Source organism: Salmo trutta, chromosome 28 (assembly GCF_901001165.1).
Source record: "Salmo trutta chromosome 28, fSalTru1.1, whole genome shotgun sequence".
Lineage (NCBI taxonomy): Eukaryota > Metazoa > Chordata > Actinopteri > Salmoniformes > Salmonidae > Salmo > Salmo trutta.
The window spans coordinates 25,255,192-25,319,425 of record NC_042984.1 but is presented as its reverse complement, the minus strand read 5'-3'; the positions used below and the strand labels follow the sequence as shown (position 1 = coordinate 25,319,425).

Sequence of the window (64,234 nt, the reverse complement as noted above, 5' to 3'; positions counted from 1 at the left end):
CCCTGTTGATCCATCACGACTGGTCTGCCGACATAACCGCACGAGGGGGCTACAACAGACTTCTTCGGTCGCGACGTCCCTCTAAGGCCCTTCTGCTAGCCTCGGCCCGCTAGCTGTCTGAATCGCCGTGTCTCCAGCCCGCCTAGCTACTCACTGGACCCTATGATCACTTGGCTACGCATGCCTCTCCCTAATGTCAATATGCCTTGTTCATTGCTGTTTTGGTTAGTGATTATTGTCTTATTTCACTGTCGCGCCTCCAGCCCTGCTCAATATGCCTTAGCTAACCCTTTTGTTCCACCTCCCACACGTGCGGTGACCTCACCTGGTTTAAATGGTGTCTCTAGAGTCAATACCTCTCTCATCGTCACTCAATGCCTAGGTTTACCTCCACTGTATTCACATCCTACCATACCTTTGTACATTATGCCTTGAATCTATTCTACCACGCCCAGAAACCTGCTCCATTTACTCTCTGTTCCGAACATACTAGACGACCAGTTCTTATAGCCTTTAGCCGTACCCTTATCATACTCCTACTCTGTTCCTCTGGTGATATAGAGGTTAATCCAGGCCCTGCAGTGCCTAGCATCACTCCCATTCCCCAGGCGCTCTCATTTGTTGTCTTCTGTAACCGTTAAAGCCTTGGTTTCATGCATGTTAACATTAGAAGCCTTCTCTCTAAGTTTGTTTTATTCACTGCTTTAGCACACTATGCCAACCCGGATATCCTAGCCGTGTCTGAATCCTGGCTTAGGAAGGCCACCAAAAACCCTGACATTTCCATCCATAACTATAAGATTTTCTGACAAGATAGAACTGCCAAAGGGTGCAGAGTTGCAATCTACTGCAGAGATAGCCAGCAGAGTTCTGTCTTACTATCCAGGTCTGTGCCCAAACAATTTGAGCTTCTACTTTGAAAAATAAGAAACAAGTCTCTCACCGTTGCCGCTTGCTATAGACCACCTACTGCCCCCAGCTGTGCCCTGGACACCATATGAATTGATTGCCCCCCATCTATCTTCAGAGCTCGTGCTGTTAGGTGTTCTAAACTGGGACATGCTTAACACCCCGGCCATCCTACAATCTAAACTTGATGCCCTCAATCTCACACAAATTATCAATGAACCTACCAGGTACAACCCCAAATCCGTAAACACAGGCACCCTTATAGATATCATCCTAACCAATCTGCCCTCCAAATACACCTCTGCTGCCTTCAACCAGGATCTCAGCAATCACTTCCTCATTGCCTGCGTCCGTAATGGGTCTGCGGTCAAACGACCACCCCTCATCACTGTCAAACGCTCCCTAAAACACTTAAGCGAGCAGGCCTTTCTAATCGAACCTTCCCCGGGTATCCTGGAAGGATATTGACCTCATTCTGTCAGTAGAGGATCACTGGTTATTCTTTAAAAGTGCTTTCCTCACCATCTTAAATAAGCATGCCCCGTTCAAAAAATGTAGAACCAGGAACAGATATAGCCCTTGGTTCACTCCAGACTTGACTGCCCTTGACCAGCACAAAAACATCCTGTGGTGTACTGCATTAGCATCGAATAGCCCCTGTGATATGCAACTTTTCAGGGAAGTTAGGAACCAATATACCCAGGCAGTTAGGAAAGCAAAGGCTAGCTTTTTCAAACAGAAATTTGCATCCTGTAGCACAAAGTCCAGAAAGTTCTGGAACACTGTAATGTCCATGGAGAATAAGAACACCTCCTCCCAGCTGCCCACTGCACAGGCTAGGAAACACTGTCACCACCGATAAATCCACACTAATTGAGAATTTCAATAAGCATTTTTCTACGGCTGGCCATGCTTTCCACCTAGCTACCCCTACCCCGGTCAACAGCCCTGCACTCCCCACAGCAACTTGCCCAAGCCTCACCCATTTCTCCTTCACCCAAATCCAGATAGCTGATGTTCTGAAAGAGCTGCAAAATCTGGACCCCAAAAATCAGCCGGGCTAGACAATCTGGACCCTCTCTTTTTAAAATTATCCACCGAAATTGTTGCAACCCCTATTACTAGCCTGTTCAACTTCTCTTTCGTATTGTCTGAGATCCCCAAAGATTGGAAAGCTGCTGCGGTCATCCCCCTCTTCAAAGGGGGAGACACTCTAGACCCAAACTGCTACAGACCTATATCTATCCTACCCTGCCTTTCTAAGGTCTTCGAAAGCCAAGTTAACAAACAGATCACCGACCATTTCCAATCCCACTGTACCTTCTCTGCTATGCAATTTGGTTTCAGTGCTGGTCATGGGTGCACCTCAGCCACGCTAAACAATATCATAACCGCCATCGATAAGAGAAAATACTGTGCTGCTGTATTCATCTACCTGGCCAAGGCTTTCGACTCTGTCAATCACCACATTCTTATCGGCAGACTCAACAGCCTTGGTTTCTCAATTGACTGCCTCGCCTGGTTCACCAACTACTTCTCAGACAGAGTTCAGTGTGTCAAATCGGAGGGCCTGTTGTCCGGTCCTCTGGCAGTCTCAATGGGGGTGCCACAGGGTTCAATTCTCGGGCCGACTCTCTTCTCTGTATACATCAATGATGTTTCTCTTGCTACTGGTGATTCTCTGATCCACCTCTACGCAGACGATACCATTCTGTATACTTCTGGCCTTTCTTTGGACACTATGTTAACTAACCTCCAGATGAGCTTCAATGCCATACAACTCTCCTTCCGTGGCCTCCAACTGCTCTTAAATGCAAGTAAAACTAAATGCATGCTCTTCAACCGATCGCTGCCCGCACCTGCATGCCCGTCCAGCATCACTACTCGAGACGGTTCTGACTTAGAATAATATGAGGACAACTATAAATACCTAGGTGTCTGGTTAGATTGTAAACTCTCCTTCCAGTCTCACATTAAGCATCTCCAATCCAAAATGACATCTAGAATCTGCTTCCTATTTCGCAACAAAGCATCCTTCACTCATGCTGCCAAACATACCCTCGTAAAACTGACTATCCTGCCAATCCTTGACTTTGGCGATGTAATTTACAAAATAGCCTCCAACACTCTACTCAGCAAATTGGATGCAGTCTATCACAGTGCCATTAGTTTTGTCACCAAAGCCCCATATTATACCCACCACTGCAACCTATATTCTCTCGTTGGCTGGCCCTCGCTTCATATTTGTCGCCAAACCCACTGGCTTCAGGTCATCTATAAGTCTTTGCTAGGTAAAGCTCCGCCTTATCTCAGCTCACTGGTCACCATAGCGGCACCCACCCATAGCAGGTATATTTCACTGGTCACCCCCAAAGCCAATTCCACCTTTGGCCGCCTTTCCTTCCAGTTCTCTGCTGCCAATGACTGGAACGAATTGCAAACATCACTGAAGCTGGAGACTCATATCTCCCTCACTAACTTTAAGCACCAGCTGTCAGAGCAGCTCACTGCATCTGTAAATAGCCCATCTGTAAACAGCCCATCCAACTACCTGATCCCCATACTGTTATTTATTTTATTTTGCTCCTTTGCACCCCAGTATCGCTACTTGCACATTCATCTTCTGTACATTTATCACACCAGTGTTTTATTGCTTGACTGCTATTTATTGCCTTACCTCCCTTATCTTACCTCATTTGCACACACTGTATATAGACCTTTTCTATTGTGTTATTGACTGTATGTTTGTTTATTCCATGTGTAACTCAGTGCTGTTTGTGTCGCAGTGCTTTTCTTTATCTTGGCCAGGTCGCAGTTGGAAATGAGAACTTGTTCTCAACTAGCCTACCTGGTTAAATAAAGGTGAAATAAATAAATAGGTGATAACTAAGCTCAGGTAGAAGTTGTAGAAATCCGTTTTTCCAAACTAGACAGGCTATGGAACTCCAATAATTAGTCCTCTTTATTTATTTATATATATATATATATATATATATATATATATATATATATTTGAAATGCATGCCATCCCCATTACTCCCTCTTCTGAGTTGTCACGCAGTCTCTCGTTGATAGGAAAATTAAGACAAGTGACGTTTTGGTAACACTTATGAGCCATTGGCTTATAGGGTCTTATAAGGAACCATGAGCTTTTTATAGTGTATAATACTACCAGTGTGATTATTACAAATGCATCTACTGTGTATGTATTTATAAAGGGTGGTAATAGGAGCTTAGATGTGATGAAGCAACTTTAGGGTGATTGGGTGGCATTCAATTAATTTCATTCGTGCATTAAACAATATTTCACTGGAGACATCGTTCAGCACAAGTGTTTGCTATAGTAAATAACTAATGCAAATATTGTAAACGTAAAAAGCAACAATTATTTAAGTGTAAAAGAAATCACATTATTTGTAGTTACAATAACTAACATTGCTAAACATTTCAACTAGAATATTTTCTCAAATAATTATACTCACAACACATCTCAAACTGCATTTTTATTATATCTTAAATAACAATACATTTTAATATAGATTCTATCTTGCATCCAGCTTTCAGTTGTACACTGTCTAAAATGAAATAAAAACAGGTGAGAAGGGAACAGTGGGGGTGTAGAGATCTAGTTATTTCATGGAGAGAGAAAAAAAGGGAAATTCATTTGTAATATTTTTTTATTTTTATTGCCAACTCCACGCCTAACGCACAATTACAGAACATTTTGTACAGAATGTCGCAGAGAAAACAGAATGGAAAAAATGCCACTACTGCTAAAGAAAGAGTCTCTGTTTACAAGGAGAGGGGTACAGAACATTCTGCCATTCAGATGCTGCAAGTTCCTTCTTTTTTATTATTAAAGGACAGAAAAAAACCTGTTTGTTACAAAATGTTTATTTTTTTTGTCACTGGAATTTGTTTGCTACAGAAGAAATTAACATTTCTTTGTTCCATTTGTGTCTGTGCGTGCATATGTGTTTAAATGTTTACATTACTTTTAAATCAAGGAATCCTTCCCAAGTATGGATATAAGACCAGGTAACTGTTTGTTATGGTGTTTGCTGCTCTCAAGTGCATAGCTTTGACATTTTAATTGAATTATTTATGCACAGATTAGCCAAAAACAATATAAATACCATTGTAATTATGATATATTTAACAGGTTATTTTCTTAAAAAGAAAAACATCAGAAGGACTTAGTTCCATATGCACCTCTTTTTAAGCAATTCTACAGCATGCGATCTTAAGAGTTAACCCACCCATGGCAGAAAACTTTTTTTTCTCTTTTGTTTACTTAAAAAGTTTCAATATCATTATTTTCAAACATTGATTTATACAACATGTCGTTCAGAGTAGTAACTGCATTTCCAAGCACAGAATGGGTTCCTCTTGAAACTCCGGAAAGAAACCGGGGTATAAATGGAGGCCTCCCTACCCAATCACATCACCAGTCCCAACCACAGTCAACCGAAAAAGGAAATAAAATAAAGTGACAAGATGGGATTCTTCATTTCAATATTCTACATTGTCACCAAACAAAAAGGTGAAGAGAATGGGTAAAAAATTAGCATTCATTATCACAAACAGCAGGTGCTTGGTTAGTTAACTTTTCTTTAAACATGATTCTGCATATGCAAAGTAAAATTGTGTGCAAACAAAAATTCTTGACTAGACAGAAAACCCCCAAAAACTGAGTAAAGTATCTTGGGACTAAATATTCAGAATGGCCAGACACTGTCGGTGGCTCATGGACTCCCCGTTGAAGCTAAATTCTCTTGCCTTTTTTTCTGATGTGATAAAGCTGGATTAAAATGACATGATCATTTGTAATTTTTATTTCCAACCTACAAAACTTGATTCTAAAATATATCAAGACTAAGAGATAAAAGAAAGCTTTTGATCCTCAACTTACCAACAGGAGGCCACTGATCTAATTCTGGGGGGAGGAAAAGAGGAAAATAGCATGACCGAAAAATAAAATAAACATGGCTGGCCAAAAATCTATCAAGAGTTAGATCATCGGTGTAAATGACCTTCACTCAAACCTGTGTATTGAAGATGTATGATATTTGCATGGTGGTGAATGTATTTTCATTCAACACAATATCAGAAAATGGTCCCAGGAGGAATACACAATTTCTTCCCCATTCCATTTCATACCACTACAATTCCTCTTTTTTTTTTAGCTGAGTGATAAACAATTGTGCTCTTTTAAATGAGAAGGAGAGAGAATTTTTGCCCTTGGTAGTTTTTTGGGGTGTTGGGAGTCAGTATAGTGGTATTTTGAGAAAATTGGATATGCAAGAAAATTGACAATTTTTATGTTGGAATGGTCTTCCACTCAACTCTGGAGTCCGGATGCCATCTGAAAAAAGAAAGCAGGACAAAGAAATACAATTATTGTTATTTGCAACAAAAGTACTTCCTAAAAGTGTACAGTCATTGTAGACAATTAACCTCTTAAAAATGAACCAAACAAAACTGATTGGTCAACGGTGGGCTACAAACTGGATGGCCGCAAACCAACAAGCAAAGTTAAGACTGAGCTAGACTTGATTTTAGTGATCTTCCCATGTTCACCCCCAGATGGCAGCAGACATTCAAACTAGAGAATATGATATCCAGTGCTACACTACATTACAAAAACTATCTGGACACCTGCTTGTCGAACACCTTATTCCAAAATCATGGGCATTAATATTGAGTTGGTCCCCCCCTTTGCTGCTATAACAGCCTCCACTCTTCTGGGAAGGCTTTCCACTAAATGTTGGAACATTGCTGCAGGGACTTGCTTTCATTCAGCCACAAGAGCATTAGTGAGGTCGGGCAATGATGTTGGGCGATCAGGCCTGGCTCGCAGTCAATGTTCTGTATGGACCTTGCTTTGTGCACAGGGGCATTGCCATGCTGAAATAGGAAAGGGCCTTCCCCAAACTGTTGCCACAAAGTTGGAAGCACAGAATCGTCTAAAATGTCATTGTATGTTGTAGCGTTAAGATTTCCCTTCACTGGAAGCATGAAAAAAAGCCCCAGACCATTATTCCTCTTCTACCAAACCACTTAGGCAGGTAGCATTCACCTGGCATCCGCCAAACCCAGATTCATCCGTCGGACTGCCAGATGGTACTTTTCCACTGCTCCTGAGTCCAATGGCGGCAAGCATTACACCACTCCAGCCGACGCTTGGCATTGCTCATTGTGATCTTAGGCTTGTGTGGCTGCTTGGCCATGGAAACCCATTCCAGATGAACAGTTCTTGTGCTGACATTGCTTCCAGAAGCAGTTTGTAATTATCTTTTTATTAGAATGTTATTTTAACATGGGTTACATAGACAACCAAACTAAGCGTACCACATAGACTAAGTACAATCAAAAGGAATAAGGATACAGCAAAACATTATACCAAAAGCAGTAATAAAATGGAGAACAAAATTTTACTTCACAATGATAACATTGGGCATTTATGGGAGGTTTTCTACAGGACAACAATGGAGACTAGATTTTCCAAAATGTAACAGACTTCTGGTATAAATCAAAGGTAAGTTTCTCTAGGGGTAGAATAGCAGAAGCTTGAGAAAGCCACATTCTCACAGATGGTACTTCAGGTGTGGACCATAACAACTATATAAATGTTTTGGCTAAGTAAACAAGTGTATTGAACAGATGTTCAGAGTCAGGGTCAAACACAATGTTACAATAAATTCAGTGAAAAAGCAAATTGTCTACCCAAGATGTTCTGGATGTATAAATGAATATCATTCCAATAAGACTGGATTCTGCTAAAGTACCAAAAAACGTGCATGAAGGTGCCAGTATCCTGTTTACATTTGAAACATAAATGTGATGCATTGGAAAACATTCTTTGAAGGCGGACAGGTGTAAAGTAGGTTCAATGAAAACATTTGAAATGTAGTTCTTGTATGCTTATGGAGGTGCATTTGGGGTAGACCCTTTCGCAGATAGAAGCCCATTCTTCCTCACCGAATGCATGTCCAATGTCTTTCTCCCAAACATGTCTCAACGCGTCATAGGATGAGGCACTTCTGTTCAATAAAATAGAATACAAGTCGGAGATTAAACCTCTCCGAACTTCAATCATTTGAAAATGTAGTTTAAAAATCGACTTTCTTCTGAACCTCTATGAAGTGTCTAAATTGTAGGTACTTCAAATCGGTTGGATAAATCAAACTCAGTTTTTATCTGTTGGAACGATTTAAGAGTGTCCTGAGTAAATAAAGGCATAAAGTCAGCCATACCCTTTGTCTTCCAGTCCAGAAGTTCAATACTCCTTATTGTGGGGGAGGGTGGGGGGTCTGGATTAAGGGCAGTCAGTGACCAGAGTGATATATGGTCTGGAATCTGCAAGTACGTTTCCTTACATCTTTCCAAGTTAAGAGTGTATTACGTACTGTAACATTTTCAGATAATGTCTGGATCTTTTCAAAACTATTAATAAAATGCTAAGGAAGCTATTGCTCTTGGATGACATGCTATTGATTCCATTCTAAAGTGAGTGGCGTCTGTCTAGGTACCAACTAATCATGTGCTTGATCTGAACAGACCAGTAATATAGTTGCAGATTTGGCAAAGAGACCCCTCCTAAATCCTTAGGGTTAATTTACTTGGTAAATTAGGTTCTAGGTTTCTTATTGTTCCAGATATATTTAGAGATATTGGCATTCCTTTTCTGAAAAAAAAAAAGGACTGAGATAGATGCCAAGGGATATTTTGGAATAGATAATTTAGCCGAGGAAGGATATTCATCCTGACGACATTAATCCTGCCAAAAAAAGTTTGGTAGGGTAGATTAGTTAACCAAGTCCTATTTAATCTTTGTGAGCAAAGGCATATCATTTGAAGTGAACAGGTCTTTACTCCAAATCTTAACATATATGCCCAAGTACTCCAAGCCTGTTTCAGACAGCTGGAATGGAGATATCATATCTCAGTTGATTGTAGAGGGGATATTCAGATATGATGTCCATTACTGCAGTGACAGAGGTCTTTGGTTTAGACATGTATAAAAGCACATCAGCAAATAATGAAATTCTGTGCTCTTCGTCACCCACAGAGATGCCCCTTCCAGGGGCAGTTTGAAACTCAGTAGTGAGTGTTGCAACCGAGGACTGACGATTTTTACGCGCTTCAGCACTCGGTGGTCACGTTCTGTGAACTTGTGTAGCTGAGCCGTTGTTTCTCCTAGTCACTCTAGGAGCTGAGCTCTTCAGTAAGGCCATTCTACTGCCAATGTTTGTCTATGGAAATTGCATGGCTGTGTGCTCAATGTTATACACCTGTCAGCAACTGGGGTGAGGCTGAAATAGCCAAATCTAATTGTTTGAAGGGCTGTACACATAATTTTGCATATTACACAACCTCAACACTCCATCCACTCAAATACAATTAGGCGAGGATGATGAGATCAATCTTTATCCAAGTTACACTGGTACATGGTCCCCTCATGAGAAACCAATTTTATCCATCAACTGATACAGAATGCATTCTCATGGCAGCTCAACCCAAATAGGACAACCCACTTTACGAAGTGGCACGGATCCCATGCAACTACATGGCACCTTTACTTGGTGTTATTACATAACAATACACAGTAACTCAATTGAAACCATAGGCTATTTCCACTCAGTATAATTATAGTTTCATATAGCGCATCTGCACAGTGTTCAGCTGAGTAAACACATTCTGGTTACCAATGTAGCTGTAGAGGAACTATAGGGCATAATGAAACAATGAGGGAAAAATACATTTCTTCACCCAGGACATAGAGCAAGTACAACTACATTCCTATTCAAGTCAATCATGCATTCATGTCTTAATTTACGGGGTCTATGTTACTGTAAGGCATATTGAGGTGTTTACATGAACATAAGTTATAGCCCACCTCCAGATATTTTTGAACTTTTCCAGTTGAAAAATGATATTCAGAGTACAACCATAGTAATATACACATATTACACTTTAAGCTTCAATAGAGACATTTGGAGCAAAACTGCGCTTTTGACTTAAAACTGACATTCTACAACTTCAGAAAAGGTTAAGGTAAAGTGAAGTGAATTAAACTGGAGTTAAATGTCCTTTATGGGGAGAGATGAGGAGAGTGCCATAGCATGTCAGGCATACTTGTGGTGGGTGGGCGGCTGTGAAGTGTAGTTACCTTCAGAATCTAGTTCCAGATCTTGAGGAAGCTGTCCCAGGACCCTGTTGCCACAGCCATTCCGTCATCGGTCACACCCAAGCAGCTGACACGGTTGTCATGTCCAGCCAGGACACCTAGGGACAGAGCAGGGTCAGACCGTGAGATCATATCACAACACTCTCAGCCAACACCACACCATCTCCTCTGCTCACTTAGTTTGACCCTTAAAAAGATAATTCCATGAACGACCTGGCTAGTCTATAACTCTGTGTATGAGTTCTATTGCATTGTATAAATGGAAAAATCAGTTATTAGAAAATGTTACTAGTACAAGTGCGTGTCAGATCTAGCCCATCGCTTTCTCCTTGGATCCAGACCACAGTCAAAAGCACTAAACTATTCATGCCTCTGTGGGAGCTCGTCCGCTGCTGGAGCAGGTAAAACAGCAGGGGCTGCATCCACAAACCCTGTTACTGTACAAACTAGCTTTCACTTGCACACTCCCTGTCATGGATTTAACAATGGTGAAAACTCCCTCCAGCCAATGCTTACACCAGTCTTATGCTTTTGAATCCACAAAGGGAAGTCTAAGTGCACAATTCTGGAAAAAGGTGGAGAATCTGGAATTCTCTAGTTCAATCTGCTCTATACCCAGAATTGCTGTATGTCTGCAGTATCCCTGCTGTACTTGAGGAACTAGTCTGGCTACAACACCGACCCCTGTGTGGCCCCAGACGGTATCTCCAATGTGCTCAACTAAACTAACCCTGCTGTGATCTGATACCTACAGGACCCCAGTCATTCCTGTAATACGGAGATGCTCCAAATCAATATCTCTCGGGGACTCTTTTTTTTTTTTGTCACATGGGCCGAATACAACACCGTGGAATGCTTACTAACAAACCCTTAACCAACAATGCAGTTAAGAAAATATTTACTAAATAAACAACTATTTTAAAGTAACAAAAATAAAATAACAATACTAAGGCTATATGCAGGGGGGTAGCAGTACCGAGTCAAAATATCCCTGCTACAGTAGAATCACACCTAGTAGATCTAGTCCATTCCAACACCCCACTCCTTTTCACCAGCACTGGCTGCACTAGCTACATTCCACCCTGTTCCACAACCTGGAGGTCCTGATAGGTGTGTACAACCGTCAGAATGTAGCTTGACCACTGCTCTGCCACTGTACCCCCGACTTTTGTCATCATGGCCGCCTCAAAGTAGGATGAAGTTGGCTCTAGATCTAGCGTCAGTTTAGTGTTTTTCCCCCTAACCATTAAGTATGGGATTGGGGAATCCGGTGACCTGATTCTAGACCTGTGGTTAGGTTGCTTTTCAACCCCGTCACACTTGCTCGGCATTCACCTGCACGGTCGGCCTTGAGGCTGTCCCACACGTTGCAGTTGAAATCATCGTAGCCGGCGAGCAGCAGGCGGCCACTCTTGGAGAAAGCCACCGAGGTGATGCCGCAGATGATGTTGTCGTGGGAATAGACCATCAGCTCCTGGTCAGCGCGCAGGTCAAACAGCCTGCAGGTGGCGTCGTCCGATCCCGTGGCAAAGGCGTTGCCGTTGGGGAAGAACTGGAGGGAGGGAAAGATGGGGGAGAGACAGTGAGGTTTGGTCTGATAAATTCCTCAACGCTCTACATGCGGTGTGTTTGTATGAGCTAGTACATAATGGCTGCCACAGCATCACCAAGGTGGGTGCTATACATTGGTATTGAGGATACCTTTCATAATGTAAAGCACTTGGTATTGACCAAGTGACCACGCATACTAAAGTTGCCAATGGACAATAGATATGTCCACAATAACATTTAACAACCTAGTGTGTATACAACAGTGTCCGTTTTGAAGTCTCTATGTCTGAATGCAAAAGACAACCACAGGTGTGGGCAGCCCGCGGCGGAAACACTGGTGACAAAAGGCACTGGCATCACAGGTGAGAGTTTGCGGCTCCGCTTTGAATGGAGGTGTAGCTAAGTAGGTTGAAGGGCGGTCGGGTCGTGTGATTGACTTACGCAGATGGCATTAATGTCCGACTCGTGTCCGGTGAAGGTCTGTCGGCACATTCCTTCTCTGACGTCCCAGAGCTTTGCGGAGGCGTCACATGCCCCGGACACAAACAGCCGGGTGTCGGGCGCCAGCGACAGGCTCATGACGTCACCGGTGTGGCCGGCGAACGTGGTCGTCTGCTGGCCCGTCTCAATGTCCCAGAGAGCACTGGGGGACGGAGAGTGGGAGGGAGGAGAAAAGAGAACACATCTGAGGGGAGTTTGGAGTGAGTGCTTTCTGTCATACTCCTGGTTTGCATTCAGATATCTGCCTTTTCATGTATTCTCAAAATGTTATCAACACAACAGTGCAGAACTGGCATATCCACTCAGTGAACATGGGATGGGTATCCATCCATCCACCCGTTCTTCCTCAGGGTTGGGTTGCCTATCGCCCAGGCAGGCACAGTTCCCTCACTCACCAGGTGGTGTCTCCAGAGCTGGTGACAATCTGGCTGTCATCCACGAAGCGACAGCAGGACAGGTAACCTGGATGCCACAGGAGAACAGACATTAAGTCAGTCAGCCAGCCAGCCAGCATTGAGAAGCAGTCACAACACACAGGGGAAATGGTCTCAAGACAGAAGGAGAAACTAATTTAACTACATTACAGTTTGTACATTATAGGCCTGACCCTGAAGGGTAGAAATAGTTTATAAGAAGTGAATGTGTACAACAGAACCAGCTCAATAACACTAATGTGCCTTTTCACAGCAACTAGACAGACACAGGTCCTGTCATGAGACTGAAATAAGTGGTACTGGTAAAAAAAAAAAATACATCTAGTGCATAAACAATACCTCCCCTGCAAACTGAACGTTGACCATTGTCTATCATGTGTTACAGGTGAGCTGGCCGTGTGTGTGTGTGTGTGTGTGTGTGTGTGTGTGTGTGTGTGTGTGTGTGTGTGTGTGTGTATGTATGTATGTATGTATGTATGTATGTATACACTGTGGTACCTATTAGGGGTGACTACCGTACCCGTGTGTCCGGCCAGCTCACGGCTGACACGCACGTTGCCCTCGCGGGTCTTGAGGTTGTAGATGGAGCAGATGTTGTCTAGGCCTCCGCAGGCCACGTAGTTCCCAGAGGGGGCGTAGGCGCACGTCATCACCCAGGAGGAGCGCAGTGGGATGGCGTGGACCTGAGGGAGACAGGCCGGAACTCTTGGTTTGAGTCCAGCATGGACCACATATACTGGGAAGCCTATATCACGTCACATATACTGGACATCCTATGTCAGTCATGAAACAACAAATGGTGGAGAATCTTTTTTTGTTTAGTTGCCCTCATGTCTTTAGGTAAAAGAAAAACATGTGAACAAAAATGCATTCAAATGTGAGAGCTTCCTTTTGATTCTTAAAGATGTGGACAGGTCAACCTTACCTTGTTTGTGGTGTAGCTGTCCCAAATAATGAGTTTACCATCCTGGGAGGCACTGACTAAAAGCCTACGGGGCAAAAAGAGAGCAATGATTAAACCAGTGACATTAAAGGAAATCTTAAGAGCACTAGTATTATTAGGGCACATGAATGACTGATATCCACACACCACGAATCCAAACAAAACATGTTAAGTTTGGAACTGTTAATAATAACAAAGTCATCAAGCAGAACACAGGCACGCAGACACATGACGGCTTCCCTATGAACATAGGGTGAAACCATGTTTTGCATTTTAGGGGTGGTGTGGTTTCCAGGGGTCTTTATGGCTGGGGAGCATCTCACCACTATCTGCGCAAATCAAACAGAGTCGCCACGGAAACCAGGCCCTTATGGTCAGAGATGGCTGGCTGGGGCACATTGGCTCCCTTTGGACCCACTCAGTTTATGCAAATCACACATGCTAACAAAAACACATGCTAACACACGCACGCTAACACGCACACCCACTTCTTTACTCTCCAACATCCCTATCACGCATAATAGGAAGGACAAGGTAGGTAAGCCTATATTATGGGTGTGGTGGGTGTAAAACTGTAAGAGTGGGTTAGAAGCGGTAGCTTCAGCACTGGCAGTGATTCAATTCTTCCTGTCTCTGTGGTTTGAAATCATCTGCCGTTGGTTGAGGCTGATGAAACACTGCTAGGTGTTTGCCTCAGGTACAATAGCCTTCCAACTCCTGCACGCTAAACTGTTGCACCCTTAAAAGAGGGTCAAAGTAGCACATTTGGAAAAGAATAGGACATTTTTCAAATAATGAATAAACCAGGCTTGTATGGATTTATTTTTGCTTTCGGTGGGTTTTGAAAAAATAAGCTCTGGTGGAAAGTTTACTTTGAACCACGGTCGGTGTGTCACTGTCCACTCAGTTTCTCCAGAGTGAGTAAGATGCTTAGCAGAGATTGCAGCGCATTATCTGACTTTCCAAACATGCCTGCAATAAAGCAGGAGTGGAATTAACTAGCGCTCTTCTACTAGCTTAGCGCTGCTCTATTCACTTACATTTACTGATTACACATTGGCATTTGGATTACTTCTGCTTTTCAATTAGACTACAGCACCTCAATGTGAACAGAGGCATTCCAAGTGACTTGAGGACTTGCACTCCTGCTCGGAGACACTTCATGAATAGACCCCTGCTCTGGGTCAATTAAAGGAAACCCACCAGGAAGTGCGCTATAATTATTAATACTATACAGTTGAAGTCGGAAGTTCACATACACTTAGATTGGAGTCATTAAAACTTGTTTTTCAACCACTCCACAAATTTCTTGCTAACAAACTATAGTTTTGGCAAGTTGGTTAGGACATCTACCCTGTGCATGACACCAATTTTTCCAACAATTGTTTACAGACAGACTATTTCACTGTATCACAATTCCATTGGGTCAGAAGTTTACATACACTAAGTTGACTGTGCCTTTAAACAGCTTCCAGAAAATTATGTAATGGCTTTAGAAGCTTTGATAGGCTATTTGACATAATTTGAGTCAATTGGAGGTGTAACTGTGGATGTATTTCAAGGCCTACCTTCAAACTTAGTGCCTCTTTGCTTGACATCATGGAAAAATCAAAAGAAATCAGCTAAGACCTCAGAAAAAAAAAATGTATAGACCTCCACAAGTCTGGTTCTTCCTTGGGAGCAATTTCCAAACGCCTGAAGGTACCACGTTCATCTGTACAAACAATAGTACGCAAGTATAAACACCATGGGACCACGCAGCCATCATACCGCTCAGGAAGGAGACGTGTTCGGTCTCCTAGGAAGGAGACGTGTTCGGTCTCCTAGAGATGAAAGTGTGTTGGTGCGAAAAGTGCAAATCAATCCCAGAACAACAGCAAAGGACTTTGTGAAGATGCTGGAAGAAACAGGTACAAAAGTATTATATCCACAGTAAAACTAATCCTATACCGACATAACCTGAAAGGCCGCTCAGCAAGGAAGAAGTCACTGCTCCAAAACCGCAATAAAAAAGGCCAGACTACAGTTTGCAACTGCACATGGGGGACAAAGACCATACCTTTTGGAGAAATGTCCTCTGGTCTGATGAAATAAAAATAGAACTGTTTGGCCATAATGTCCATCGTTATGTTTGGAAGAAAAAGGGGGAAGCTTGCAAGCCGAAGAACACCATCCCAACCGTGAAGCACGGGGGCGGCAGCAGCATGTTGTCGGGGTGCTTTGCTGCAGGAGGGACTGGTGCACTTCACAAAATTGATGGCATCATGAGGGAGGAAAATTATGTGGATATATTGCTTTTATTTCTTTCATCACATTCCCAGTGGGTCAGAAGTTTACATACACTCAATTAGTATTTGGTAGCATTGCCTTTAAATTGTTTAACTTGGGTCAAATGTTTTGGGTAGCCTTCCACAAGCTTCCCACAATAAGTAGGGTGAATTATGGCCCATTCCTCCTGACAGAGCTGGTGTAACTGAGTCAGGTTTGTAGGCCTCCTTGCTCGCACACGCCTTTTCAGTTCTGCCCACAAATTTTCAATAGGATTGAGGTCAAGGCTTTGTGATGGCCACTCCAATACCTTGACTTTGTTGTCTTTAAGCCATTTTGCCACAACTTTGGAAGTACGCTTGGGGTCATTGTCCATTTGGAAGACCCATTTGCCAAGCTTTTACTTACTGATGTCTTGAGATGTTGCTTCAATATATCCACATCATTTTCCTCCCTCATGATGCCATCAATTTTGTGAAGTGCACCAGTCCCTCCTGCAGCAAAGCACCCCGACAACATGCTGCTGCCGCCCCCGTGCTTCCATTTTTGTTTCATCAGACCAGAGGACATTTCTCCAAAAAGTAGAATATTTTTCCCCATGTGCAGTTGCAAACCGTAGTCTGGCTTTTTTTAATGGCGGTTTTGGAGCAGTGTCTTCTTCCTTGCTGAGCGGCCTTTCAGGTTATGTAGATATAGGGCTAGTTTTACTGTGGATATAGATACTTTTGTACCTGTTTCTTCCAGCATCTTCACAAGGTCCTTTGCTGTTGTTTTGGGATTGATTTGCACTTTTCGCACCAAAGTACGGTCATCTCTAGGAGAAAGAATGCGTCTCCTTTAGAGGTCGACCGACCGATTTCAAGTTTTCATAAGAATCGGACATCAGTATTTTTGGACACCGATTTGGCCCCAAATTTTTTTTCTTCTCTTTATTTAACTAGGCAAGTCAGTTAAGAACACATTCTTAATTTCAATGACTGCCTAGGAACGGTGGGTTAACTGCCTTGTTCAGGGTCAGAACGACAGATTTTTACCTTGTCAGCTCGGGGATTCAATCTTGCAACCTTACGGTTAACTAGTCCAACGCTCACCTGCCTTACATTGCACTCCACGAGGAGCCTGCCTGTCACGCAAATGCAATAAGAAGCCAAGGTAAGTTGCTAGCTAGCATTAAACTTATCTTATAAAAACAATCAATCATAATCACTAGTTAACTACACATGGTTGATGATATTACTAGTTTATCTAGCATGTCCTGCGTTGCATATAATCGATGCGGTGCGCATTCGCAAAAAAGGACTGTCGTTGCTCCAACGTGTACCTACCCATAAACATCAATGCCTTTCTTAAAATCAATACACAAGTATATATTTTTAAACCTGCATATTTAGTTCATATTGCCGGCTAACATGAATTTCTTTTAACTAGGAAAATTGTGTCACTTCTCTTGCAACAGAGACAGGGTATATGCAGCAGTTTGGGCCGCCTGGCTCGTTGCGAACTAATTTGCCAGAATTTTATGTAATTATGACATAACATTGAAGGTTGTACAATGTAATAGGAATATTTAGACTTATGGATGCCACCCGTTAGATAAAATACGAAACGGTTCTGTATTTCACTGAAAGAATAAACGTTTTGTTTTTGAGATGATAGGTCATTAATATGGTCGAATCCGGAAACTAAGGCTCGTATTTGTGTGTTATGTTATAATTAAGTCTATGATTTGATAGAGCAGTCTGACTGAGCGATGGTAGGCACCAGCAGTCTCGTAAGCATTCATTCAAACAGCACTTTCGTGCGTTTTGCCAGCAGCTCTTCGCAATGCTTCAAGCATTGCGCTGTTTATGACTTCAAGCCTACCAACTCCCGAGATTAGGCTGGTGTAAACGATGTGAAATGGCTAGCTAGTTAGCGGGGTGCGTGCTAATAGCGTTTCAAACGACACTCGCTCTGAGACTTGGGAGTAGTTGTTCCCCTTGCTCTGCATGGGTAACGCTGCTTCGAGGGTGGCTGTTGTCGATGTGTTCCTGGTTCGAACCCAGGTAGGAGCAAGGAGAGGGACGGAAGCTATACTGTTACACTGGCAATACTAAAGTGCCTATAAGAACATCCAATAGTCAAAGGTATATGAAATACAAATCGTATAGAGAGAAATAGTCCTATAATTCCTATAATAACTACAACCTAAAACTTCTTACCTGGGAATATTGAAGACTCATGTTAAAAGGAACCACCAGCTTTCATATGTTCTCATGTTCTGAGCAAGGAACTTAAACGTTAGCTTTCTTACATGGCACATATTGCACTTTTACTTACACCAACACTTTGTTTTTGCATTTTTTAAACCAAATTGAACATGTTTACTTATTTGAGGCTAAATTGATTTTATTGATGTATTATATTAAGTTAAAATAAGTGTTTATTCAGTATTGTTGTAATTGTCATTATCACAAAAAAAGTATAAATAAAAAACAAATCGGCCGATTGATCGGTATCGGCTTTTTTGGTCCTCCAATAATCGGTATTGAAAAATCGTAATCGGTCGACCTATTGTCTCCTTCCTGAGCGGTATGACGGCTGCGTGGTCCCATGGTGTTTATACTATTGTTTGTACAGATGTACTATTGTTTGTACAGATGAACGTGGTACCTTCAGGCATTTGGAAATTGCTCCCAAGGATGAACCAGACTTGTGGAGGTCTACAATTGTTTTTCTGAAGTCTTGGCTGATTTCTTTAGATTTTCCCATGATGTCAAGCAAAGAGGCACTGAGTTTGAAGGTAGGCCTTGAAATGCATCCACAGGAACACCTCCAATTGAATCAAATGATGTCAATTAGCCTATCAAAAGCTTCTAAAGCCATGAAGTCATTTTCTGGAATTCTCCAAGCTGTTTAAAGGCACAGTCAACTTAGCGCATGTAAACTTCTGACCCACTGGAATTGTGATACAGTGAATTAATTATAAGTGAAATAATCTGTCTGTAAACAATTGTTGGAAAAATGACTTGTGTCATGCACAAAGTAGATGTCCTAACCGAGTTGCCAAAACTATAGTTTGTGAACAAGAGATTTGTGAAGTGGTTGAAAAATGAGTTAACGACGCCAACCTAAGTGTATGTAAACTTCCGACTTCAACTGTATGTATGTATGTATGTATGTATGTATGTATGTATGTATGTATGTATGTATGTATGTATGTATGTATGTATGTATGTATGTATGTATGTATGTTTTTTCCTTTATTTTACTAGGCATGTCAGTTAAGAACAAATTCTTATTTACAATGGCGGCCCACCCCGGCCAAACCCAGACGACGCTGGGCCAATTGTGCGCCAACCTATGGGACTCCCAATCATGGCCGGATGTGATACTGCCTGGATAAAAACCAGAGCGAGAGACACACAGAGTCCCTGGGCCGAAATAGCACCTGACTCTGGGTCAATACTTACATATGTCCATTCTTCCTTATCTCTGGTCGACTGCACTTCACTACAGGTAGACTAATTAGATTCTTCAACCCCCAAAACAAAGACAATAATACACAGTAATATGACTTTACGGATGAAGGTGGGGGAATAATAATTGTAATAATTTTCTGTTGCATCATTGTGAGCTCACCCGTAAAGAATGGTCTCTTTTAATTGGGGGTGGGTTGATAAAAATGAATCGGAGCAACAAAGCGAGATGACAAAGCAATTTGGTTTGGGGTGAGTGTGGTGCGTGTGTGTGTGTGGTGTCTCTATGGAGCGGAGTGTTATTAGTTGGCAGGTTGCTGAGATGAGAGCTGCTGGGCTGGGGGCTCCTGGGAAGGCCCCCTAAGCTCAGGAACACAGGAGTCACCAGCACTGACTGACACTCAGGGAAGAGCAGCCAGCCGCACCACTAAACAATGGACTACTCAATTTTTAATATTTTATCTACCCGCATACCCCACACGCAGTACACATGCAACAAACCACAAGCGACACAAAAACACTTGTCCACAAACACACAACATAAAAGTTATACTCGTTAATGTTTTTTTTAGGTTTTAAATTGCGAGGGAGTCATCTTGGAATCTCTATAAAGGGAACCTACACAAGATACAAATCGGGGGAAAAAAATTGCATCTTTTTATGGCAACTTCCTGGATTTAGGGAGAGGGGTTGAATTATTTAGTTAATGGACAGAATGTGGCTAAATAAGATTACCTCGAGTCAGTGCCCCAGTGCATGGCATAGATTTTAGCCAGATGCCCCCTCAGTGTCCTTCTAGTGCGCATCTGAATTCGGCCAATTGGGTCGATGTTTGCTGTGATCTGAAGGGAAGGGGGGGAACAATCAATGACCATGACAAAATAGGCTGTGTATCTGCATGGGAAATGGGGATGCTCTTTACTAGGTTCTCTTCTGCGAAACAATTGCCTTTCCTTCATCAGCCCCCATGTTGCATTTATAGAAGTACAGAGAGTGGGTGCTGCTGCTTCCAGCGTTTGTTGGCTGGGTGACAAAGAGCCTAGCAAGAGTAGGCTCTATTCTAGTGAGCTATCTCTGCTGCTATCTAAGGACAGCCTTTGAGCCGTGGAATCATTGAACCCCAGTGCATCTCGCTTACCTATCCCAGTTTAACCTTTACTAGGCTTTGACAACAGGTTTAACATGGCCCTTCACCTGTATCCTGAATAATGAGGAAGGTTTTATAGTGGTTCCCCATCCCCTCCATCCTCATTTCTGAACTGCACCCTATGGGATCTATTTGTGGGGTAAGGTGGGAAGGTCTCTTACCTGAGACAAGGTAGCATCCGCACACGCTTTCCTGGCATCCTGGAAGTAACAAAAAAATACAGTTACATTTCATTATCACTGATCTAAATAGACAAGTCCTTATTCTATCCCACATAAGTTTTTGATAACGTGACAATTTCTCAAAGAATTCCACCGCAACGAATCAAAGTGTTGAGCCAATCATTTCAGCCATCACAGGAATAAAATGACCATTCCCACTGACTTGATAAACACCATCACCTGCCTCTCTAAACCCACTTATTTGGGCTCGGTGTTGACTGATCCCATTGCCCATTTAATATCTGGTAGCTCACTACTTGGGCCTCAAGTGTGGATCCCCATGCAGGTCCAGGTCCAACCAAGGCCTTACCATTATCTAACATAAAGATGCATCGATGTCACAGAAATCCAGTGCCCTTAAGCATATTTCCTTTCAAATCAAGATGTGAACAGTCAGAAAATTGTGCCATGGAGTTGCTAGTTGCTCAATCCATATAAAACAGACACAAAAACAGCAGTGACATCAGTGTAAATCCACATGCTAAACATATCTAGACAAACTGTTTATAAAATCATAGCAGTAACACTAAACAATCAAGCTATACATATCCCAGAGAATACATGGTCCTTAAGACACACAAAAAAAAAAATAGAACAGCAGTTTAATGCGGCTCTACACACTGAGGATACAGAAATACTCGTACAAACATCTATCCTACAGACACACACACCTATGCAACACTCATCAGCAGACCACCACACACTTAGATAAATCTCCCTAACATACACACCTTACATTCCTATAACTCGCTGTTTGTAAATCTACCCAGAGCACACAGCGATTAAAATCTAGCAATACATACATGCCACTAGACACATTCTGAATCTCAGTGTTTGCATTGCTGTATCCTTGAATCATATATTGCTGTATCCTTGAATCATGTGGGATAGGGAAAAGGCAGGCCGTGAAGAGCAAAGCCAAACACTACAGCATCAAACATGCATAGTGATGTAATCACTCAGTAGAGAAGGGGGGCCCAATAGCAAGGGGAGAAAGGCAAGGAAGGTGGGGCTCTAGGCCCGGTGAGTTCAACTTTTTGTTAATTTGTCAGATCATGGCTACAGTATTAAAATGAGATGCGTTTGAACATCCCAAAACAATTCAATTTCAATCTAGACCACAAGCTCAATTGTGTTATTTTTGGTGTTTAAACTTATCACAACTGAAAAATGTTTCCTCACTTTTGCTATCCAGCTAGCATCTTGCAGAGATTTCACAGCAGCTAGAAATAGCTAGCTTGTTACAAGAGAATTGGCTGAGACTAAAACAGGTGCATGAGTGTGTTATATTTTGATAAAAGAGGAGATAACGCTGATTTTAGCATTCTTAAGTGCTAAAATGTAAATGTTCAACTGAGAACAAAGTATGTGTTAGGCTTTAGGTACATCTGCGAGAATTGTAGTGCCCTCTAGTGGCTCTATGTAAAATAACTGCACAGACAATGCATTTATGAGAAGAAATCAGGGAGAGGACGATTGTAGAAGACTTACTCTGATCTGGTTCTTGAGCTGCTCGGCCTCCTGGCGTAGCTGGTCTAGTTCGCTCATTTTCCTCTGCTAATGGGGTGCTTCGCTCCGCCGCCGGGACTCGTGCTGATCTGAGGTGCGAGAAAGAGGACAGACAAGCTCAACACCCTGTTCACACAGTTTTTCCTATTAGCAATTAGTGTTGCTTACCAGACCAGGGTTCAAACAGTATTTGCAATCTGATAAAAATCCTAAAAAGTACAAACCCAGCCCATCTGGCACTCCAGGCAGGCTCAAGCAAACGCCCTCTGAAACCAGGTCTGGTATACACAGGCAGCTAAATAAACAGCTGTTACGGGGTCCCTAACAAGTGAGCGTCCAAATCCCTGAGACGGGCTCAATACGCAATTCCCAAAATAGCAAGGCCAAGCTCAGGGCACTAGGGTTGAATGTTCTAGACATAGAGACCATGTTATGGTCAGATGCCATTTCTAAATAGTAGACTAGATTTTCAAGCTAATACCTTTGTGTTGTGAAAGAGAAGAAAATGAAGCAGTTTCCTATCACAATTTCATGTAACGTCCAAGAACGTAACTGCTGAGAAGAAAATTCGGCATTTGGACTCAGCATACACTAGCGTCTGTAAAATTCACAGTAAAGACAATTCCTGCACAGAATCACACATCATCCCCCGAAAGATCCATAAAGTCACACAAACTCACTGGGAATCACAGAATCCCAACCCAGAATCCCAACCCTAGAGAAACCAAGATGTGTCCTTGCCAGCAAGAAACGGTTACCTAGCAACAGGATTCTGCAGCTAGTTTGTGCTAAAGATCACCATTTCCAAAAATTATGCTAAATTTCTCTATCCCCCATCCCATCCCCTCTCGATAGACTGGCCAACTCGAGGCAAACATATGGCGGCCGGTAGCCATTCTTGGACAACTGAGGCGAAATTGCAATCCATTGGCGGAAATCCATTGAGTCTGCGAAAACATTGAGAACATACCCCTCCTTTGGCTTGCCAAACGGAGAGGGCTGGAGCGCGAAAAGAGAGAAGCCTGGTGGGTTCTGTGAGCTACTTCTAGCATAGAGGTGCTCAGGTAACAAGGACAAGCACTAGTTCAGCTCTCAGAAACTCTGGCCCTGGTCAGTGGGCTCAGAATTCTCCTCCCAATGTCATTCCTGTAATCCTGGGACACAGTTGATTCAGCTCCTCCAGCCAAATCCGGTTAAGACAAAACCTGCTGATGATCCTAAAAGCAGTGGCTATCCCGCTGACCCCAATCCTCTGTTGGACGGGTTTAGCCCTGACACTTTCACTGTCTGGAGACGAAACACAAAAGTATAGGCTACTTAGTGTAGTGATAAATGCTACAGTACAAGTTGGAAGTTCTGCATATTGACTGTCTGGGTTGAAGATCATTATTGGCTAAGGCTACGTTTGATCGAGACTGCTAAGCACCGATGCTACCTTCGATCACTATGCAACAATGCTCATCTTACAGTTGTACCAACTGGTTCCACAAACCAAAAATATCCCATTGTCATCGTCAACCAGTTGCCACTGGTTTTTACAAGAAAAATGTATTTTGTGTTAGTACATTAACAGGCTTCCAGCTTTACGATTTGTAGGTTTGACCAAGACAGGGATAAAGGAATTCAGCCAATGAGGAAATTGATCTTAACATCTTCAATGTACATAGGTAATGCATATAAAACGAAGCATTTCTTTAAACTGTTTTGTGCAAACATTGAGGGGAAACCATTACATCCACCTTTGTCATTGACAACACAGTTAAACACAAATATCCACATTCCTGAGTCCAAGTATGTAGACTATAACAGTTTCCGAGTTTTGCAAAACATTTCAACCATCCCGTCTATTTTCCTTACCTCCCTTTCTCTCGGTCTTTTCTGTATGGGTCGTGTGTCCTAAGAGCTTGGAGACCTTCTGAATGAAGTACCTTATCCTTCAAACACCTGAGCCATCTCAGCAGCTACCTGCCACCTGATTGGCTCACGGGCTAACTGGGTCTACTTCTAAGCAATGAGACTTAACCCCCTAATCGTGTTGATAAAAATGTGTCATGATAATATTACTAAACTCTCCTTGTCTTCTCCCTGACGAAAGCCAGTTAGAATGACCTGTGTGTGGCCCTTTCCCAGAACCAAAGCCGTACAGGCAGATCTGTATGTCATTTAAACTAAATACACTTACAAGAGAAAGTGGAATTGAGTAGTAAGGTGTACTGTGAGTATTCTAAACTACAGGGTAGGGCTGGGCGATATGGCCAAAATATTATATCACGGTATTTTTAAAAAAAGACGGTATTTTATGTTTTTTAATAATAAAAGTTCTAAATTTGCTTTGAGTAGTGCGTGACCCTAGGGTAGCAACACATACATTAAGTGATTTCAAATGGGTCTCTATTATGATTTATACTGTTTAATTCAACTTCAACCCAAAAACACTAATCATTTTCATCAATTTCTGCATTTGAGATCATTTTCACACTGCCACATAGGGCTGCACGACATGGGCAAGTAATATGGACCTTATTTTTAACCAAATGTTGCAATTCGACTTGCGATTTAGAGCAAAATACTTGGGTTAACTATTGGAATCATGGGAATAGAATGTCTATTCTAATTATATAGTTAGAATATAATAGTGAGCACTTTCAATACAGTGTTGTTTGACATGACAACGAATGAAAATTCCAGGGAGGAGTTATTGTGACAGGGTAGAAACTGTGTTGATAGGTGTTTCCTAGGGGACCCTATAATCTTTGGCTACATTGAATGATCTCTCTTAATTAACTACTTCATGTAACAAACATATGCTTGCTTTGCGTTTACCTCTAATTTAGAAGACACTGTTGCACAAACAACATGCTGATTTAGGTCTACACAATCACTGGTATTATCAGGCTGTATAGCTAATTACGCTTGCGCTTATTCAGTACATGTATTAGCTAGCTAGCGATTAGCATTAACGGCTAACAAGAATTAGGAACAACTTGCTAAGAAAAGACAAACTAGCTGTTTGCTGATGTAAGAAACACAGGCTAATAGTGTAATTAGAATGCTAGTAGATTTATATTAAGAAGTGGTGACAACTGCATCGTCGTCATCAACAGCGTTGCATATGCATTGACCATGCAGACTGAACTCAAGTGTCTCCTGGTTGAAAAACTACAAATGCGCTCCTTGTGTGACAGGGGGCGTGGCTAGATCTGTGTGGAAAGCGGCATATGTGTGGTGAGAGAACTCAAGTAGCGAAGTAAACTATAAACATGGATGTTACACACTGCGTATCACATTTAACAAACCTAACATTGAGATACTGGTATAGAAGGTAAAGTAAAAACCCAAACCGGTCCGTGCATCAATACCGGTTTATCGCAAAAAAACGGTATACAGCCCAGCCCTACTACAGGGTGCCTTGAATAATCTTAGGGATGTCTAAAATGTATTTATAGGGCCATATTGGATGTTGGTGGTGACTAAATAAGATTGTAAATCCAATTACAATAGTCAGTTACATGAAGAAAAAAAAGGGGGCATTAATATGTTCAAATTGAGATGGAATATATACAAACCAAATTGGTCAAACAGATGGCATTGAAACCAACCATGGTGGCAGAAATATGAGTGGAGGGGGGCTCTGTAAATGGTGGCAGAAGTGGGATTTAGGGGCAGCTTGGGGAGTCTACATTGGTGATGTAAGTGTGATATTTCTTTGTGGGGGGAGCTCTGTGATGGTGGCAGAGGTATGATTCAGAGGGCCTTTTTCTGTTCTGGTGGTGGGAGTGTGTTGAAACCTCTGGCAGGCCCACTGATAGTGTGTCTCTATGCTGCTGCCTTCTCTCTCAGCCGGCTATTTTTAGAGAGGTGGTGGAGGAGGGAAGCAGACTTCACATTTTCCAGCCAGTTCTATTGGCTCCATCATGCACAATGCAGTGACATAGGGAGAGGGAAGTGAAATTAGGGGGGGACCAGCGCTTTAAAGGCATTTCTTCTTCCTATGAAGCAAATCAGCATTTACTACCTTATCAAGCCATGATTCCACATTGTACTGCTATTTGGCATAGGGAAGCCTAATACACGAATCATAGAAACTGTTGAGGAATTCCTTCATTTTCAAAAGCATCCAGTGGCAATTACTTCACATGCAATAACAGCTATAGATTTGATCAGAATAAAAGTGGATAAGACAGTCATTACTAAGCCACCTTTCCAATCACATTATAGGTTCTGAGACAAAGCAGTCAAATCACTTCTCTCAGAACCCAATTTCTCCTACCCCCGATGTGTACGCAAACGTTATTCACATAAAAATACCATTAAAACAGACCTGCTTGATTCAAAATGGAAATATACTGAACAAAAATATAAACACAACCATTTCAATGATTTTACCAAGTTAGTTCATATAAGGAAATCAGTCAATTTCAATAAAGTCATTAGGCCCTAATCTATGGATTTCTCATGACTGGGTGGGGGTGCAGCCATGGGTGGGACTGGGAGGCCATAGGCCCAACCAATGGGGAGCCAGGCCCAGCCAATCAAAATGTATTTTTCCCAACAAAAGGGCTTTATTACAGAGAGAAATATTCCTCAGTTTCATCAGCTGTCCGGATGGCTGGTCTCAGACAATCCCGCAGGTAAAGAAGCCGGATGTGGAGGTCCTGGGCTGGCATAGTTACAAATGCACCAATTTGTAAGTCGCTCTGGATAAGAGCGTCTGCTAAATGACTTAAATGTAAATGTAAATGTAAATGGTCTGCGGTTGTGAGGCCGGTTGGATGTATTACCAAATTCTCTAAAACAACTTTGGAGGAGGCTTATGGTAGAATAATGTACATTCAATTCCCTGGTGGACATACCTGCAGTCAGAAAGCCAATTGCACACTCCCTAAAAACAGTTTTGGCATTGTGTTGTGTGACAAAACTGCACATTTTAGAATGGCATTTTATTGTCCCCAGCACAAGGTGCACCTGTATAATAATCATACTGTTTAATCAGCTTCTTGATATGCCACACCTGTCAGGTGGATGCATTCTTAGCAAAGGAGAAATGCTCACTAACAGGGATGTAAGAAAATTTGTACAAAAATTTGAGGGAAATAAGCTTTGTGCGTATGGAACACTTCTGGAATCTTTTACTGAAGCTCATGAAACATGGGCCCAACACGTTGTGTTTATATTTTTTGTCTAGTATAGATAACTGCCGAATCATAATTGGGTCGTTGTGGTGTAAAGAAAAGGGAAGCTCCTCCCCATGGCATGAGGAAGGCTGGATGGGTATTTAGGGAGATGTTCTGGTGCACAGGAGGATAGAGGAGAGGGAGGAGAGGCGGCAGGAGGACAGAGCCAGATTAACCTAATGAGATTTAACAAGCAGAGGACAATTGGGAGGAAACCTGCTAATTAACCCCTTGGTGAAGGGGAACAGGGTGTGGTAACCTTCACAACATTAAGAACCCAGCGAAGCAGGCGCACAGACCCAGTCACCTTGCTGCTACTGCTGGGAGCCTCTTAAGGTTGCAGCCTGGGAGATTGGTGCTACTACACACTTACAGTTGAAGTCGGAAGTTTACATACACTTAGATTGGAGTTATTAAAACTTGTTTTTCAACCACTCCACAAATGTCTTGCTAACAAACTATAGTTTTGGCAAGTTGGTTAGGACATCTACGTTGTGCATGACAAGTAATTAATCCAACAATTGTTTACAGACAGATTATTTCACTTAACTCACTGCATCACAACTTCAGTGGGTCAGAAGTTTACATACACTAAGTTGACTGTGCCTTTATACAGCTTGGAAAATTCCAGAAAATTATGTAAATTAGCCTATCAGAAGCTTCTAAATCCATGACGTCAATTGGAGGTGTACCTGTGGATGTATTTCAAGGCCTACCTTCAAACTCAGTGACTCTTTGCTTGACATCATGGGAAAATCAAAAGGAATCAGCCAAGACCTCAGAAAATAAATTGTAGACCTCCACAAGTCTGGTTCATCCTTGGGAGCAATTTCCGAACGCCTGAAGGTACCACGTTCATACGTACAAACAATAGTACGCAAGTATAAACACCATGGGACCACGCAGCCATCATACTGCTCAGGAAGGAGAGGCAACCACACATGGGGACAAAGATCGTACTTTTTGGAGAAATGTCCTCTGGTCTGATGAAACAAAAATAGAACTGTTTGGCCATAATGACCATCGTTATGTTTGGAGGAAAAGGGGGAGGCTTGCAAGCCGAAGAACACCATCCCAACCGTGACGCACGGGGGTGGCAGCATCATGTTGTGGGGATACTTTGCTGCAGGAGGGACTGGTGCACTTCACAAAATAGATGGCATCATGTGGGAGGAAAATTATGTGGATATATTGAAGCAACATCTCAAGACATCAGTCAGGAAGTTAAAGCTTGGTCGCAAATGGATCTTCCAAATGGACAATGACCACAAGCATACTTCCAAAGTTGTGGCAAAATGGCTTAAAGACAACAAAGTCAAGGTATTGGAGTGGCCATCACAAAGCCCTGACCTCAATCCTATAGAAAATTTGTGGGCAGAACTGAAAAAGCGTGTGCGAGCAAGGAGGCCTACAAACCTGACTCAGTTACACCAGCTCTGTCAGGAGGAACGGGCCAAAATTCCCCCAACTTATTGTGGGAAGCTTGTGGAAGGCTACCTGAAACATTTGACCCAAGTTAGGCAATACTACCAAATACTAATTGAGTGTATGTAAACTTCTGACCCACTGGCAATGTGATGAAAGAAATAAAAGCTGAAATAAATCATTCTCTCTACTATTATTCTGACATTTCATATTCTTAAAATAAAAGTATTGATCCTAACTGACTTAAGACAGGGAATTTTTACTAGGATTAAATATCAGGAATTGTGAATAACCGAGTATAAATGTAGTTGACTAAGGTGTATGTAAACTTCCAACTTCAACTGTATATCTAAATACTATTTTCAAATACCTGGGTTAAACGTTCCAAGTGTATTTCCAAATAGTTCATTCAAATCCATGTGAAAGTAATTGAGATATTTTAAATAGTATTTTAACCCAGGTCTGATAGCCACACACACACACACACACACACACACACACACACACACACACACACACAGTGGCCATTCACTTAACCCAAAACCAACCCTGACAAACTCCGTTTGCCTTGTGGGTATTGACTCTTAAGTTTATCATCTTGACATACATTTATTACAGACTAAACTGAGAGTCAACCAAGTGGTCATAAAAAGTTCAGTGGACTTGGCCGAGGATTTCTACGGGCTTATCACTATATCATGATTAATGGCAATTTTATAAATCATTCAAATTTGACCCTAATTAAATATGTTAATTTAAAACACATTACATGGGTTGTAGGTATAATCTATTTTGATTATAGGGGAAGAAAACCGTATTCTACGAAAATATATATATATATATATTTTTTTTTTAAATCAGCCAGGTCTGATATGAAAGTTCATGTAAAATATAATAGCTACAGCTATTAGATTTAGCCTAGGCTACTTCTTATCCATGTTCTTCCACATGAACTAGTCACTACTGCTGGGACAATAACTGTATAATCGTGTAACTGTCAATTATGGACAATAAACAAATCGCCATAATACATTCCTTTTAGGAGGAGGGCGGGGGTTCAACTTTATTTTCAAGTAGATAGTAGGAATGTGCATCTCTCCTTTCATGAACGATTCGATATGAATCTGGATACATGGGTCCGAGACGATACAGGAACAATATATTTGTTCGGTGCGATTCGGTTTGATTAGTTCGTTCCCCTAATGTGATTCGGCTGGATACGATACACCAATGTTTTGTTGTTGTGTGAACACATTCCTTTCTCTATTTTAAATGAATCTGCTGCCGATGGGAGCTCAGAAGCTGGGCCTCTCTGAGATGGCTCTGTCAGAGATGACTTTGCTAAACAGAGTGGTCCTCAGTGTGTGTGTAGGCACCTGAGCTGAGCCATATGGCAGACTGAGCATCTACCACCCCATTATCAGATTAGGGGTGGGGGCAATGTATGCTTTTTGTCCACCCACTTTTAATCTCTAATCATCATCACCCACTGTTTAACTTTTTTATTTTATTTTTATTTCACCTTTATTTAACCAGGTAGGCAAGTTGAGAACAAGTTCTCATTTACAATTGCGACCTGGCCAAGATAAAGCAAAGCAGTTCGACAACATACAAAAACAGAGTTACACATGGAGTAAAACAACATACAATCAATGATGCAGTAGAAAAAAATAAGACTATATACAATGTGAGCAAATGATGTGAGATAAGGGAGGTAAAGGCAAAAAAATGCCATGGTGGCAAAGTAAATAAAGTATGGCAAGAAAAACACTGGAATGGTAGATTTGTAGTTTGAAGAAAGTTAAAAGTTAAAATATAAATAATATGGTGCAAAGGAGCAAAATAAATAAAATAAATAAATACAGTAGGGGAAGAGGTAGTTGTTTGGGTTAAATTATAGATGGGCTATGTACAGGTGCAGTGATCTGTGAGCTGCTCTGACAGCTGGTGCTTAAAGCTAGTGAGGGAGATAAGTGTTTCCAGTTTCAGAGATTTTTGTAATTCGTTCCAGTCATTGGCAGCAGAGAACTGGAAGGAGAGGTGGCCAAAGGAGGAATTGGCTTTGGGGGTGACCAGAGAGATATACCTGCTGGAGCGCGTGCTACAGGTGGGTGCTGCTATGGTGACCAGTGAGCGGAGATAAGGGGGGACTTTACCTAGCAGGGTCTTGTAGATGACCTGGAGCCAATGTGTTTGGCGACGATTATGAAGTGAAGGCCAGCCAACGAGAGCATACAGGTCGCAGTGGTGGGTTGTATATGGGGCTTTGGTGACAAAACGGATGGCACTGTGATAGACTGCATCCAGCTTGTTGAGTAGGGTATTGGAGGCTATTTTGTAAATGACATCGCCGAAGTCGAGGATTGGTAGGATGGTCAGTTTTACGAGGGTATGTTTGGCAGCATGAGTGAAGGATGCTTTGTTGCGAAATAGGAAGCCAATTCTAGATTTCACTTTGGATTGGAGATGATTGATGTGACTTAACATAACATCTTCAATCTGCAAAAATGACTTGAGCTAGTATGCTACTATGTCAATATTCATCGTTAGAAATTAGAAATTAGAAGGCATTTAGCCAATTAATGCAATGCATTTGGGGATTTTACCCAGTCTCAAAATTAGACCATTTTGAATTTTACAGAGAGCTTCTCCCACTGACCTATGAATACGACCATGCGCAGCTAGCAAAAATGATTGCTGTCCTTTATGAAATTATCCTGTTCATGTAAAAGTGACCAAATACACTGACTTTTTAAAGCAAAACTACCCAAACTATCTCATGGTAAACCGGAATAATCTAAATATTACCGCCACACTGGCGGTCACGAGTCATGAAGGCAGTCAAATTCCATGTGACCATGCAGTCAGTCACGGTAATTTTTGCGCGGAAGCCAGGAGATGCTAAATGTGTTTGTTAATTAACGGTCAACTACCGTTAGAATGACAGTTATTTGCTTGACAATCACCGGCTGACAAAATTTCGTGACCGCCACAGCCCTAGTTGCGTCTATTCCGGTGGGCTACACAACTCCGTAAAAAATAATAATTAATTCTACAGCACACTTGGTAACATTGACCCAGCGAGTTACGTTGGTTGTAACTCAACTTAAAAAAGCCTGTGACTTGACATTGCGGAAGCCATTTTACAAGCATCTGAACGCTGAAGGTGCCGCGCAGATGTACGAATAGCCTACTAGAAACAGGGATCGGCCTACCTCTCGTTGGCACAAGTAGCTATGTCTCCCGCACTGTGCACACAGTTATGACACTCCTACGCAGTTACATGCATAAAAGTTCGATAGGCTACTGAACTGGAGGACGCATCAACTCAGTCACAACAGATAAGTTATTTTCTGAATAAAACAATAAGACGAAAAAAACATTACGTTTTAAAATCCGTTTCTGACCATATGTAACCGATGTGAAATGGCTAGTTAGTTAGCGGTGGTGCGCGCTAATAGCGTTTCAATCAGTGACGTCACTCGTTCTGAGACCTGAAGTAGGGTTTCCCCTTGCGTTGCAAGGGCCGCGGCTTTTGTGGCGCGATGGGTAATGATGCTTCGTGGGTGTCAGTTGTTGATGTGTGCAAGGGTCCCTGGTTCGAGCCCAGGTTGGGGCGAAGAGAGGGACGGAACCTACACTGTTACACATACATGCTTCATTTGGAACATTTGAACCGGGGACCGATGCATATCAGTGAATCATTACATCCCTAAGACCATTTACTCAATCGCAGTTCTTCATTTTTACATTCATTGGATGAAGTTAGTAATCATTTTACAAGCAAAAGGGCACTGTCAGAAGCTTCCTTTGAGACAGGGGAGAAATCACCAAACCTGTGCTATATTTATTAGGTATATCATAGGTGATTTTCAAAGATGCATTATCATGCTTTACATGCTCAAAACATTATGTCAATATCCATGTCAATTTGCATGACAATAGTTACCCAAAATTCCATAATTGTCACAGCCCTACTAGTCACAAGCTGCTCCTGTACTAGAATTGGGATCCTTTGCTTTAATCTTTTGACTTGAGAACTACAACAGAAACAGTAGCTAAATGGAATGGAAGTTATGTTCTGAATAAAATCATTGTGGGAAATGAGTTGCTCAATCTAGGCATTCAGCCATGGCATTCATAGTTAAATAAAATGTTATAATTCATTCTAAAACAGTCTTGTTTTAGGTTAGCTAGCTAACTTCAGCATAACTGGTTACCTACAAATTAAGTTTCAGCTGTCATCTAAAGAAAGAGTGCGTGATGCTTAAAAGAGATCGTGTGGAAGCACACATTTGGGTGAAAAAAAATGAAGATTAAAAAACGATCACTGTTAAAAGGTAACTGTAATTAACACAACCCTATAACAGCAATAAGGGCTATGATACAGATCAGAAAACTCATGTTCTCTAAATCTAGGAAATGTCTCTGAAAATGTTGACGGTGGTATGCTTGATACCATAGACACTTCACATGAGGCTCTGACAAAACAACCATATATTTTATGACATAATGATGACTTCCCTGACTATCAATCTACACACCTAATCTAATGGTACCGTCAGCCACATTGGTGTGAAATTGGGGCAGCATTTGACAACAGAAAAAGTGTGGTGTAGGAAATCTTAATGTTGAACTGTCTGCAAGGCTGAGATTTGGTCACTGTGTGACAGTTAAATCCTGCCTCTCACCAAACTGTGCCATGTATTAAGTATTAACCATGAGGCCCTGTTGAAGCAGCATGGGGGTGAGGAGGAGGAGGGGGTTGGTCTTAATAATTAAAGACCCCTTCCCAGCTGCCCCACTCATCCCCTACATGATGTGGCGTTACTCCTTCCTGCCTGGCTGATCTTAGACTTCACACTGTCACATTACTATTCCCTGGGCGCTATTTACCTCGTGACCAGATTTGCTCATTTCTAAAAGCGAGAGGAGTAGTGGATAGATCTTCCTTCCATGATGTTACACAGTGAGACAGTCTGCATGTCAGTACTGTCAGTACTGTCAGTACATGTCAGTACAGCCATTTATTTGGTGTATGTCAGCACACTCCCTCTACACCAGGAAGTGCAGAGCAGAGCCTCTGAACGGGCGTTTCCTCTCAAAGGGTGTTTCCTTTGCTGCTTGTCTCTCTCCCTCTGTTGAAACACCCAGCGGAAGTGGCGACAGCGCATCCTCCCAAAACAATCTTTCAATCGCCCTCTCCCTTCGGGTAATACACCAGACAGGTGACAAATACCATCTGACCGGTCTGCAAGCAAAACTCCCGTGTTTGACCATGGTCAGATGCTCGGTCCCTGTTCTGTGCCACAGCCCCAAGCCACAGAGGCTACTGTTTGCCTGAGCATCAAGAGGTGCTGTGGGTACAAAAAAAAAAATGCATGAAATGAAAATGAAATGTATGTATTTACTACTGTAAGTCACTCTGGATAAGAGTGTCTGCTAAATGACTAAAATGTAAATGTAAAATGTGGTGAGCTCAGCTGAGGCTGCTGCAGCACACGTAGATGGACACACTAGTCCTCCGTCAGATTATTCCACATTTAGCCTATTCCATACTCAAAACAAATCATTCAACACTAGCTCAGTGTGACCTGAAATAATCATCACAGTAAGTACGCTAGAAAATATTTAATATGGGCCCTCAGATCCCCCAAAAGTTCTGCAGCTGCACAATTGAGAGCATCTTGACTGGCTGAGTCACCTCTTGGTATGGTAACTACTTGGCATCCGACCGCAAAGCGCTACAGAAGGTAGTGCATACGGCCAAGTAAATCACTGGGGCTGAGCTACCTGCCATCCAGGACCTCTATACCAGGAAGGCCCTAACAAAAGTCTCAGACTTCTCTCTGCTACTGCACGGCAAGTGGTGGACCATGTCTGGAACCAAAAGGACCCTGAACAGGTTCTACCCCCAAGCCATAAGACTGACAAATAGTTAACCAAATAGCTACATAGACCATCCGCATTGACCCCCTTTTGCACCAACACTTTTGACTTATCACATACACTACTGATACTGCTTATTATGTATCCTGTTGTCTAGTCACTCTACCCTTACCTACAATGCCTTCGGAAAGTATTCAGACCCCATGACTTCCCACATCTTGTTACATTACAGCCTTATTCTAAAAGCGATAATGACAAAGTGAATACAGGTTTTAGATTTTTGTTGCAAATGTACTAGAAATAAAAAACAAAAATACCTTATTTACATAAGTATTCAGATCCTTTGCCATGAGACTCAAAATTGAGCTCAAGTGCATCCTATTTTCATTGATCATCTTTCAGATGTTTCTACAAATTCATTGGAGTCCACCTGTGGTAAATTCAATTGATTGAACATGATTTGGAAAGGCACACACCTGTCTATATAAGGTCCCACAGTTGAAAGTGCATGTCAGAGCAAAAACCAAGCCATGAGGTTGAAGGAATTGTCCGTAGAGCTCCGAGACATGACTGTGTCGAGGAATAGATCTGCGGAAGGATACCCAAAAATATCTCCAGCATTGAAGGTCCCCAAGAACACAGTGTCCTCCATCATTCATAAATGGAAGAAGTTTAGAACCACCAAGAATCTTCCTAGAGCTGGCCGCTCGGCCAAACTGAGCAATCGGGAGAGAAAAGCCTTGTTCAGGGAGATGACCAGGGACCCGATGGTCACTCTGACAGAGCTATAGAGTTCCTCTGTGGAAATGGGAGAACCTTCCAGAAGGACAACCTCCTCTGCAGCACTCCAATTAGGCCTTTATGGTAGAGTGGCACATGACGGAAGCCACTCCTAAGTAAAAAGCATATGACAGCCCGCTTGGAGTTTGCCAAAAGGCACCTAAAGACTCTCAGCGCATGAGAAACTAGATTCTCTGGTCTGATGAAAGATTGAACTCTGACCTGAATGCCAAGCGTCACATCTGGAGGAAACCTGGCATTATCCCTACGCTGAAGTATGGTGGTGGCAGCATCATGCTGTGGGCAGGTTTTTCAGTGGCAGGGACTGGGAGACAAGTCAGGATCGGTGGAAAGATGAGCAGATCAAAGTACAGAGATGTCATTAATGAAAACCTGCTCCAGAGCACTCAGTACCTCAGACTGGGGTGAAGGTTCACCTTCCAACAGGTCAACGACCCTTAGCACACAGCCAAGACAATGCAGGGGTGGCTTCTCTGAATGTCCTTGAGTGGCCCAGCCAGAGCCCGGACTTGAACCCGATCGAACATCTCTGGAGAGACCTGAAAACAGCTGTGCAGCGATGCTTCCCATCCAACCTGACATAGATTGAGAGGATATGCAGAGAAGAAATGGGAGAAACTCCCCAAATACAGGTGTGCTACGCTTGTAGTCATACCCAAGAAGACTCGAGGCTGAAATCGCTGTCAAAGGTGCTTCAAAGTACTGTGTAAAGGGTCTGAATACTTATGTAATTGTGATATTTCCCGGGTTTTTGTAAACATTTGCAACAAAAAAAAAATCAAAAAACATGTTTCTGCTTTGTCATGTGGTAGTGTGTAGATGGATAAGGGGGGGACACATCAATTTTAGAATAAGGCTGTAATGTAACAATATGTGGAAAAAAATTAAGGGGCCTGAATACTTTCCGAATGCACTGTATATGTGCATATCTACCTCAATTACCTTGTACCCCTGCACCGACTAGGTTTCCTGTGTATATAGCCAAGTTACCGTTACAAATTGTGTATTTATTCCTTGTGTTATTATTTCTCTGCATTGTTGCATGTGTAGGCCCCTTCAGTAAGCCTACACCTGTTGTTGATAAAATATGTGACAAATAAAATGTGATTTGAAGTTCTTTTTCTATTGAACTACCAGATTGAAGGAGTACCAGATATGTACCAATGCGTTATTACCATACAAACCACAAATTCAAAGCCATTCAAATCAAATAGGCTAGTTTATGAATAGCAGGGGAGAGAAAATCTGAGAAATATGGAGAAAAACCCGTGAGCAAATCTCAATAAGAATAACTGTCTCATGAAAACAACACCTTCCAAACCTGTTTGTCCAACATCATAGTTCTTAACCTAGATTACAGTACATAACATTTTGAAACAAATCTGTGGTTAACTGGTCTCCCTAAACTAGCTACATGAGACAAACCACATTCTTCCTTCATTCCACTAGCCTACTTCCATAAACCCCTGGCTACTTGGACAGTACCGAGCACAAAAAGTCAAGAATCAAACGGAAACCAAACACATTCTGGGTGGACATCAGTCTTTCATGAGGACAGGGAACTGAAAATATGGAGGAACAGCCAAACAAAAGCTATCGCTCTTCTCCATACTGTAGCACAAACCTGAACTGGGCTTCCATACTCACCCTTCCCCAATGGTTTGCTTCTCAAATGGAGTTCCAGGTTGCTGTGATGTGAATACCCCCCACCAGTTCTCCCCTTTATTCTCCACCTGAGACAATCCTACCCCTTCTACTGACTCACCTTAAGGAGCAGCCCCCCCCCCCCCCTTATGGGGGTATATGGGGTGGCTTTCTAAAGGCCTGCCCCGTCACTGGGATGAAGGCCTACTGGGTGCAGAGTGGACGGGCAGCTGGACAGTGTGCGGCCAGTGTCTGAACAGGGGGCTAAGTGCTGTGAGGAAGTCATGCATGTGAAGGGAGCTGAAACACAAGGTCACAAAAAGGTCCAGGACAAGGGGGCTGATGGGGAAAGGCAGGAATCACTCCCAGCCATTTCTTAAAAGCCACGGCCACACTCACTCAAGCACACACTCCGTCTCTCAGGCCCTCTCTTTGCCAAATGGAGTCCAGCAGTAGCATTAAGGAAAAGAGAGCGAGCGAGCACAAGAGACAGAAAGTGTTTCCACAAGCTCATGGAATAGCCAACCAAATCGCAACCCTCAGTAAGTAACACTGATCCTTTTTCACACTTTTAGTGTTAGTTTCATCTGCTGTTGTACAAAAATTTACTGCAATGGGCCGAATCATGGAAGAGTCCACGTGTCAAGCTTCCTTTTTAAAAGGTATGACTGAAGAATGAAGCAGGTGTTAAACATGGGCTTTGCGACACAGAAAGCAGCAGTTGACTACTCCATAGTCAACGCTTTGATTAAAATCAGTAGACCTAGATCCATATATATAGCATCAAAGCTTGGACCGAGAGACTGAAAAATAGCTTCTCTCTCAAGACCAGACTGTTAAACAGCCATCACTAACACAGAGGCTACATACAGTCGTGGCCAAAATGTTTGAGAATTACACAAATATTAATTGTCAAAGTCAGCTGCCTCAGTTTGTATGATGGCATTTTGCATATACTCCAGAATGTTATGAAGAGTGATCAGATGAATTGCAATTAATTGCAAAGTCCCTCTTTGCCATGCAAATGAACCCCCCCATAAACATTTCCACTGCATTTCAGCCCTGCCACAAAAGGAACAGCTGACATCATGTCAGTGATTCTCTCGTTAACATAGGTGTGAGTGTTGACGAGGACAAGGCTGGAGATCACTCTGTCACGCTGATTGAGTTCGAATAACAGACTGGAAGCTTCAAAAGGAGGGTGGTGCTTGGAATCATTGTTCTTCCTCTGTCAACCATGCAAGGAAACACGTGCCGTCATCATTGCTTTGCACAAAAAGGGCTTTACAGGCAAGGATATTGCTGCCAGTAAGATTGCACCTAAATCAACCATTTATCGGATCATCAAAAACTTCAAGGAGAGCGGTTCAATTGTTGTGAAGAAGGCTTCTGGGTGCCCAAGAAAGTCCAGCAAGCTCCAGGACCGTCTCCTAAAGATGATTCAGCTGCGGGATCGGGGCACCACCAGTACAGAGCTTGCTCAGGAATGGCAGCAGGCAGGTGTGAGTGCATCTGCACGCACAGTGAGGCAAAGACTTTTGGATGGCCTGGTGTCAAGAAGGGCAGCAAAGAAGCCACTTCTCTCCAGGAAAAACACCAGGGACAGACTGATATTCTGAAAAGGGTACAGGGATTGGACTGCGGTAAAGTCATTTTCTCTGATGAATCCCCTTTCCGATTGTTTGGGGCATCTGGAAAAAAGCTTGTCCGGAGACGACAAGGTGAGCGCTACCATCAGTCCTGTGTCATGCCAACAGTAAAGCATCCTGAGACCATTCATGTGTGGGGTTGCTTCTCAGCCAAGGGAGTGGGCTCACTCACAATTTTGCCTAAGAACACAGCCATGAATAAAGAATGGTACCAACACATCCTCAGAGAGCAACTTCTCCCAACCATCCAGGAACAGTTTGGTGACGAACAATACCTTTTCCAGCATGATGGAGCACCTTGCCATATGGCAAAAGTGGCTCGGGGAACAAAACATTGATATTTTGGGTCCATGGCCAGGAAACTCCCCAGACCTTAATCCCATTGAGAACTTGTGGTCAATCCTCAAGAGGCGGGTAGACAAATAAAAACCCACAAATTCTGACAAACTCCAAGCATTGATTATGCGAGAATGGGCTGCCATCAGTCAGAATGTGGCCCAGAAGTTAATTGACAGCATGCCAGGGCGGATTGTGGAGGTCTTGAAAAAGAAGGGTCAACACTGCAAATATTGACTCTTTGCATCAACTTCATGTAATTGTCAATAAAAGCCTTTGATACTTATGAAATGCTTGTAATTATACTTCAGTATTCCATAGTAAGATCTGACAAAATATCTAAAGACACTGAAGCAGCAAACTTTGTGGAAATTAATGTGTCATTCAAAACTTTTGGCCACGACTGTAGACTTGAAATCATTGGCCACTAACAAAATGGATCACTAGTCACTTCATTAATGTCACTTTAATAATGATGTTTACATATCTTGCACCACTCATCCCAGATGTATATACAGTATTTTATGCCATCCATTGCATCTTGTCTATGCTGGTCGGTCATGGCCCATCCATATATTTATATGTACATTTTCTTATTCCATCACTTTACATACATACAAATCTATGTATCAGGTAGTTGTTGTGGAATTGTTAGACTACTTGTTAGATATTGCTGCACTGTTGGAACTAGAAGCACAAGCATTACGTTACAAATCGCAATGACATCTGCTAACCATGTGTATGTGACCAATAAAATGTGATTTGATTTGTTTGATATCTGTGACCCATATCAATACCATATAAGTATTATCACCTTTAAAAAAAAAAGAAAACACTTCAATCCATTTTCTTTTATTTGGACCAGAGTGTTGGCGCTCTCCACTAGCCTACCCATTGTTCCTGCAGTGATGAGGATTCATCATCTTCATCGAGTGATGTCACTCATTTTAACATCACTGTCTGGCAACTCCTGATTGACTTCATATTGAAAATACAAACCAGATTTTTTGTTTACTGGTCCCGATGCGATATCATGGACATAACTAGGCAAGGATATGAGATCGACTTTATTCAGTCAATTCCACACCTTTTGTAAAACTAGTCAAGCTTGCTGTTCGTCAATCAAAGCACAGTAAAGTCTCTGCACCACCACTCCGTGGCTGCATATGAAATACGCAAGGGACCAACATTAACCTCTTGGCGTTCCCCTAGGATAGGGGGCGCTACAGCGATTTTTGCAAAAAATGTGTGCCCATTTTAAACGGCCTACTACTCAAACTCAGAAGCTAGGATATGCATATAATTAATACTTGTGGATAGAAAATACCCTAAAGTTTCTAAAACTGTTTGAATGGTGTCTGTGAGTATAACAGAACTCATATGGCAGTCAAAACCCCGAGACAGATGGAAACAGGAAGTGGAATTCTGAATTGCGAACTCAACTTCATCACGTTGCCTATTAATCACACCGTGAGCTATGGTTCATTGAGCACTTCCTATTGCTTCCACTAGATGTCCCCAGTCTTTACAAAGTGATTTGAGACTCCTACTGTGAAAACTGACACAATGACACGCTGTGGAACGTGGTCACACGGAGAGGGCCATCACCATTATGACGCCGGCGCCCCTGGTTACCCTCCCCTTTCGAAACGTTTTGAAACACAATGCAATCATCCTCCTTGAATCTTATTGGCTCTCTTGTTGAAAAACGCCCTGAAGATTTATGTTATACAACGTTTGACATGTTTGAACGAACCTAAATGGGAAAAAAATGCATTCTCTCTAAATGGCTGTCCCGTGGCCGACGGAGCATTTGGATTAGCTTTCAGACGCGCTAACAACAACAAGCTAATGGAACATAAAGGATGAACTTTTTCGACCGAAAATACATTTGTTGTGGACCTGGGATTCCTGAAAGTGCTTTGGGATGAAGACAACCAAAGGTAAGGGATTATTGACAATAGTATACAAGACTAGATGTGATATGGGATTGTTCCAAGATGGCGCAGACCTGTATTTACTAGGTAATTTTCTGAGTATCGCATCCCCTTTTAATCGCAAAGTGTGATTACCCAGTACAGTTATTTTTAAATCTGGTATTACAGGTGTTTTCAAGAGATATTCATCTATAAATCTTAGAATGACAATATTACATTTTAAAAATGTTTTCGAATAGTAATTTAGTAAATTGTAGCACTGTTTCACTGGATGCACTTGAGGGAAAATAGTCAACGTCACGCGCCGATGTAAAATGCTGTTTTTATATATAAATATGAACTTTATCAATCAAAAGAATGCATGCATTGTTTAACATGATGTCCTAGGTGTGTCATCTGATGAAGATTGTCAAAGGTTAGTGCTGCATTTAGCTGTTTTTTGGTTATTTGTGATGCATGTGGTTGGTCGGAAAATGGCTGTGGCTACTTTTACGATATACTCCTCTAACATAATCTAATGTTTTGCTTTTACTGTAAAGCCTTTTTGAAATCGGACAACATGGTTCGATTCAGGAGAGGTGTATCTATAAAACGATATAATTTTTAAAAAAGTTGGGGAAAAAAATTACATTTTGTTATGCTAATGGCGATAGGATTTTTCGCTGGATGTCCGTCCCGTCCGCACAGGGGTTAACTTGTTTTCTCACTGGCCCGATCAGGCCAGTTGGCCAAAAATCTTCTGGCCCGAACAGAATTTCTACTGGCCTGGAGATGGTGTAGTTCTTAAATGATTACTGTCATGCAGGGCCTATAGGTTGGCATGCTTTCGCTCTATACTCAGCTATTAATAGGCTGCATTTGGTTATTATAAGTGTTAAAAAGCTGTGTAATATAATTTAGCAATGCAAGTATTACTATATTCTTTGGAATTACATTGTATAAATTGCATTCATTTTTATTTCTGAAGTATGTAACTGAAAAGATTTGAAAATAGGACGCTGCCCCTTTAAGGAATATTCCAAAAGAGAGACATGTAGGCTAGCCAAGACAAATGCTAGGTGTATTTTTGTAGGTTCTTTTTGCAGACCATCAATAGTAGCCAGCATATTGCTGGCATGTTCACTATAGAAGGTTAACTTTTGTAAATCACTTTCCCTAAAATAAATACTAACAGCATAACATTTACATGTAGTTTCCAACCGTAGACTGCGACAGAGCAGGTAAATGTTGAACTGGAATGCCAAAATGCGCTGAAAAGTTACGGGATCCACCGGCCACAGGTTTAGTTGGCCCACTGGTCCGGGGCACCGTTAATGTCAGACCCTGCACGCTAAAGAAAATAAATGACTGTGCCAGAAAACAAATAGGCAAACAAGATTGACTCATCGTTACGCCATTATATGGGACGTGCCAATTCATGCCCTGTCCCTCTGTGCAAAGAAATTAGACTGCAACCACAGCGTACACACCAAGGTACCGAGAGGCGGGACAGACAGACTGTCAAACCAGCGTTTCCCTGTCATCCCTCACTTCTTAACTGTGTAAGTCTATCCTATCAATAGATCGCTAGAAGATGCATATCGTTCATTCTAGCAGGAGGGGGCTCGGCTGACTTTTCTGACTAGCTAAATGATAAGTAGCCTAGTTAAATTAAGTGGAAAAAGTACCCAGCTGAAAATGAGTATAATCCGCTGTATAGCCGACTGCCAGTGCTATCGGAAAACACTGGAGAGAGATAGAAAGAAAGTGAGAGAGAAAGCAAAAGAGAGCAAACGGTTATTGTACCACAGCACAGCACAGACATTGGCATGTCTTCACGAGGCAGCCTCTTATAACCATGACAATTTTACACTGTGGGACTGGGGAATAGAGACCACCTGACTACAACTGGCCCATGTCAGGAAATAGGAAAAGTATCAATGAACTGAAATGAGTACCCACTAGCCTACTTTCCCACCATCGAAAATAGAGCAAAGCAGACTTGGATCCAAAATCCTGGGGCTAGAATACATAACGTGAAACGCTTTTGATTGGGATAGGGTTCCTCTGATCTGGTAATTCCTTGTATAAATCCATATATTCAGACTTGCAGCAGTGTTTTTATTGTTACAGTCTTGCTGTGTGCCTCTGCAATATCTACTAGGCATATGTAACAGTACTCTTACCAATGACGGTCGCCTCACTAATGGCGAACACATTGTTTTTGTGACTGCTTGGACCACATACAATTGTTTTTGCTTATTCACTTAATTGACCTAGAGAGACTCTTTATGCTGTTCTGTCAGAGCTGACTAGACATACAATTGAGAAAATGACAAAGATGGTCACACACACACACAATACATGAGCTTGTGTACACATTGACAAAAAGGCCCAACACAGAAGTATCCTTTCAATGTATTATTATTATGATGATGTGAGTCCCATTGAAGTCAGGACCTCAGGGCTGATGGGGATAGACAGGATGGGTTGGCCATCATCAAAAGGCCCCACTCTCAGAGGACACTAGCATCAGGACTCCATATACTGTGTATTCTGTCTACGCAAAAGCAGTTCCTGCTCAGCAGCTACACGCCCAGGGGCTACATGCATATGGCAACTAGCGAAGTCCCTTGCATTTCCTCGACAACTGGGACGACGACCCCCACTACGGTTAGAAACGTGGCTTCGGTAAACAAGAACTCTCTGCTGTCGAACCATGGGGCTGACTTCAGAATGGATATGGGGAAGAAACACGCTGGCGCAATTCAATGAAAGGATTCATTAAAAAAGGAGCACTACACTTAAATCCATGGCCACGCAGGCCCAACATACGACAGCACACATACAGTACATTTATGCACACTTTTCTTACACGAGGCACATGCATAGAAAAGCTGGCCATCCTCAGAGTCAGTTAACAAGGTTTGTGTTATTTTCATTAAGCTTAACTTTTAATATACTAAGGCTTTTGAAATTGTATAGCCTATATAGCCTAAATTGCAAAGGCAATGGGGTACAATGATGTTCAGTTATGAATGCTAACCTGTGCTACGCTCCATAAAAAAAAAAATTGCATTCCACTTTCCTCTCGCATGTAAAGAAACACTGCACAGAAGAATATGGGTGAATTGTCCCTTAAAATGGTCCCATTTCTGTAAAGATGGGGGCTCGTGGGTGATTAGTGCATTCTGTAGAGATCGCCTGATGATATTAGACACCACATTGATGGGAAGTTTAATTGATTGACTCATGAAACATTTCATGATGCTTCAAGCTCGTAGGAAGGAGGCTGGGCTGGGTGGAAATGGCAGGTATGTTCTGTGCTGTACAGGTGCCCAGACTACCAGCCACAATAAACAGTGAAAACAATACAAAACTCCCACAAGCATGGCATAACCACAGAGGGGTATCTTTATTTTTTCTAATTTCTCACAGGTGGCCATACTTGTATACAACCACAATACTGAGATTAACACACATATAACTATGTCCAAATCACTATCAGGCATTCCAGTCATAGTAAAGTGGAGCTTTCTGAACTTTACCACTCCAAACAGAACAGAGTCATTAAGAGAAACAGAGCTGTTGGGGGTGTCCGTAACCCTTCACCGGTCCTCTAGCACCTAAATTCCCAGGCACCCATCTGCACGGCAGCCTGGTAAGCCCACCCTCTACCTCCCCCCTCCTCGCAGCAGCATCCCCGAGCAGAGGCTTGAGCCAAACAGGTTCCACAGGATAGTGCCCATGCTGGCAGACTTACTCCAAATGCCACGCCATTTATTTTCCCATTTGTGCTTGTGACATTTGCACAACTAGCTTTTTCATTGCGGAAAAATGAAGGCACAGAAAAAACATGAGTCAAGCTTGCCCAAAGCCAAAAGCATGACTGTTTAAAAAACAAAATACACTCCTTTAATATATTTACCCCTCCCCCTGCTCCCTCTCCCAAATACCAAAAAGAGAGGAACACGTGTGAAGTGTCACATGACAGTCAGCCAGACCTTTTTAGTCCGGCGACTCACGGTCTCTTTTTCTGACGTATAAAAACTCACTGCCTTCCTGTCAGAGTTCTGGTTTGGTCACATTTTCCAGCAGGCAGTGAAATCTATGGGGCTGAATGTAAATAGAAAGCAATAGGCTTTTCTTCAGAGAAGCAGAGCCCTGAGGTTCCCCATGCAAAGTGCTGTTTTAGGTTGACAGGGCTCCAGAGCAGTGGAACGACCGATGACACAGGAGTAAAGGGCTCACTAACTGCCCTGTCGCCACTCACTTTGACTATTCAAAACATAGTGGGGCCCTCAGCTGTGCAGTCATCCCTGAAAAAGCCAGGGCCACACAGTGCGGACCTTCATTCAAACTAGCTGGTGAGCAGAATGGTTACCACAACACAGCTCTCCTGGTATACAGCTAACCGAAACTGTGTGGCTTGTATTTACTTGGCTTTCTCCCACACATTGGGACAACTAACAATGGAACAGAGATGATGTACTGACAATGGACATGTTTGTCCTCAGGTAAAACACAGGAAAGAAATGCAGATTATGAAGCCGACAGCTAACACAAACCTGGGATGCCCAGAATAACCAGGGTGTCCATCCCTCGGCACACCCCCCACCACCACTGGCCTGGTCACACAGCTGAGAGCGAGGAGAAGGGGGGGGGGAACAGCAGAGAAGAAGAGTGGCCAGTCACATGCAGCCAATACTTAAAATAACCCAGTGGTGGTGAAGATGTGCTTGTTTGTGTTCAAATATACTTCGACCTCAGGGGGTCAGGCCCAGGCTAGGCTTCAACATCCCACCATTCCCTCAGCCCAGAGCAGGCTGGGTTGGCCAGTGCTCTAGTGCCCAGTCACTATTCAACTGGCACCTGGGTTAAAAAAAAAAAAAAAAAAAGTAGGGCTGCATCGGAAATAGCCAAGCCCAATGGAAGGGCACTGCTGCTGTGGCTGCCATGTCAGCCATGCCGTGACCCATTGGGGGAATAGCAGGAGGGAGTGAGTGTAGCAGAGTGGATGGTGCTTGAGAGAGAGAACGGACAGCATAGAATCTCAGAATCTTAAGCACGGGTGGAAACGGGTCAGATTTGGTAAAACAGGGATGACAGCTCATCTTTGAACCCTAAAGTAAAGACGAGCTATCAGCCTGCACTACAGGTGAGGTTGAGGAAGGGGTAAGGGCGGGACAAGCAAGGAAATGGAACTTGTCTGGGAAATCTATTGGAATGACTTGGTTCCGACTGTACAGCCGTTGAAGTAAGGGAGGTTAATATTAGCAGTCAAACGGCTGCTGCCTGCCCTGAGTGATCTGACCCGAATGTGTGCTAAAATGATGGAGTAAGGAACATGAAGGACAGAAAATTCTGACAGGAAACTTTTGCTCGTGTTCCTCTTACCGAGGGATGTTAATGCCTGTTAGTGTTTCTCAGCCCCAAGTACTGGGCTGCCAAGTTAAATATTGCCCCAGTACGAATATTCTTAATGTGAACATAGCAAGTTTTGTATGGTTTTCCTTTTAACTTAATCAGTGTCATCATTATTAGAGTCAGACAAAATGTCGTAATGTGGAAACTTGTACAAAAGGGCAATATAGTTATGTGAAGCAGAATATCCAAAATAAACACGTCTATGGTCAAACAAAGGGTGTAGGTCAGTAAAAAAAAAATAGGGATGAAATTGCCAGGGACCTCACGATACTTGTGCCGATACGATATGAATTGCAATTTTATATTCATCACGATTCAATAGGAATTGTGATTTGATATTGCAATTCAATGTTCCAAACATATTGATCACTATATAGGTCTGCCGCAGAGGGACAAGAGAGAAAACCATTTTTGATCAGTCATGGAAATAAGTGCTGAAAACATATTGGCCGCCCATTTTAAAAAAAGAGAACAAGCTATTTAAGGACAAATTCTGGCATTTTGGCACAGCCAACATTTCCCAATATGTAATTGTATCGATTTTCTCCCCCATCACTAGTCAGAAACTAACCAGCAATTCACTTATAGATAATCCCATCTAGTCTGGCTGTGGCAGCCACAGTCATGATAACAGGGCGGTACTGCTATTGTGATAGTAAGAAATTCCATATGGCTAAAAGCAGGATCATAGGAAAATCAGCACTATCGTTGACAAAACCTTGTAATCCTAAAAGCTGAAATCCACAGACGGTAAGATTTTAATCCCTACGCTCGCATAAAAATCCAATGGGATGAAAATCTGTTTAAAACAAAACAAATACTCCCCTCTGGTTACCCAAAGGGCAGATAATTCAGCTCATCCCCTGGTAGTGATCATGCTCATCATGTCATGTCTCAGTCTAAGATGAACAAGTCAAACCAGTGGGGGAAATGTCACTCAGACACATTCGGAGTCTGCTTTCGCGTCCTGATTGTCAAGGCAAACGATAGTATGACAGTCATCAAACTAACGTGTCAACTCCACTAGTCTGACAGACACCAACTGAAGTCTCCATGTAAGGCACTATATGTATACAGTTGAAGTCGGAAGTTTACATACCCTTAGCCAAATACATTTAAACTCAGTTTCACAATTCCTGACATTTAATCCTAATAAAATGTCCCTGTTTTAGGTCAGTTAGGATCACCACTTTATTTTAAGAATGTAAAATGTCAGAATAATAGCAGAGAAAATTATTTATTTCAGCTTTTATTTCTTTCATCACATTCCCATTCCTTTCATCACATTCCCAGAAGTTTACATACACTCAATTAGTATTTGGTAGCATTGCCTTTAAATTGTTTAACTTGGGTCAAACGTTTTGGGTAGCCCTCCACAAGCTTCCCACAATAAGTTGGGTGAATTTTGGCCCATTCCTCCTGACAGAGCTAGTGTAACTGAGTCAGGTTTGTAGGCCTCCTTGCTCACACACGCTTTTTCAGTTCTGCCCACAAATTTTCTATAGGATTGAGGTCAGGGCTTTGTGATGGCCACTCCAATACCTTGACTTTGTTGTCCTTAAGCCATTTTGCCACAACTTTGGAAGTATGCTTGTGGTCATTGTCCATTTGGAAGACCCATTTGCAACCAAGCTTTAACTTCCTGACTGATGTCTTGAGATGTTGCTTCAATATATCCACATAATTTTCCTCCCTCATGATGCCATCTATTTTGTGAAGTGCACCAGTCCCTCCTGCAGCAAAGCACCCCCACAACATGATGCTGCCACCCCCGTGCTTCACGGTTGGTATGGTGTTCTTCAGCTTGCAAGCATCCCCCTTCTCCTCCAAACATAACGATGGTCATTATGACCAAACAGTTCTATTTTTGTTCCATCAAACCAGAGGACATTTCTCCAAAAAGTACGATCTTTGTCCCCGTGTGCAGTTGCAAACCGTAGTCTGGCTTCTTCCTTGCTGAGCGGCCTTTCAGGTTGTCGATATTGGTCTTGTTTTACTGTGGATACAGATACTTTTGTACCTGTTTCCTCCAGCATTTCACAAGGTCCTTTGCTGTTGTTCTGGGATTGATTTGCACTTTTCGTCTCCTTCCTGAGCGGTATGACGGCTGCGTGGTCCCATGGTGTTTATACTTGCATACTATTGTTTGTACAGATGAATGTGGTAACTTCAGGCATTTGGAAATTGCTCCCAAGGAAGAACCAGACTTGTGGAGGTCCACAATTTTTTTTCTGAGGTCTTGGCTGATTTCTTTTGATTTTCCCATGATTTCAAGCAAAGAGGCACTGAGTTTGAAGGTAGGCCTTGAAATATACATCCACAGGTACACCTCCAATTGAATCAAATGATGTCACTTAGCCTATCAGAAGCTTGTAAAGCCATGACATCATTTTCTGGAATTTTCCAAGCTGTTTAAAGGCACAGTCAACATAGTGTATGTAAACTTCTGACCCACTGCAATTGTGACACAGTGAGTTATAAGTGAAATAATCTGTCTGTAAACAATTGTTGGAAAAACGAATTGTGTCATGCACAATGTAGATGTCCTAACCGACTTGCCAAAACTATAGTTTGTTAACAAGAAATTTGTGGAGTGGTTGAAAAATGAGTTTTAATGGCTCCAACCTAAGTGCATGTAAACTTACGACTTCAACTGTTGATGTGCTCCCTGTTCACCCTCCTGGTTCCTGCCAGAAGTCAACATGAGGCAGTGGATCATGTAAGGTTACAGCGGGGTCGCAGTCGCACAAAATGAAATATGCACATTTAGATGAGTGAAAGTCTTTTTGAGAACAGCTTACATGAAATGACACAGAAGGGGGACGTAGTGTGTAGACGTGTGCAAAGCATCTCCCGATGTTCTACTGGAGGTGTGTGGTGTTCTGACCTGTAAGCAACTATGAGATGAGAGCTATGAGATCAGAGAGCCTGGAGGCCTGAATACTGTAGTCACTGATTAGACTCAATCACACTTCCAAGATGAGAGAAACCACAGTGGCGCTCAGCATTCTGTGAGTAAGACTGAGAAATTAGGTGACGTCTATTTCGGGACTAAGTGAAAGTCACATTTTAGTTATTTAGCAGATGCTCTTATCCAGAGCAACTTATAGTTAATGTGTTCATTTTAAGAAAGCTAGATGGGACAACCACATATAACAGGCATAGAAAGTACAATTTTACTTAATAACATAGCCATCAGTAGCGTCAGCTGAGGGGGAGGGGGGGGCAAGTGCTGGTTAAGTCACTCACTCTCCTGGCACAGACATAGAAGTGATTACATATTAAAGGACCCAAAGGCTTCAGTCTGCTTGATGGCCAGTACCCTGTAGGTATAGGCAGGTGGGGAGAATTCACAAATTGTTGTTCAAGTGCATCAAAACAAATGAAAATCAAAACCACGTTCAGTAAGTGAATAACTTAAGTTATGGCAGAAGTGGGCCAATGTATCTCTCTTACAAGCAATATGATATGTCACAGTGTCCACAAATCCTTACAATGCCCGTCTCATTCACAGTACTTGCTTTGCTCCAAGTCACATTAACTTATTTAAGTCTAGAAAGGACGTAGGACTAGCCTATAATCAAAATGTGACAATGGTAAAGGAGCAGACCCAGTACACTGATATTTAAAGTTCACAGATACAGCAAGCCTTCACTTTTCATTTGGATAACATTTTTATCAAAACATGATACATATAAAAAGGTCCCTGAACAACAAAGTTGGCAAATATGTACAAAAATCTATGATTTTTTGTAACTTAAATCATTACTGAGACACATATCCTCAAATGGAGTGATGAGGAAGAAGGGTCTACCGTGTCCAGAAACTAACTCGCCATTCATTTTCTGTATTCAGGGCTTTGCTGGTGACACTGTCTGTGATTTATTTAGAATTCAAGGCACACTTAACCAGCACGGCTACCACAGCATTCTGCAGCAATAAGCCATCCCCTATGGTTTGTGCTTAGTGGGTCTATAATTTGTTTTTCAAAAGGACAATGGCCCAACACACCTCCAGGCTGTGTAAGGGCTATTTGACCAAGAAGAGTTTTGAAGAGTGATGAGTGCTGCATCAGATGACCTGGCCTCCACAATCACCCGACCTCAACCCAATTGGGAAGGTTTGGGATGTGTTGGACCGCAGTGAAGGAAAAGAAGCCAACAAGTGCTCAGCATTTGTGGGAACTCCTACACGACTGTTGGAAAAGCATTCCAGGTGAAGCTGGTTGAGAGAATGCAAAACAAAGCTGCCATCAAGGGTGACTACTTTGAAGAACCTCAAATCTAAAATATATTTTGATTTGCTTAACACTTTTTTGGTTACTACATGATTCCATGTGTAAATTCACAGGTGATGCCTTCACTACAATGTAGAAAATAGTAAAAGAAAAGAAAAATCTTTGAATGAGTAGGTGAGTATAAACTTGACTGGTACACACACACACAAACTCAGCAAAAAAAAACCTGTCTTTCAAAGATAATTCGTAAAAATCCAAATAACTTCACAGATCTTCATTGTAAAGGGTTTAAACACTGTTTCCCATGCTTGTTCAATGAACCATAAACAATGAATGAACATGCACCTGTGGAACGGTCGTTAAGACACTAACAGCTTAGAGACCGTAGGCAATTAAGGTCACAGTTATGAAAACTTAGGACACTAAAGAGGCCTTTCTACTGACTCTGAAAAACACCAAAAGAAAGATGCCCAGGGTCCCCGCTCATCTATGTGAACGTGCCTTAGGCATGCTGCAAGGAGGCATGAGGATTGCAGATGTGGCCAGGGCAATAAACTGCAATGTCCGTACTGTGAGACGCCTAAGACAGCGCTACAGGGAGACAGGACGGACAGCTGAGCGTCCTCGCAGTGGCAGACCACATGTAACAACACCTGCACAGGATTGGTACATCCAAACATCACACCTGCGGGACAGGTACAGGATGGCAACAACAACTGCCCGAGTTATACCAGGAACAAACAATCCCTCCATCAGTGCTCAGACTGTCCGCAATAGGCTGAGAGAGGCTTGACTGAGGGCTTGTAGGCCTGTTGTAAGGCAGGTCCTCACCAGACCTCGCCGGTAACAATGTCGCACAAACCCACCGTCGCTGGACCAGACAGGTGTGGCAAAACGTGCTCTTCACTGATGAGTCGCGGTTTTGTCTCAAGAGTGATGGCCAGACTCACCATTATCGTTAAAGAAATGAGCGTTACACCGAGGCCTGTACTCTGAGCGTTACACCGAGGCCTGTACTCGATTTGGAGGTGGAGGGTCCGTCATGGTCTGGGGCGGTGTGTCACAGCATCATCAGGCTGAGCTTGTTGTCATTGCATGCAATCTCAACTCTGTGCGTTACAGGGAAGACATCCTCCTCCCTTATGTGGTACCCTTCCTGCAGGCTCATCCTGACATGACCCCCCAGCATGACAACGGCACCAGCCATACTGCTCGTTCTGTGCGTGATTTCCTGCAAGACCGGAATGTCAGTGTTCTGCCATGGCCAACGAAGAGCCCGGAACTCAATCCCATTGAGCACGTCTGGGACCTGTTGGATCGGAGGGTGAGGGCTAGGGCCATTCCCCCCAGAAATGTGCAGGAACTTGCAGGTGCCTTGGTGGAAGAGTGGGGTAACATCTCACAGCAAGAACTGGCAAATCTGGTGCAGTCCATGAGGAGGAGATGCACTGCAATACTTAATGCAGCTGGTGGTCACACCAGATACGGACTGTTACTTTTGATTTTGACCCCCACTTTGTTCAAATGGACAATGACCACAAGCATACTTCCAAAGTTGTGGCAAAATGGCTTAAGGACAACAAAGTCAAGGTATTGGAGTGGCCATCACAAAGCCCTGACCTCAAACCTGAAGAAAATTTGTGGGCAGAACTGAAAAAGTGTGTGCGAGCAAGGAGGCCTACAAACCTGACTCAGTTACACCAGCTCTGTCAGGAGGAATGGGCCAAAATTCCCCAAACTTATTGTGGGAAGCTTGTGGAAGCTACCCAAAACGTTTGACCCAAGTTAAACAATTTAAAGGCAATGCTACCAAATACTAATTGAGTGTATGTAAACTTCTGACCCACTGGGAATGTGATGAAAGAAATAAACGCTGAAATAAATCACTCTCTCTATTATTCTGGCATTTCACATTCTTAAAATAAAGTGGTGATCCTAACTGACCTAAGACAGGGCATTTTTACTAGGAATAAATGTCAGGAATTGTGAAAAACTGAGTTTAAATGTATTTGGCTAAGGTGTATGTAAACTTCCAACTTCAACTGTATGTATACACACATGCATATACACGCATACATATGTACATATACACACACGTACACACATACACGTATATACATACATATGTACACATACATACATATATACATACACACTACACACTAGACTAATACCGTACATCAAAAAGAAACATACAGTTGTATTGGAAGAATACTGACTCAAATACATAGTGTTAAAACATTAAATAAATCTCATTCATATGAAGAACAGTTAAATCGAGAGTGCTATTACATATTTATACACGTAGACAGAATATTTCTGAATGTAGAAGCTTACTGGCTAAAATTCAAGATGTCCCACACCCCACACTATTTACACCGGTTTCACTTTAATATAATTTGAATAATTTATTCATACATTATAAAGTCGTATATTTACTAACAACTCTGTATATTAAGAAACATTCCCAATATCTATTATGGTAAGCCTGAATACATCCGATGCTGGGCTGCTGTCTTTCAGTCTGGGTAAAAAAGCGGTGTGTAAAAAGGCTTTGAACGCCATCTTGTTCGTTGCAGCTGCCTGGGCCCTGAATACAGGAACTCATTCATTCATGGAGGGGGGTGGCGGACTAGCAAAATGAATTCATCTTTGTGAAGCAAGAATTACAACTAGCCCTTTTGAAAGAAGGAAAATGTTTAACGCTAGCAAATAACTACAGGGGAAAACCGAAACTACAGCAGTCCTATATTGTTTTAAAAATGTAACAAATCTGCGATTTTTCTTTCACCCAGAGTTCGATAATGGCAACATTGTTACTACTAGTTCTCAACATTGTGCTACAGTGTCTGGTTCAATGGAACTGAAAGTCCCGCGCGTTAAAATGTTTGCATAAGATGTCTCCTCCCTACATTTTTATTTATATAGTTAGAAACTAACAAGATTAGGTGCTTCCTCATTTTAAGTGAACGTTACTCATTTCCTCTAGTTTATTCCATTAAATATTCACACTGGAGCGGCATTACTATTTAGGTGTAACCACTTGTACACTAGCTAATAGACACATGGCAAGGGTGAACAGATTGTCGAAATCCAATTAACGTTAGTTTACTACATCTCTATATCATTAAACGTTGAGGCTCAAATTAAGACACATTAAATGCACCGTACACGAACAAAGTAGCAAGCTGGCTAACCAGACTACTGCCTACTAGCAACACTTTCTACATAACTAACGTTAGCTAGCTAGACGACAGTGTTAGTCTGGACACAAAACGAATGTCCCAGCAGCAACTAGCTAACGTTACATCTTGGTTGGCTACTCTTGGCAGGCAAAGACTCACTGTCTTGCTAACCAGCAAACGTAGGCTGTAACGTTATGGCTTGCTATAGTCGTAGAAGCTAGCTGTCGGCTCCAGCGTTGGTGTACCAGACATTTGTAGTCTCACTGACTTGTACTACATTAAAAACAAATCCTCCATGGGATAACCGTATCACTTAATCCTTGCAAAAATACAAAGTCAGATATATCAGAACGTTATGCATCAGCATCTCTGCCACTTGGTACAGTAGTATTTAACTAGCATTTAAGATAGCTTGCTATTGCTAATTTACTAGTTAGCTACTGTAAATAGCTAGCCATCTATGGAATGTCGGTCAACCAACATATTCATCTTTTCAAAATCTAATTTACAGTAGACTGAATCCACTCACACCATTTCATTAGTTGGCTACAGTACGTTTGCTATTTTGCTAACATTAGTTAGATGAGTGACAGGCAGTGCAACTCAGAAATTCAGATGTTGACAGTAGCTACCTATCGTTAACTAGCTATCGATCGATCTTAGCAACTAGTACTAGCTACCACTAGTTTTGAAGTTTAAATTTAGCTGCTAGTAAGGTAGCTAACGTTTGTTAGCTTGCTAGCCCACTCAATGTACAGTATTGTAAAACATCTAAAGTTAAACCCCAGCCACGGTAAATAACTAACCCACACTATAAATTGTTTTAAACGTTTGCATAAAGTTACTGTTATATACTGTGAGTAACTACGACCACAACTCAAAATAGTTCCACATCGAATAATTTAAAGTGAGTTTATTGTCGAACTATTTAGTTAGGTACCTACCCCCACCCCCGTCGCAGTAAAGGCAGATTCAACCAGCGAGTCACTCAACCCAATTTAGTTAACCCCTTTCGCCTGGCTTCCTAGCTAGTTAGCCACCGTAAACCAATGTTAGCAGGCTAACTTACATATTTAAAATAAGTTATCAATCCTCCGTCCAAAATCATAACTTACCCGTTTTCAGTCGAGGGTATCCGTTGTTTATATCGCATTGACTGGAAACAGCGAAGATCGACTCCTCTCCGCCTACTAGCACACAGACTAGAGCTAGCAAGCTATCGAGGAGCGGCACTCCCCGAACCCAGCTTTCGATCCGCCAAGGGGAGACACACCAGCACAAAGATGAGGCAATGTTAACCCTACCAACTGCTTTGTGGAACAACAATGCGTTTGAGTCTAGGGACGGTCTTCTAACTCACAACAACCTATTTCCAATCTTCTGTCCTTGTCTTTCCCACCGTCGTTCCCCTATTCACTACTTATTCACACAAGTAATATCTCAAACTCTTCCTACTGCCATCAAACAGCAGCGATGGGCGCGGTAACCCTGCTCTAAGCTCTAGGAAACCCCACGTTACGGGTGCGTCATAACGCACGGCAAAGGGTCGTCGTCGCTTAAAAAATCTGGGCCTTGGTCATTTGGCTGTTAGCTAGCGTAATAGAAAACCAAAATATTGGCTTTTCATGTGATTTTAGTTTGTACTCCCATGAATGGGTGTTAACATTAAAGGGATAGTTCACCCATATTACAAATTGACATATTGATTTCCTTAACCCGTAAGCAGTCTGTGGACAATGTATGACAACAATCCATGCTTGGGTTTCCCTGGCACTGTTTCCACATGCTAACGTCTTAGCATTTGTTGCACAAATCACATTCAAGTCATGGGACCGATATTAGTATTTTTTCCCACGCATCATGTTCAAAACATCTATAAGTGACTTTGTTGAGCTTCACAATAAATTGTAGATATTTTCGGATGATTTGGGAACGATGGGCCAAAAATGCTATAACCGGTTGCTAGTTGCTACAACTATGTTTGGACTTATAAATGATTGATAAATACCCATTGATTCTTGAAGAATATAACTTACAAATGCCTCATGTGCTTAGTTTAACTGTCATACCCCATCATAACCCAAAGTATAAGCTTGTTTTACTCCAATGTTTGTAAACATTGTAAATGTAAACAAACCGTATATAGCCCCAAACATCATTTTGATTTCATGGATGGTCAGTCCTTGCATCCATAGCACTGTCTATGAATTTGAAAGTGGTTACTTTTCTCCAGGCCCATCCCTCAGCTTTTTACCAAAACAAAGGTGGGGTGACCACTTTGTTATTGTTTCAATTAAGGTCTAGCTTTAATAGAGAAAACAGAAGTACCAGTAAAAGCAAAAATTGTCAGGGGACGATACCATCTCTGTCTACTCTGTAGAAGAACATATCAGTCTACACAGAGACAGCAGATCATTATCACCAGCAGCTAGTGTGTGTAATAGCGCTCAGAGGAAGGGCTGATGATACTCAGTGATGTTACTTAGAGACCTGGAACACAATATCCCCTCGTCCATTACCCAGGGGAGAGAGAGAAAGCCTCTTCCCTCCCATAGTGTGACCCTCTGATGGGGAGACAGCAGCATCAACAAACCTCTCTCCTGGAGCTTAAGTTCATTAAAGGCCCAGTGCAGTCAAAATGATGTTTTCCTGTGTTTCTTAACATATTGTACAACAGCTGATGCAACTAACACTGTAAAAGTGTGAAAAAATGTGGTCAATGTTAGTTCCTGATAGTTGCTTGTTGAAAATAGCATTTACACAGGACCTTCTAATCAGCAGGTTTTGCATGGGGGGGAGTATTGGCTTCACCAGGCGGTATAGGTTAATACATCAATAACAAAGAGAGTTTCAAACCTCTCTGCCAATAACAGCTAGTTTTCAGGTAACATAACCCTTCCATTAGGATCCTCCAATTAGGTCCCTCACCTTTTGTGGTACTTTCTGACAATTTTAAGGGAAAACTATTACAGTAATGTACTTAATTGTCACCCAGAAAGGATTTTATATTGAAATAAAAACATCTACATTGGGCCTTTAGGATCAATGATACTTCTGTATAACCAGACATCCTCTACTACCCTACCCAGTCTATGGGGCTTATCTGCTGTGAAGTATAGACAGGAGAATTTGTGCAAATGCTTCATTCTAGTAAATCATAAAATAACATGTTGCTATTAGCTTGAGAGAGATCCATGATAATCATGTAAAACTACACTAACTCTCTTCTGAGAATATAAAATGCATCCTACCCATGCATCAGACTTATTTTCATTTTTGTCAGGGTGTAGGTATGTAGGTATACTACAGGACTATAGAGTGTTTGTGTGTGTGTATGTGTGTGTGTGTGCTATATTGGCAGGCACACACCTTCTACCAGGTCACCTGAGTCTACATATCTCTGCAATTTCCTGTGTTGCTCAGGTCACTTTTGAGGCCTGAAAGCACTGAGTGACAACACACAGCTCTAGTCCAGAGGAAATTATGGCACTGTTCAGCATACTGTACAATGTGCTCACAGAGATGACACCTGCACAATGACCTCTCTGCTATCATATGGGCCACTAGTGGTAACATGATGCACACCCCAGTCAGCCTGGACCATTTGTGTGTCATTATATCTGAGCAGTGTTATGAGGGTTATTGGGTCAGTGAAGTGTTTATTCTATTGAAATGCAACCCTGTTTAAGTATTTTGAAACTTATATTTTGGTATTTGTTTAATTAGTCCAATGTTGATACAGCCCCAAAATGTTTTACATGTCAACAATCAAGTTTTCAATATATAAAAGATTCAAAATACAGAAAGTGTCACAGATTTACACAAAACTATGAGTGTGTGTGTGTGTGTGTGTGTGTGTGTGTACTGCATACATTTGAGTGGATACCTCTGTAAAACATACACCTTGTGGAGTGTATGTAGAGACTGCTATCTCTTCAGCCAACACCTCTGAGTTAAGTTGGTGGCTGGTTCCAGAGGGACTCATCTGCACAGCCCAGCCCATCTCAGCTAGACCTGAGTGCTGGTGAGATTTAGTTGCCCTGGCTACACTGTCTGCATGAATGTGTTGTGAAGCTAATGCCATATGCCCCAGGGAACCTTTTCAAAGATTGTCTGACTTGCATTTGCCTTTGACTTATAGGCTGTAAGAGAAAGCCTCACTGTAATATCCATTGTTTAGGAAACAGGTTTATAGAAAGATGTATCAAAGATTACTTTATTTTGATTAAAAAGCAAAGTAATGTGTCATGCAGTGTCAGTTTTGCCATTTTCATCTGGGAAATTCCCTTTATTTTACACTTTATTAAGTCACTCATCTGTGACGTTTAAAGCATAATAGGTCTACTATAAAATGTTAGTGGACTCTAAACCTGGGAAATGTTTCCACCCAGTGGCTTAAGACAGTAACTGCTTCTAGTCATTGGCAGTCTTGTTATCCCGGCCTCACATCTTCAATGTACATTTCAGAAAAATGCATGGAAATTCTCTCTCTCTCACATACACACACACACACGCATGCATGCACGCACGCACGCACGCACACACACACACACACACATACACACACCCCACTGATCATAGAAAGCAAGTAGTAGTATTAATGGACTTAATGGAAAATAAATCAGATTACAAAAAGCCGAAATGGCAACACAAATATGATCTCATACATTTCATAAAACGGGTGACATTACATTAAGCTCATAATGACCTTGCTTTTTATAGCCAGGATGGGCTGCACTAATCTGATTTAGTGTAATCTGCTTCAATCTCTGATAAATGCTTACTAATGTATCTTACAGAATGGATGGATGCTATTGGCCCACCACAGCATTACTGACATATGCTGTTCCTATATAGAGCTTCACCATATGTTTAAACTAAGCACCTCATTCTCATATTCCTTATATTCTCTTTTGTAGCAGCGCTGTCAAGCATGTAACGACAGAAATCAATTTTAAATTAATGAATAGGAACATAATACACTACATGGCCAAAAGTAGGTGGACACCTGCTCATTGAACATCTCATTCCAAAAAGAATGGGCATTAATGTGGAGTTGGTCCCCCTTTTGCTGCTATAACAGTCTCCACTCTTCTGGGAAGACTTTCCACTAGTTGTTGGAACATTGCTGTGGGGAATTGCTTCCATTCAGCCACAAGAGCATTAGTGAGGTCGGGCACTGATGTTGGGCAATTAAGCCTGGCTCGCAGTCTGCGTTCCAATTCATCCCAAAAGTGTTCGATGGGGTTGAGGTCAGGGCTTTGTGCAGGCCAGTCAAGTTCTTCCACACCGATCTCGACAAACCATTTCTGTATGGACTTTGCTTTGTGCACGGTGGAATTGTCATGCTGAAACAGGAAAGGTCCTAGCCTGAACTGTTGCCACAAAGTTGAAAGCACAGAATTGTCTAGAATGTCATTGTATGCTGTAGCATTAAGATTTCCTTTCACTGGAACTAAGGGGCCTAGCTCAAACCATGAAACAGCCCCAGACTATTATTCCTGCTACAAAGTTGGAAGCACAGAATCGTCTAGAATGTCATTGTACGCTGTAGCGTTAATATTTCCCTTCACTGGAACTAAGGGGCCTAGCCCAAAGCATGAAAAACAGCCCCAGACTGTTGTTGCTCTTAGACGTTTCCACTTCACAATAACATCACTTACAGTTGGCCGGGGAAACTCTAACAGGGCAGAAATGTGACTAACTGACTTGTTGGAAAGGTGTTCCCAAGTTGAAAGTCACTGAGCTCTTCAGTACAGGCCATTCTACTGCCAATGTTTGTCTATGGAGATTGCATGGCAGTGTGCTCGATTTTATACAGCTGTCAACAACGGGTGTGGCAGAAATAGCCAAATCCACAAATTTGAAGGGGTTGCACATACTTTTGGTCATGTAGTGTATATCATGCTCATTTCGTCGTCAAAGCCTTGTTGTTTTACAAGTGACATGGATTTATTATTACAGAGAGCTACTGTATGTATTGGTTTTAAGATGTTGCTAGTAAAGTTCTCTTCACTGGGCAGCAGGTAGCCTAGTGGTTAAAGCGTTGGACCAGTAATCGAATCCCTGAGCCGACAAGGTGAAAAATCTGTTGACGTGCTGTTGAGCAAGGCACTTGAGCAAGGCACTTAACCCTAATTGCTCCAGGGTCACCGTTGATAATGGCAGACCGTGGCTGTGGACCCCACCCGAGGGTGTCTCAGGGAGAGTGGGATATGCAAAAAACACATTTCTAATTCATGTGTGTATTAATTATTACTATTATACTTTTACATTTTATATCAAGAATTATCTGCACTTGTAATAGTGAATAACTTAATTTTTTCGGTGTGTAGTTAGGTCATTTGTATTACAGTAGTAGTAATGGAACAATTAAATTAGAGAATGTATGAGCAGGGCTACACACCAATTACAATGTACCAGAGGCTGGTGGGCAGATATATAGGAGGATGACTCATTGTAATATTTAACCAATTAAATTGTCCTGTTGTCTGTAGTCAAACAATTAAATAATAGTTTTGTTCTCTGTACCTTCAATCAAATGGCACAGTCCTGTTGTATGGACAATTAACCAATTCAATTATCCTGTTGTCTGTAGTCAAACAAGTAAAAAAAAGAGTTTGGTTTTCTATACCATCAAACAACTCCAAAAGTAAAAAAATATGGTCTTGTCTGGACTAATAAACAAAGAATACAGTCCTGTTCACTGTACAGTTAATTAACTATTTAAAACCTTTAACAACAACCGGAGTATTGAACTGAAGGACATCAGAGTCTCCCTGTACTGACCCATCTATATCATGTTAACACCTGATTCAGACAGAGGCAGCAACACTCAGACACAGACCTTCACAGGTTACACAACTTCACAGGGCACAGCCCACGGACAGAGATTTTCACAGCTAACACCTTCAGCAAATCAAAAGAGTAATTAGTAAAGTAGGGAAAAAGACCCTCTGAGAACTTGTGTGTGAATTTGAAATGATACAATGACTATGAGGTTAAAGTGCAGACTGACAGGGTATTTTCATCCATATTGGGTGAACCGTTTAGAAATTACAGCACTTTTTGTACATAGTCCCCCCATTTCAGGGGACCAAAAGTATTGGGAAAAATGTACTTATGTGTATTAAAGCAGTCAAAAGTTGAGTAATTAGTAGGGGGGAAATAGTCTGTGTCATTTTTCACTTTTACAGTAGCATATCACACAATGACTGTAATGTAAATGAATGAATGAGTGAAAGTTTGCTTTCTTCTTTTAGTAGGCTACACACAGTATTGGTCCTACTACTATGACTACAACATTTAGAAAAAAAAAGTCAATTTGACCCCGCCCTGGGTGGGATCCAATGAGCTTCCTAAACAAGGTAATGAATGTGGTACCTTGTGACATTGGATGGCTAGGTGCCCAATCTGGGGGGGCGTCCATGCAACAGCAGAATGTTCTGCTTTCTCTTTTCAAAACTAGTTGAATGGCAATTTTTAACCCTGTAGGTAGGAACCTGCAACTTCCCACAGGTGAGATAAATTGCACAGTAAACGAGAATCACCTGCCTCCAACCAAATTAATTTGAATTCTGAATAATTTACTCCAGGCCTCCCAGATTGGGCACCTAGTCATCCAATGTCACAATGTAACGCCTTCATTAACCTGTTATGGATAGGGGGCAGTATTTTCACGGCCGGATAAAAAACGTACCCGATTTAATCTGATTATTACTCCTGCCCAGAAACTAGAATATGCATATAATTATTAGCTTTGGATAGAAAACACTCCAAAGTTTCTAAAACTGTTTGAATGGTGTCTGTGAGTATAACAGAACTCATTTGAGAAGATTCCAAACAGGAAGCGCCCTCTCTGACCATTTATTGGCCTTCTTGATTACCTCTATCCAAAACAGGGGATCTCTGCTGTAACGTGACACTTCCTATGGCTCCCATGGGCTCTCAGAAGGCGGCAAAAAGCTGAATGGTGGCTTTGCAGGCCCTGGCTGAAAAACATTAGCGCATTTAGATAGTGGTCGATCAGAAAACAGAGACTGGAGGCGCGTGCACGAGGCGACCCCATGCTTTTATTCTTTCGTCTTTGAACGAAAACAACGACTCCCGGTCGGAATATTATCGCTTTTTTACGAGAAAAATAGCATAAAAATAGATTTTAAACAGCGGTTGACATGCTTCGAAGTACGGTAATGGAATATTTAGATTTTTTTTGTCACGAAACGCGTCGGGCGCGTAACCCTTCGTCACCCTTGGATAGTGTCTTGAACGCACAAACAAAACGCCGCTATTTGGATATAACTATGGATTATTTTGAACCAAACCAACATTTGTTATTGAAGTAGAAGTCCTGGGAGTGCATTCTGAGGAAGAACAGGAAAGGTAATCAAACTTTTCTAATAGTAAATCAGAGTTTGGTGAGGGTCAAACATGGTGGGTGTCAAAATAGCTAGCCGTGATGGCTGGGTTATCTACTCAGAATATTGCAAAATGTGCTTTCACCGAAAAGCTATTTTAAAATCAGTAATTTAGTAAATTCACCTGAAGTTTTCGATGGGAATGCTAGTTCTGAACGTCACATGCTAATGTAAAAAGCTGGTTTTTGATATAAATATGAACTTGATTGAACAAAACATGCATGTATTGTATAACATAATGTCCTAGGCGTGTCATCTGATGAAGATCATCAAAGGTTAGTGCTGCATTTAGCTGTGGTTTTGTTTTTTGTGACATTATATGCTAGCTTGAAAAATGGGTGTCTGATTATTTCTGGCTGGGTACTCTGCTGACATAATCTAATGTTTTGCTTTCGCGGTAAAGCCTTTTTGAAATCGGACAGTGTGGTTAGATAAAGGAGTGTCTTGTCTTTAAAATGGTGTAAAATAGTCATATGTTTGAAAAATTGAAGTTTTTGGATTTTTGAGGAATTTGTAATTCGCGCCACGCCTATCATTGGATATTGGAGCAGGTGTTCCGCTAGCGGAACGTCTAGATGTAAGAGGTTTTAACCTTGTAAGTTTTGTATTTTCTTGGTTCTGTGTAATTGTAAATCAAACAAATATAGCACCAAAAATACATATTTGTATGCATATTATTTTTGTGATTTTTTTTGTTCTTGTTGAATTTAATACATTTTTGGGGGTGGGAATAATGCAAGGAAATGTACATTGGATTCCTAGAGGATGGCACTTCAACGCATTAATTAAAACACTTGTTTCCAAAGTGGTCCTCGACAGTAAAGTATCCATCCACACTACTACTGTGCCCCTCAACTTCTTTTCATTATGCTGTTCAATTTCAGGAAGAAGTCAAGACTGCGCAGGAGCTCTTAAAGCAGAAGTTGAGGTTCTTGGATGCAGTAAGAAAGCCCTTTGATGAAGCAGCAGAGCATATCAAAGTACCCTAAGAGTAGTGTCTTAATAAAAGCATTGCCAACCTGGATTGTACAATAATTGCCAATTTAAAACATTCTTCAAGATTTATCAAGTTGGTTTTTCATCATTACTAGATAGCCATTTTCAAGTCTTGCCATAGATTTTCAAGACGATTTATGTAAACTGTAACTAGGCCACGACATTTAATGTCGTCTTGGTAAGTAACTCCAGTGTATATTTGGCCTTGCGTTTTAGGTTATTGTTCTGCTGAAAGGTGGATTTGTCTCCCAGTGTCTGTTGGAAAGCAGACTGAACCAGGTTTTCCTCTAGGACTTTGCCTTTGCTTAGCTATATTCCTCTTTATTTTTATCACTAAAAAATCCCTAGTCCTAGTCGATACCAAGCATCCCTATAACATGATGCAGCCACCACCATGCTTGAAAATGCTTGAGTGGCACTCCGTGATGTGTTGGATTTGCCCCAAACATAATGCTTTGTATTCAGAAAGTTGATTTATTTACCACGTTTTTTTTGCAATATTACTTTAGTGCCTTATTACAAACAGGATGGATGTTTTGGAATATTTTTATTCTGTACAGGCTTCCTTCTTTTCACTCGGTCCTATTGTGGCTTAACTACAACGTTGTTGATCCATCCTCAGGTTTAACCTATCACAGCCATTTAACTCTGTAATTGGTTTAAAATCACCATTGGCCTCATGGTAAAATCCCAGAGCAATTTCCTCCTTCTCCAGCAATTGAGTTAGGAAGGACTCCTGTATCTTTGTACTGACTGGGTGTATTGATACACCATCCAAAGTGTAATTAATATCTTCACCATGCTCAAAGGGATATTCAATGTCTGCTATTAAGCTTTTTTACCCATCTACCAATAGGTGCCTTTCTTTGCGAAGCATTGGAAAACCTCCCTGGTCTTTGTGGTTGAATCTGTGCATGAAATTAACTGATCGACTGAAGGACCTTACAGATAATTGTATGTGTTGGGTACAGAGACTGTGTAGTCATTAAAAAAGTATTGTTAAACAC

At 41.9% G+C, this 64,234-nt stretch overlaps 1 protein-coding gene across 4 annotated transcripts; it reads right to left on the bottom strand.

Moving 5' to 3' along the window:
* Positions 1-4,568: 4,568 nt before the first annotated feature.
* Positions 4,569-55,328, bottom strand: LOC115165854 (guanine nucleotide-binding protein G(I)/G(S)/G(T) subunit beta-1). Of its 4 annotated transcripts, none has more exons than XM_029719284.1 (11): positions 54,930-55,328; positions 22,114-22,220; positions 20,563-20,601; positions 19,990-20,096; positions 13,511-13,574; positions 13,106-13,268; positions 12,547-12,613; positions 12,092-12,293; positions 11,435-11,651; positions 10,082-10,197; positions 4,569-6,274 (listed from the first exon to the last, which is right to left on the bottom strand). In XM_029719284.1, exons 2-10 carry the CDS (start codon positions 22,168-22,170, stop codon positions 10,091-10,093), a joined length of 1,023 nt encoding a protein of 340 aa, XP_029575144.1. In that variant the 5' UTR covers positions 22,171-22,220; positions 54,930-55,328; the 3' UTR covers positions 4,569-6,274; positions 10,082-10,090. The 4 variants fall into 4 exon arrangements, with proteins under 4 accessions (XP_029575144.1, XP_029575147.1, XP_029575146.1 ...); XM_029719287.1 differs by lacking the exon at positions 54,930-55,328 and adding an exon at positions 23,989-24,180; XM_029719286.1 differs by lacking the exon at positions 54,930-55,328 and adding an exon at positions 23,102-23,215.
* Between the last annotated feature and the right edge of the window lie 8,906 nt (positions 55,329-64,234).

Excerpts from the sequence above, each read along its gene's own strand:
- LOC115165854 (XM_029719284.1), bottom strand. The coding sequence starts at position 22,170 with ATGAGCGAACTAGACCAGCTACGCCAGGAGGCCGAGCAGCTCAAGAAC. Across the intron at positions 13,575-19,989 it reads CACTGGGGCACTGACTCGAG|GCTTTTAGTCAGTGCCTCCC; the intron begins GTAATCTTATTT and ends TTTGCCCCGTAG. Across the intron at positions 12,294-12,546 it reads AGCTCTGGAGACACCACCTG|TGCTCTCTGGGACATTGAGA; the intron begins GTGAGTGAGGGA and ends TCCGTCCCCCAG.